This window comes from Falco cherrug, chromosome 5 (assembly GCF_023634085.1).
Source record: "Falco cherrug isolate bFalChe1 chromosome 5, bFalChe1.pri, whole genome shotgun sequence".
In the NCBI taxonomy this organism is placed as follows: Eukaryota; Metazoa; Chordata; class Aves; order Falconiformes; family Falconidae; genus Falco; species Falco cherrug.
This window is the reverse complement of record NC_073701.1, coordinates 71,477,642-71,538,589: the sequence shown is the minus strand read 5'-3', so window position 1 is coordinate 71,538,589 and position 60,948 is coordinate 71,477,642. Positions and strand designations below refer to the sequence as shown.

The 60,948-nt window shown below is 63.1% G+C and overlaps 8 protein-coding genes across 13 annotated transcripts; 2 read left to right on the top strand and 6 right to left on the bottom strand.

The window, feature by feature from the left end:
• The first annotated feature begins 383 nt into the window (after positions 1 to 383).
• On the top strand, positions 384 to 5,148 carry LEP (leptin). 3 transcript variants are annotated; one of them, XM_055712771.1, is made up of 4 exons: positions 384 to 1,343; positions 2,154 to 2,179; positions 2,909 to 3,097; positions 3,596 to 5,148. In XM_055712771.1, the coding sequence occupies exons 1-4, from the start codon at positions 467 to 469 to the stop codon at positions 3,950 to 3,952; spliced, it is 1,449 nt and encodes a 482-aa protein (XP_055568746.1). In that variant the 5' UTR covers positions 384 to 466; the 3' UTR covers positions 3,953 to 5,148. The 3 variants fall into 3 exon arrangements, with proteins under 3 accessions (XP_055568746.1, XP_055568747.1, XP_027667313.2); XM_055712772.1 differs by having other exon boundaries at positions 1,294 to 1,343; positions 2,943 to 3,097; positions 3,596 to 5,145; XM_027811512.2 differs by lacking the exon at positions 384 to 1,343 and having other exon boundaries at positions 1,350 to 2,179; positions 3,596 to 5,145.
• Positions 5,149 to 5,736: 588 nt separating this feature from the next.
• Positions 5,737 to 12,397, bottom strand: RBM28 (RNA binding motif protein 28). The gene is made up of 19 exons (XM_055712526.1): positions 12,215 to 12,397; positions 11,277 to 11,450; positions 11,073 to 11,170; positions 10,827 to 10,902; positions 10,616 to 10,708; positions 10,376 to 10,447; positions 10,027 to 10,225; positions 9,679 to 9,815; positions 9,449 to 9,530; positions 9,195 to 9,304; positions 9,028 to 9,101; positions 8,707 to 8,842; positions 8,550 to 8,614; positions 8,291 to 8,449; positions 7,727 to 7,861; positions 7,116 to 7,190; positions 6,762 to 7,027; positions 6,478 to 6,571; positions 5,737 to 6,233 (listed from the first exon to the last, which is right to left on the bottom strand). Exons 1-19 carry the CDS (start codon positions 12,363 to 12,365, stop codon positions 6,105 to 6,107), a joined length of 2,325 nt encoding a protein of 774 aa, XP_055568501.1. The 5' UTR covers positions 12,366 to 12,397; the 3' UTR covers positions 5,737 to 6,104.
• Positions 12,398 to 12,668: 271 nt separating this feature from the next.
• LOC129736215 (mucin-19-like) lies at positions 12,669 to 14,735 on the bottom strand. Its single transcript, XM_055712259.1, has one exon. The coding sequence runs from the start codon at positions 14,637 to 14,639 to the stop codon at positions 13,476 to 13,478; it is 1,164 nt and encodes a 387-aa protein (XP_055568234.1). The 5' UTR covers positions 14,640 to 14,735; the 3' UTR covers positions 12,669 to 13,475.
• A 20-nt stretch (positions 14,736 to 14,755) lies between these two features.
• Positions 14,756 to 18,951, bottom strand: PRRT4 (proline rich transmembrane protein 4). Its single transcript, XM_055711973.1, has 5 exons — positions 18,876 to 18,951; positions 15,917 to 16,569; positions 15,730 to 15,828; positions 14,875 to 15,500; positions 14,756 to 14,773 (listed from the first exon to the last, which is right to left on the bottom strand). The coding sequence occupies exons 2-5, from the start codon at positions 16,539 to 16,541 to the stop codon at positions 14,756 to 14,758; spliced, it is 1,368 nt and encodes a 455-aa protein (XP_055567948.1). The 5' UTR covers positions 16,542 to 16,569; positions 18,876 to 18,951.
• Positions 18,952 to 20,973: 2,022 nt separating this feature from the next.
• On the top strand, positions 20,974 to 23,605 carry LOC114017027 (uncharacterized). Its single transcript, XM_055712268.1, has 3 exons — positions 20,974 to 21,361; positions 21,957 to 22,537; positions 22,621 to 23,605. The coding sequence occupies exons 1-3, from the start codon at positions 21,324 to 21,326 to the stop codon at positions 22,986 to 22,988; spliced, it is 987 nt and encodes a 328-aa protein (XP_055568243.1). The 5' UTR covers positions 20,974 to 21,323; the 3' UTR covers positions 22,989 to 23,605.
• A 126-nt stretch (positions 23,606 to 23,731) lies between these two features.
• Positions 23,732 to 35,647, bottom strand: IMPDH1 (inosine monophosphate dehydrogenase 1). Of its 4 annotated transcripts, none has more exons than XM_055712263.1 (16): positions 35,347 to 35,647; positions 32,242 to 32,340; positions 31,822 to 31,870; positions 31,205 to 31,306; positions 30,814 to 30,888; positions 30,528 to 30,734; positions 29,611 to 29,698; positions 29,107 to 29,306; positions 28,277 to 28,367; positions 27,683 to 27,778; positions 27,450 to 27,593; positions 27,085 to 27,229; positions 26,859 to 27,002; positions 26,680 to 26,763; positions 24,559 to 24,575; positions 23,732 to 24,292 (listed from the first exon to the last, which is right to left on the bottom strand). In XM_055712263.1, exons 1-16 carry the CDS (start codon positions 35,472 to 35,474, stop codon positions 24,195 to 24,197), a joined length of 1,767 nt encoding a protein of 588 aa, XP_055568238.1. In that variant the 5' UTR covers positions 35,475 to 35,647; the 3' UTR covers positions 23,732 to 24,194. The 4 variants fall into 4 exon arrangements, with proteins under 4 accessions (XP_055568238.1, XP_055568242.1, XP_055568241.1 ...); XM_055712267.1 differs by lacking the exon at positions 35,347 to 35,647 and adding an exon at positions 33,509 to 33,748; XM_055712266.1 differs by lacking the exon at positions 24,559 to 24,575 and having other exon boundaries at positions 35,347 to 35,646.
• A 2,043-nt stretch (positions 35,648 to 37,690) lies between these two features.
• Positions 37,691 to 46,680, bottom strand: LOC129736216 (cadherin-related family member 5-like). Its single transcript, XM_055712262.1, has 16 exons — positions 46,578 to 46,680; positions 46,136 to 46,234; positions 45,084 to 45,301; positions 44,423 to 44,482; positions 44,225 to 44,317; positions 43,623 to 43,709; positions 43,411 to 43,521; positions 41,637 to 41,807; positions 41,463 to 41,553; positions 40,567 to 40,673; positions 40,182 to 40,382; positions 39,663 to 39,794; positions 39,383 to 39,461; positions 38,749 to 38,942; positions 38,461 to 38,481; positions 37,691 to 38,218 (listed from the first exon to the last, which is right to left on the bottom strand). Exons 2-16 carry the CDS (start codon positions 46,194 to 46,196, stop codon positions 37,769 to 37,771), a joined length of 2,076 nt encoding a protein of 691 aa, XP_055568237.1. The 5' UTR covers positions 46,197 to 46,234; positions 46,578 to 46,680; the 3' UTR covers positions 37,691 to 37,768.
• Positions 46,681 to 49,360: 2,680 nt separating this feature from the next.
• ATP6V1F (ATPase H+ transporting V1 subunit F) lies at positions 49,361 to 50,649 on the bottom strand. The gene is made up of 2 exons (XM_055712269.1): positions 50,410 to 50,649; positions 49,361 to 50,021 (listed from the first exon to the last, which is right to left on the bottom strand). The coding sequence occupies exons 1-2, from the start codon at positions 50,565 to 50,567 to the stop codon at positions 49,820 to 49,822; spliced, it is 360 nt and encodes a 119-aa protein (XP_055568244.1). The 5' UTR covers positions 50,568 to 50,649; the 3' UTR covers positions 49,361 to 49,819.
• Between the last annotated feature and the right edge of the window lie 10,299 nt (positions 50,650 to 60,948).

The following is a 60,948-nucleotide window of genomic DNA, read 5'->3' as shown; positions in this document are numbered from 1 at the left end:
GGTGGGTGCGCTGCCCTGGGTGCACGGTGCTCACCTGCTCTGCCAGTGCCATCTCCTCGAGGGACACTCTGAGCTCCCACTTCCCCAGTGGGACCACCAGGATGCGTGTGCCTAGTGTGGGTTCAACACCCTCCTCAGCCAGGTCACACATGTAGCCATGTGTGTGCATGTGTGTGCAGGGCTGCACGCACACCTGCCCAGCACACTGCCCAGGTGTGCATGCAGCTGTGCGTGTCTTTGCCTGCAGCCCGTGCCCGGGCACCCCTACAGTGGGGCAGGGAGGGGGGGTGCACCCCACAAAGCCCTGCACACCCAGCTGCGCCCAGCCCAGCTAGCAAGATGCTGGATCTGGGTGCTTAGTGCACCCCAGCCTGGATGGAAGGGGGTCCCCAGCCTCTTTTGCCCCAGCATGCATGCCCCAATCTAGGGCAGATTGGGTTGAAAAGGGGGTAAGTCCAGGTGGGATATGGAGTTGGGGGGGCACCCCCTGCTCCCTGGGGAGCGCCCAGCCTGGCAGGCACGTGTGCATGTGTGGGCGGCATGTGTGCATGTGTGCACGGCACTGGTGCATGTGGATGTGTCATGCTGCACACGGACGGGGCTGCTGCTCACCTGGGCACGTAGGCACGCAGGGGACTCCTGCCCGGCCATGGGGCAGGCTGTGGGGCACACTGTGCAGTGGGGCTGGACGGTAGACCGTGGGTCACACTGTGGGGCAGGGTCCCTTGGCACTGGGGTGTTGGTGTGTGGGTCCCCCAGGCTCTTGGGGTTCCCCTGGCTCTTGGGTGCTGGCCCCGGGGCCGTGCTCCCTGCAGCTGCAGCTTGTCCCCTCGGGACCCGCCGTGCCCCGGGTCACCCCCGTGCTCGGTGCCTCTGCGGACCCCCCTCCCCATGTGTGCGCTGGGATCCCCACTGCACGGTGCATCCCTGGGACCCCATCTGTGCTCCCCATGCCCCGGGACGCCCGTGCTCAGCGCATCTCCTGGCCCCCGGTGCTCCGTGTGTCCTTGGGATCCCCCCGTGCTCGGTGCATCCCCGGACCCCCGTTCTCCTTCTGCCCCCTCGCCCCCCGCCCCTGGCCGGTGCACCCCCGAGTCGCCGCGGGGGGCTGTGGCCGGGCAGCGGGCCGGACAGCGGGATGGACAGCGGGACAGCGGGACGGACAGCGGGATGGGCAGCGGGATGCACAGCGGGACAGCGGGACGGGCAGCGGGGCCACCGTCGGGCGGGGGCGGGGGCGGGCAGCGCCGTTGTGCAACGGCCCCGCTCCGCTCGCTATATAGGGGGGGCCGCGGGGCATGGAGCCATCGTCGCGACCAGACCGGACCCACCGGACGGCCCAGGTAAGCGGGACACCCCCCCGCCATGGGGCTCCCCCCGCCATGCGACCCACCTTCTCTTGGGACACCCTGTCCTGGGACCCCTCCTTCCTCAGTAACACTCCCACGATGGGACCCGCCTTTCTCGTGGGACCCCCCTGCCATGGAACCTCCCTTCTCCTGGGACCCCTCCTCCCCAAGGGAAATCCTGTCCTGGGGACCCCCCTGCCCCCATGACACCCTTACCATGGGACTCCCCCTTCTCCTGGGATATCCCCCCCAGGACACCCCTGCCCCGGGACACCCCGGCTCCGGGACACCCCCTCAGCTCCCCAGGCTGCTGCCACAGGGAACCAGGGCTGCCCCACCCCGAGGGACCTCCCAGCCCTGGGGCTGCAGGGTGGGGGGAACCCCAAGTGTCCCCCCGTCACCCCAGGGGATGTGCAGCGACACTGTTCTAGGCCTGGCCGACGGCTACAGACCCCCCCGAGGGGCTCTGGGTGCCCCCTTAGCCCGGGACAGGTGGGCAGGGTGCTGAGCCGGCTTCACCTGCTCGATGCCCGGCACAGCACCTCGGGGACAGGCTGTCCCTGTCCCCAGGGACCATTGCCAACTCCGCCCCCGCCCTGGCCAGCAGGGAAACTGCCAGCCGTGTCCCCCAGCACGGGGGGATGCCCGAGCTTCCCGCATTCCCCAGGGGGCTGCCGTCCGTCCCCCCATCCCCATCCCCCCCCCCAGCCCTGCGGGCCCCTCCTGCCCAAACCGGCAGGGTGGTGACACGGGGGTCCTGGCAGAGGTCCCTATATCCCCCTGTTACTGGCTCTCTCATTCCAGGCTCAGCAAGTGAGTGCGAGTCTCCGGTGAGTACTGGGGTGGGAGCCCACTCCCCCCTGCCCCCGTGTCCATCCCCCATCCCTGTGTCCCTGTCCTGTCTCCATCCCCAAGCACCGGGTGACAGGGACACGTGCCACCCCAGAGTCCATCCACTGCCTGTGCTCCTCACTTGGCCTCATCCTCCCCACTAAGAACAGGGGTCCCTGGGGAGTGGACACAGCACTGGGGGGCCAGCACCCACTCCTGGCCCTCCAAGCCCCACCCCGCCTCAGAGCAGCGTCCTTTGTCACCAAGACTCCGGTGACAGACCTGCACGGTCACAGTCATGGGTGGCTGAGGTGGCGCTTGCAAAAGGGCAGCTCTGGAAAGGTGGCGGGGCACAGCTGTGCTGGCACATGCTGAGGGGGACACGGTGGCACGGTGACGGGCACCTTGCTCCAATTGTCCCAGGGCCTGGCACACAGCGGGGATGTGGCTGTCCACGTGCCATAGGCACCACTTCCCCCGTGTCCCTGGGCATGTCATCACACACCTCCACCTGCTCCCACCTCCTGGGGGGTGCTGGCTGCAGGAGCACACATGGCTTGGGGACCCCCATCTTACCAGGGTGTCCCCTCCCTATGACAACCCACCACAGGAGGACGTTCTCTTTGTCCCCTGGGATGAGGGATGCGGATGGCATGTGTCCCCAGTGAGGGGTCAGAGCACCCCACATGTCCCCTGTTGAACAGGGGGGACACATTTTTGTGGTGCAGGAGCACCTGACCCCCTTCATGCCACCCGGTGCAGAGCCTGGCAGGATGCGGTGGCCTGGCATGTCCCTCTGGGGTGTCCTGTGGCTGTGGCTGCCGCTGGCCAGTGGCCATCCCGTCCGGCTGGAGAAGGTCCGGGCGGACACCAGGAACCTCACCCGCACCCTCAGCGCCCGCATCCAGCAGCTGCAGGCGAGGCCTGGCCCGAAGGGGGGGCGGGGGGCTCGGGGGAGGGGCACCCCCTCATGAGACCCTCCCATGTCTGGAGTCACCCAGGGAAGGGGGCTGGGGTGTGAGGTGGGGGGTCCTGTGCTCCAGGGTGGTCCCCGGGCGAGGGGGGAACACCATGGGGAGGGTCCCTAGGGAGGGATGCCCACAGCTGGGAGGGTGTCTGTGCCCCAAGGGATGCCCAGGGATGGGGGTGCTCTGGGGCCCAAGGGTCAGGGACCCACAAGGACCCATGGCTGGGTGGGGGGCTCTGTGCCCCAGATTGATGGGGGGTCCCCAGGGAGGTTCACTCATGGCTAGGTAGGATGGTGGGGTTCTGTGCCCCCGCTGGGGGGTCCCCAGTGACCCCATGGCTGGGTGGGATGGGGGGGGCTCTGTGCCCCAGCTGGGGCTCCCCAGGAAGGGTTGCCCACAGCAGGCAGACCCCCGCCCGAGCTCTAACTCCCCCTGCTGCCCCCCCAGCTCTTTCCCCTGAGCCTGAAGATCAGCGGGCTGGAGGCCATCCCCGGGGAGGGGGCTCCCGAGGGGCTGGGGGCCATGGACCACCGCCTCCAGCTCTTCCAGCGCCTGCTGGGTGGCCTGGCAGCAGGCGGCCTGCCGCTGGCCCAGATCGCCAACGACATGGAGAACCTCCGCAGCCTCCTGGCCGCCCTGGCTGCCCACCTGGGCTGCCCCCTGCCCCGCGCCCCCCCGGCACCCCCAGGTCTGCCCGACCTGTTGGCCGAGGCACCCCACACCGCTGCCGGGCTGGCCCTGGCACGGCTCCGCATCTGCCTGGACAGCATCGCCGCCCGCCTCGACAGCCTCCCCGCCTGCTAGGGACACCATGGGGACCTCCCGCCCGGGCAGAGGCACGCTGGGCTGAGCCCTCAGCCCAGGGCCACAGCTGTCCCCATGCACGGGCACGGCCAGTCTGGCACAACCAGCACCAGAGAGAACTCCAGTCGCATGACTTCCTCCTTTTCTATGATATTAATACTATTAATAATTTTATTATTGTTATTAATTTTGTTGCTATTATTGCCATTATTATTATTGCTATTATTATTAATTATTCAGTATTTGTATTTATTTCTCCCACATTTATTTAAAATAAAGCAAGTTTTCCAGCAGTGCCGTCCCATGTCTCTATTGACTCCACTTGGCACCGGGCCCGGGCTGTGTGCCAGGCTGGGTGCTGGTGTCACCACCACTGGGGTCCCCAGGGAGCCAGGGTTCAGGGTGTTGGGGGGGGGGGGGTCAAAACATGTCCCCCGGGATGTGGCAGGGCAGGGAGGGATGAATCGAAGCCCCAAGACAACCCACCAGGCGAGCACAGCCACCCCGACCCCCCAGGACCTGGTGGCTTCACCACAGCTTCAGCCACAGAGCACAGGGGATGGGGTGTCTCCCCCAGATGCCACAGGCTGGACCAGGGACCCCCAAAGGAGGGCAGGGGGTGTCCCCTAGCCCAGTAGCTGGGGACAAAGGACCCCGGGGACATGGGAGCGTGTGAGGACACGGTGCCAGCTGACTCAGGCCCTGGCGGCTCGGCAGTGGTTTATGAGCTGGTCGGTGGCTTCCCGGCTTGGCCTCCCCGGCCTGGTGTGACCTTGACGCCTCCGGGGACCCGGGGGGGACACCCGGGGACACATGGCGGGGAGGTAGACTCAGAGCCCCCGGCTCCCTGGGCCTGGCAGAGCAGCCATGGGGTGTGGGGTGCCAATGGTTGGATGCTCCCGGCCCCCAGCCCTGGGAAAGTGGGGCCGGGGCCAGGGAGGGGACAAGGATGGCACAAGGAGGGGGACAGCACAGAGCTGTCTCACTGTCCCCCGTGCAGGGCTACACCTGGCCCTGCCCCAAATCCCTGGTCTGCTACCCGTCATCCCTTGTCCCTGTCCTTCGTGCCTGGTCCCCATCCTTGGTCTCTGGATTTTCCCCCTCATCCCTATCCCTGGTCCCAGTCCCTTGTCTCCTTGTCCCCATACCTTGTTCCTGGTGCTGTGCCCCCCAGCCCAGACCCCTCTCACCCTCCCCAACAGGACCAGAGGAAGATTTTTCTGGTCCAGAGACCCCAGCACTGTCCCCTCCCAGCCCCATGGCAGGGACCCCCCAGCTCTGCGGGCTGCCCAGCGTGGGGGTGGCTGTGGGGCAGCGGCAGGCCCCGGTGGCCCAGACGCACGTCGCTCACGCTGCGGGAGAGGCTGGAGGCCACTGGCCAGGTGAGGCCGGCTTGGCCTCGAGCCCCAGCACAGCTGCGGCGGCCGCTGACTCAGCCAGGACCCCACCTGCCCCCCCCCCCAGCCGAGCCATGTGCTGAGCCGCACGGGCACCCGCTGGGGGGCTGACCCACGGACCCCCCCAACCCCACTGGGCCAGTCTTAAATAATGGGGCTCCACTTCCCCTCACCCCACAGGCACCCCAATTACTGCTCCCCCCCCACCAAGGACCAGAGCACCCTGTCTGGGAGCACCCCCAGACCCTCCCTCCTGCCCCCGCAGGCCATGGGGCTGCAGCCCCACCATACTCTGGGCGATCAGGTCGAGGGGGCTGTGACCACCCCAGCCTGGCCCAGGGCTGGGGGGCTTGGGGGGACCCCCAGGAGCTGTAGGTGAGAAGAGGATTCTTCCTCCAAAAAGCTCTTTATTAAAATATATTTATAGATTTTTACAACACCCTGTCGCTGACAAGGTAGGGGGTGCTGGGAGGGGAACAACGGCCCCTCCCTCCAGCCCTGCCCCAGAGGGTCCCAAACCACATGAACCCCCCTGGGAGAGGAGGGGGAGGGATGGGGGCACCCCCAAAAACCCAGGGGGATGACAATGGGGGCACCTCCAAAACCCAGGGAGGGGACAAGGGCTTGGTCCTTTCACCCCAGCAGGTCTCCCAATGGGACAGCACCCTGACCCCACGATGGGATGTGACACCAATGACACACACACCCACCCAACCACAGAGCAGCACCCATGTCAGGTCAGGGTGCCAGGGGTCTCAGCTCTCAAACCACTTGCTCCTCTTGGGTGTGGGGGCATCACTGCCCAGGATCTTCCTCTTGTATCGCTCCACCAGCTCGCTGAACCGGGCCTCGGAGCCCCCACCCTCCCGCCGCCGCTGCTTTGCCTGCAGGCAGAGGCCAGAGGGGAGGATGGGGGTCCCTGGACACCCCCACCCCACAGTGCCGAGCTGGGCAAAGCCAAAGTCCCTGAGCACTGCTGGGTGGTATGCAAGAGAAACAGGGGGGCCTAGGGGGTGCAGTAATGTGGGAGAAGCGACCCCACCACTCCCTGTTGCACCCCCTGATTAGAAGGATCTGACCCCAGACTAGCTGGGGGGGGGGCGGGGCACGCAAACCCCCCATCCCTACCTGGGTAGGGGCCTCCTTGCGCTTCTTCTGCCGCTGGACTTTGGCCTTGGGCTGCTTTGTGGGGAGGGGTTTCACCTTCCCCTTGTCACGCTTCCTGCGTGGGGCAGAGCAGAAGGGTGCCCGTGGGCACTAGGTACACCCATGGGTGCCACGCAGTACCCAAGGAGCTGCCCACCAGCACCCAAAGCCATGGCCCCCCAGGGAGGGAAGGGAGAAGCCAAGAGACACCAAGAGGAGCACCAAGGCTGGGGGACAAGGGGGTGTCCCCCCTGCTCTGCCCGTACCTGATTTTGGGCCCGCGGTGTGAGGGCAGCGCCAGCACCTTCTTCCTTGTGGTGCCGTCTGGCAGCTCCACCCGCTCCACCTGCGCCTCTGTGCGGAAGCCGGACCAGGGTACAGCCTCCTGTCCCCCCACCAGGGATCCGCAGGAACCCTTGGCTCCTTTGGAGAGGGATTTTTTCCTTCCCTGTTGCTTTTTAGGGGGTCCCGCTGGCTCAGCTACCCCGGCAGCAGCCTGTTCCTTCTCCACTGGCTTTGCTTTCAGCTTGAGCTGTGGGGGAACAGCAGGTCAGTGCCAGGAGCAGCCCCGGGGAGCAGAGACCCTCCAAGTGGGTGGCAAGGTGGGGGGACACACCTACCAGGCTGCGCTGGGCTCGCTGCTCCTTCAGCTTCAGCTTCCGACGATCCTCCAGCGAGAACTCCACAATGGGCCGCTGTGGGTGGAGCAAGGGGTGGGGGCAGGCTACGGTGATGGCAGGAGGCAGCCCCCCCAATAAGACCAGGAGCACCCACAAGACCCCGGAATTGCCCTGCTTGTGGCCCCAGGGGGCAAGTGCGGTGATGGGAAGAGCCCCACAGGGTGGGAGGGAAGTGGGGGAGACCCCATGGGGCTATAGGGTGATGGATGGGGGGGGGGGAGAAACCTGCGAGGGGATGGGGGCAGACCCCATGGGGCCCTGTAGGGCAGAGGGAGGGGATGGGGACACCCCGGTGCTGGGGAGGGGGGCATTACGAGGGGTAAGGGTGCAGGGGGTGGTGAAAGGAAATAGGCTTTGCGGGGGGGCCATAAGGTGTAGGGTTTTGAGGGGGGCTGTGGGGATCCCACACAACAGGGTCATGAGTGAATCCCACACGAGGTCATGGGAGACAAGGGGGACTTGGAAAGAGGAGGACATGGTAGACCTCCTCCACCATCCCAGGGGTGGCCAGCCCCCACAAACCTCCCCCCTGCCCCAAGGGATGCACCCACCTTTTGGGGCCCGAAGAGGCGGGGGTTGTTGTTGATGCTCCGCAGGGCGGCCAGTGCCTGCTCGTGCTCCCCAAATTCCACGAAGGCGTAGCCCAGGGACTGCCCCTTGCCCCGCAGTTCCCGCATCACCCGGCACTGAGGGGGGGCACAGCATCGCCTTGCCAACCCACACCAAGGACCTCCAGCCACCACCAGGACCTGCAGGTCCACTGCACCCTGGGACACCTACCTCCTCTGCACCCCCAAACCCTCCCTGGAGGGAACATGACCAGGGGCACCCACTTGCTCTGCACCCTCAGCCACCCCCAAACAGGACACAGAATACAGGGGGACACAGCGGGGGGGGGGAAACAACACTGCCTCTGCACCTTTAGTCACCCCCAAACCCTCCCCGAAGAGGACATGGGGGGACATCCACTTGCTCTGCACCCCCAGCTACCCCAAAACCCACCCCAGAGGGAACAAGGGGTGCACCCCCACCTTCTCTGCACCCCCAAACCCATGCCAGAGGGGACACAGAGCACAAGGGGACACCGGAGCAGGGCAGGGCCGGGGGACACGCACCTCCTTGATGTGCACAGCCTTGCCCCTGCCAACCACCTGCAGCAGCAGGCGCCGGAGTCGGGTGCTGTCCACAGCCTTGGGCAGGTTGTGGACACAGAGCCGCGTGCGGGACACGAAGATGTTCTGGTCCCGCAGTTTCTGGTACTTGAGCTCCTCGAACTGGGAGAAACAAGGCTGTGAGTGAGGCCTGTACCCCCCTGGAACACCTGAGACGCTGTCCCCAAGCTGTCACAACCCCTGGGGTCTGCTCAAGGCTCACCCGTGCTCGCTTGGCCATGTCAGCATCACTCACACCCTCTGCAGCCTTTGTCCCAGCCCGGATCACTGCAGGGGGTGCAAGATGGGGGGTGTTGGCAAGGGGGTGGGCAGTGAGAAAGGCAGGCAGTGCCCAGGACACCCCCAGGGCCAGTACTCACAGCCTTCGCGGGCCAGGTAGAGGTTTCGGGTGCCCGTTGGCTTCTTCACCTTTTGCCCACGGAGTTTCTGGGCTTCCTCACGGCTCACAGCCAGGTCAATGCGGAGCAGCCGCCCATCCAGCCGCAGTCCCCCGCCCTGCAAAGGGGCACAGCTGGGGGTGTGGGGGGCAGCTAGGACCTCACACCACCCAGGCAGGGATCCCAGGGGCTGGAATCACCCCAGAGAGAGAGGGATAATGCCATAGGCATCCCCCAAACCTGCAGTGGAAGGGCTGCTACCATCCCCAAGCCCCCAGGGAGGTCCCTTGCTGCCCCGCTCACCTCACTCTCCTCCTGAGCAGCCTGCAGACATTTCTGGGCAGCTTCTTGTGTCAGGAACTGGGCAAAGGCACAGCCTGGGGATGGAGAAGGGCTCAACAAGGGGACAAGGACAGGAGGGGTGCCTGTGTCCCCCCGTGCAGAATGCCCCCCCTCCTGCTGCCTGTTACCTTTGGAGTGCTCTGTGTCAGGGTGCAGTACGATACGGACGTATTTGAGGTCCCCAAACTGCTGCAGCATCTCCCCCAGCGCCTCCTCCTCCGTATCGAAGGAGAGATTCCTGCCATTGCAGAGGACTGTCAGGGGCTGCCATGGCATGCAGCCCCCTTCCCCAGCATGCCCCCAGCCCAGATCCGTCAGCACAGTGCGGGGCGCCCCACTCTGCACCCCAAGAGCCCATGCCAGCCCTCATCCCAGTGCTCACCTGATGAAGACAGTCTTGCCCTCGCTCACGTCCGATGAGAGTTGCCGTGCCCTACCCTGCTGCTTCTTGGGCACAGCTCTCCCTGGAACTACAGAAGATCCAGTGGTTGGTGCCCTGTGGCTGCACTGCAGCAGCTCCCTGACCCCAGGAAAGCCCCCCAGCTGCTAACCCAATCGCCCCGCCTGCAGCAGCCCACCCTGCCAGATTCATCCACCCAGAGTGGCACAGACCTTCCTCCTCTTCTTCATCCTCCTCCTCATCTGAGTCTTCCTCCTGCTTGCTATCATCCTCGCTGCCTGCTTCATCATCATCATCATCATCCTCCTCCTCATCGCTGCTGTCCTTGGCTGCTGTCCCCTTCCCAGGCCTGTTACAGCCAGGGCAGAGCTGGCCTAGCCCCGCAATAGCCCTGAGCAGGGCTGGGGGGACAGGTCTCTGTCCAGGGGTCCCTCAGGGGGACAAGCCCAGGGCTCCATCCCAGAGCCCTGCAGCAGGGGGTCTGCACCCCACAGCAAGGTTGAGACCCCCAGGATCACCCCCATCCCCTCCCCGCTAGGAGAATCTTTTCCCTCACTCACCACCCTCGTGCCTGGGACAAGGAAGGCTTGATCTTAATCTTTCCAGCCATTTTTTTATCTTTCTTCTCTTCTTCTTCCTCCTCCTCCTCCTCTTCTTCCCCTTCCTCCTGTTCTTCCTCCTCTTCTTGTTCTTCCTCCTTCTTCCCAGCATCACCCACACTCTGCTCTTTGCCCTCCCTAGGTTCCTCCTCCTTGCTCTCTGTGGTGTGTGATAAAAAGGGATGAGAAGGGACAGTCACCCCCAGTGACCCACTCTAAGACCAGCAGTGGGGGCAACAGTTCCCCAGGCCGCCAGGTGGGGGGCACCCAGCCAGGCCCAGAGCCACACTAGGGGAGCCAGGACCCTCACCATCGGGCTGACTGCCCTGCATCGCCTGGTACTTGTCCTTGGCCACGGCCCAGTCTACCGCCACCGGCCGCCCTAGGGAAGCAAAGGGATGCGGGGGCACGCTGTCAGTGTTGCCCCTGGCAAACCAAGGCTGCCCAGGGAGTCTCCTGAAGCCCCCCAGGGAGGGGGAAAGAAGGAAGCAGGTCTCACCCCAGAGAGCCCCACTGCAGCAGGGGAAAAGGGGTAGAAACACAGCCAGACCTTTGATCTCCTTCATGTTCATCCCCCGGAGTGCCTTGGCTGCTTCCAGCATGTTCCCAAACTGCACAAAGGCGAATCCCCGCATCTTTCCATCTGCAAGAGCCAGGAGAGCTGCTCTGTGCCTGCCGACAGCTGCCCCTCCATGGCCAGGGCCAGCCTGTAAACACAGGGGGGGGCACCACCCCAAAAATGGTCCCCGGCAGGGGTTCACCTGGCTTCCTGGGGATGTTCACCTCCAGTACTGTGCCAAAGGGTGAGAAGAGAGACTTCAGGTTGTCCTCAGAGCACTGCAGAGGGACCAGCCAGGTGAGGGAAGGGGCTGGGGGGGGGCCAGGAGCTAGCAGCACCTGCCAGGATGCTCCGTGGGGGCAGTCAGGGATGTGGCAATCCCTCCCTGCATCCCCTGGGGTCATGCCAGCCCCAGCTGGGGGCAGGATGTGGGGCTGGACCCCTGTACCTTGAAGCTGAGGTTGCGGATGATCAGCCGGGCTTTCCTGGAGGCAGCCCTGGGCTTCTTCAGTCTTTGGGGGACTGTGGCAGCGGCTTTGGGGGCCTCTGCAGCGTAAAGAGTGGGGACTCACGGACAGCACAGCCCAGGGATGGACCCAGGGCAGCTGCCAGTCCTTGAGAGTGCTGGCAGGGAAAAGGACCCCCAGCTCACCCACTGCTGCTTCCTCCTTCTGCTGTAGCTTCTTCCTCCCCTCCCTGAGCCTCTGCCGGGCCAGCGTCACGCTGAGCCGACGTGCACCAAGGACAGTGGCCTCCTGCAGAGCTCGCTGGGCATCCTCAGCCAAGGAGTAGGTGACGTAGCCAAAGCCACGACAGGTCTTGGTGCCTGGGGGCAGCAGGGAAAGCAGTGAGGCCCTGCAGCCCCCCCCCCTCCCCCGTGCCTCCTCCCCAGCTGTCACGGTCAGGCCATTCCCATCCCTGGGGCCACACTCAGTCTCCAGCTGACCCCTGCAGGGCTCCTCCTGACTCCCCTGACAACCTGCGCCCTCCAACTCAGCCCCTCAAAATGCCCACCAGTCCCCCCTGCATCTTCTCCCAAACCTCACAGGCTCCCCCAACCTGCCTCTGCCCCCCGATCTCCTGTCCCAATCCCCAATACTCCAAATAATTAGTTCTCCTGACTACTCCCCTCATCCTGCACTCCAGCCCTGACCTCCACCTCCCAACATCCCCCCTTCCAGCCCTCTGCTCCATCCTGATCCCCCCAAATTCCTGCTCCCAAATGGGTCTGCTTCCAGTACACACATCTCTGCCCCCCCATAATTCCCATCCACCATGTGCCAGTCCGTCCCTCCCCAAAATCCTCCCAGCCCATGGCTTCGGGTGCCCCCATCCCCATCCCTGCCCCAGGCCTCCTCCATGATTCACAGACACACAGCCCCACACCCCCACACCCACCTCCCGAGCCCCAGGCTACACCAGACATCCCAGACCACAGACCCAGGCCCCTCTAGACCCCGGGCCCCGCCCAGGCTCCCCCAGGCCCCGGCCCCAGGTCTCAGCCCCACCAGACGCCGGTGCCTAGGCCCTCCCCCCGCCCCAGGCCTCGTCTTCCGGCTACCCCAAGCCCCGTCTAGCGACCCCCCCGACCCTTCTCGGTGACCACGAAGCAGCGGCGGAGAGGCCCGAGGCGGCCGAAGAGACCCTCGAGGTCGGCAGCGGTGGCGGTGGCGGGCAGCCCCCGCACCAGCACGGTGCGGCCCGGCGCGGTGCCCGGCGCGGAGCCCCCGGCCGCCGCCATCGTGGGCACGCGCCGCGCGGTGGCTGCCGGGAGGCCGGCGGGGGCGGGGCCTGGCGGGGCGAGTGCCCCCTGGCGGCGCGGCGGGGAACCGCGGGGTCGGGTGGAACGGTTGGGGGGTGCCAGCTCAGGAGACGTGGCGCCGGGGGGTCCCAGCCCAGAGAGCCGCGGTGGGGTACAGGGGGCCATCCCCGTGGCCGTGGGACAGGGAGCGGGGGTGTGTGTGTGTCTCCTCGCTGTGGGTTGCCCCAGGTGGGGAGGGATCGCGGGGGTCCCGCGGGGTCACACTCACATCCTTCACACGTGGCACTTTATTGGGTACACGGGCGGGCCGGGGGGGGGCCGGCCCCACATGTCCCCCCAGCGCTGGGGAGCCTTGGCAGACAGGGGTCCCCTGGGCACAAGGGGGGGCTGGGGGGGGTCTCTGGCAAGTGGCATGTTGGGGGGCCAGTGATGTGGTGTGGGGCTGGGGGGGGTCCCCAGGCCATGGAGGGGGGATGGGGGATCTGTGGGGCACTTTGGGGGTCTGGCATGGGACTGGGGGGGCTTCAGGGCATGGCAGGGGGGAGACCGGGGACTGGGGGGGCTCAGCGACCTGGGAGGGGAGGGGGTCCCCAGATTTTCACCTGTATTTGAGGGTCTCGGGGACTTGCAGGGCAGATGGGGGGGGCGCCAGGTTGCCACCTGTATTTGAGGGTTTCAAGGACATGGGAGGTCCCCAAGTTGTTAGCTGTATGTAGGGGGTCCCAGGGACCAGGGGGGTCTGAGGGACTCTGGGGTGTCCCCAGGTTGTCACCCGTACTTGGGAGTTTCAGGGAGCTGGGGGTCTCAGGGAGCTGGGGGGGTGTCCCCCCAAGTTCTCACCCGTACTTGGGGGTCACAGGGACTCGGGGGGCAGCTGGGGGTCTCTGGGGACTGCAGGCATCTGAGGGTCCTCGGTGTCTCCTGGGCATCACTGACTCGGGGGGGTCCCCTGGTCAGGTGGGGGCGGAGGGTCCCGGAGGCAGCGTGCTGGGTGGGCCAAGCTGGGCTCTGCGCTGCTCTCCCCGGGGCACTGCTGGCCTCGCTGGGGCTCCATGGCAGCCGTAGGGACGCTGGGGGACACCCCGTGTCCTACAAGTCTATGGTGTCACTGCCCAGGCTGTGGCGGTTGGAGCTGGAGTCACCGGGGCGCTCAGGGACGCCCCCGGCTGCAGGGACCCCCCCGCCAGGGTGTCCCCCCTGGGGCCGGGGGGCTGGGGGGGGGCAGGGGCTGCCCCCTGCCCAGCTCTGGGAGGGCCGCAGCACAGGGGCTGCCCGGGGGGGACCCCGCCGAGTAGGGCTGGGGTCTGGCACCGCCGCCAGCCCCCCCTGGGACAGTCCCTGGGCCGAGGGGCTGCCACCACCTCGCCGCCCCCGTGCCCCCGGGGACATCACAGACCACCCCCCCAAGGAGGCTGCACGCTGCAGGGGCCGGGGGCGGCCTGCGGGGGTGAGCCCCGGTGTGCTGGTGGTGCTGGGCTCCCGTGTGCCGGCGGTGCCGAGACCCGATGTGCTGGTTGTACTGAGATCTGGTGTAGCCGTTGTGCCAAGACCCGCTGTGCCGGCTGCACTGGGCCCCAGCACGGTGGTAGTGCTAAGCGCGGGTGTGCTGTCTGTGCCGAGGCTTGGTGTGCTGGTGGTGCTGAGCTCCAGGGTGCTGGTGGTGCTGAGCCCAGGTGTGCCAGTTGTGGTACACCCTGCTGTGCTGGTTGTATTAGGACTCAGTGTCGTGGTTGTGCCGAACCCTGATGCATTGGTTGCACTAATCCCTGCCATGCTAGCGGTGCCCATCCCTGGCGTGCCAGCTGTGCAGAGCCCCGTTATGCTGGTTGTGGTGAGCCCTTCTGTGCTGGTTGTGCCAAGACTTGGTGTCGCAGTTGTGCTGGTGGTGCCGATCCCTGGCAAGCCTGTTGTGCCGATCCCAGCCGTGCTGGTGGCACTGCTCCCTGCCGTGCCATCGGTGCCGATTCCCACTGTGCCAATGACGCTGATCCCTGCCACGGTGCCGTGACGGAAGATTCCGGGCCGGGCTCCCAGCGCCTCATCAATGCTGCGGCGCAGGTCAATGGGCGAGGGGGGCCGGTAGCCGGCTGTGGGGTCCCCGTCGGCCTCAGGGGGCTCAGGGTGGTCCCCACAGAGCGGCAGCGCCTCGGTGTCCCCCCGCGGCCTCAGGGCACAGCCGTTGGGGGGCTCAGCAGGGGACTGCCGGGGAGGAGGGGCCACCACCAGTGCCAGCACAGCCAGGGGCAGCCCCATGGTGGCCTCGGCCAGGCGACAGCCCAGCTGCAGCCCCCACCATGCCCAGGGCCCGGGAGGGGGTGGCCCCCCCCAGCCCAGCACCTGCAGCGCCCCAAAAACCTGCAGCCCCGCACTCAGCACGGCCCCCAGTGCTGCCACCCCCACTGCCAACCCCGCCCCCAGCCCCCCAGCCCCCCGCACCTTGCCCTGGGCTCCCCCCCCCCCGCCCCCCACCCCCACAGCAGGGCAGCACCCATAGGGTCAGGGCAGCCACCAGGCCAGCAAAGAGCCCCCGCGGCAGCAGCAGCAGCCCCGGCAGCCGGCCCAGCATCGCCACTGCCAGCACGGTGCCCAGCACCCCCGCCACGTGCAGCACTCCCAGCGCCACCACGGCGGGGGTCCGGCAGCGAGAGGGGGAGCGCAGGGCCAGCACCAGCCCCCAGCCCAGGCATGGGAAAGGCAGCTCGAAGAGGAGGCGCGCAGCGGTGGGGGGCAGGCGGCCATGCTGCTCGTAGGCGTCGAAGAAGAGGGGGAAGGCGCGGGCAGCCCCCGCTGCTGCCAACAGCCCCCCCAGCAGCCGGGCAGCAGGTGGCCGACTGCAGGGACCCCCCAGTAGCACCACGATTCCCAGTAGTCCCAGTAGAGCGAAAAGGCATCCGATCCCGTAGATGTGGGCCTCCCAGGCCAGGCCCCAGGTGGCGGTGGCCACGGACCAGCTGGTCTGCAGGGCCACGAAGTGGGGGGGCCAGGAGAGGGGAGTGGCGGGGGCACCCTGGGGATCTGGTCCCCCTGAGCCGCAGGTGGAGCCCTGGGTGCAGGCAGAGGCGGCGGCCGAGGGGGGCACGGTGCCCCGGGGGGGCTGGCGGCCAGGGGGGTGGGCTGTAGGGGAGGAGAGGGGTCAGGGTGGGAGGGCAGCATGTGCACCACTCCCCTCCATGTGCACCCCACATCACTCATGCCCCACGCATGCTTAGCACCCCCGTTTTCCCTCCTGTGCCCCACCATGTCATGCACACCCACAGGCTCCCCAAGCTCCCCCCCCCCCCCATCACACCAGACACTGTGGGAGTGTCAGGATCCCCCCACCTCCCCCAGGACCCCCCCTCACCTGGCTCAGCACCGCTGCCAGCCTGATCCTGCTCCTGGGACCCGTTGCCCCCCGGCACCTCGTGGCCGACCCTGGGGGGCGCCGTGGGCACCAGAAACCCTGAGGGGAGGACATACACGTTTGGGGCTCCCTCAGTATGGGGGGGCCATGCCGGGGGACTCCAGCCCACCTCAGCTGTGGCACTCACCAGCAGCACTGAGTTTGCTGGCCAGCTCCGAGATGCCGGCCTTGATGCCAGGGATGAGCGGGATGGGGCGGCGGTGGCTGGGGTGGGCCCACAGGAGGCTGGTGGGGGGCACGGCACCCCCTGGCCCCACTTCAGGCTCCAGCCCTGCCGTCAGGTCAATGGCGATGTCCAGCTCCAGCTCCTTGTCCTGCTCCCCAGCCAGGGATGCCGGGGGGGTTGTGCTGGCACGGAGAGGAGGGCCCCCCCACCCCCCCACTTCCTCCGGGGAGACCCCAGAGCCCGGCTCATCCCTGGAGTCAGGCCAGCCCAAGCCTGATGGCAGCAGGGTCGGGGGCACAGGGGTCCCAGTAGTGCCAGGGGGCAGTGGATAGGGGGGTGCTGGGGGGGCAGAGGGGGCGGCGGGGCGGGGGTTGCCCTGGCTTCGCACCTTGATCTTGAAGTTGAGGCCGAGGTTGAGGGAGAGGACAGGGGCTTCACTGCGGGGTGCGGGGGGTCCCAGTGCTGTCCCCAGGGGTCCTGGGAGGCTGGTGGGTGCTGTGGGGGGCGGCGGGGCAGCAGTGAGGGGGGCCAGGCACAGCAGGGCCAGCAGCAGGTGAGGGGCTGCCCCCAGCCCCATGGGGGACATCTGGGACAGTGGCACAGTGGGAGCAGCGCTGTGAAGAAGGGCAGAGGGCACAGTTACACCAGCACCAACATCATACCCAGCACATGGTGCACAGCCAGCCCCACAGCACATGGCACACGCCATGGCACATGGCACACCCCACAGCACAGCCAGCCCCGCAGCACAGCCAGCTCCACGGCACACCCCACAGCTCAGCCAGCCAGCCGCAGGACAACCCAGCCAGCCCCATGGCACACAGCCAGCCCCACAGCACAGGCAACCCCATAGCACACCCAGCCCCAAGGCACCATGGAGCTCAGCCAGCCTCAAAGCACCGATACAGCCCCACGGCACCATCCCAGCCCCGGTGTCCCCTGCAGGATGGTGGCATGCCCATGTCAACGGCAGCTGGCGTGGCTCTGCTGGGGGGCCATGTCTGGGGACACCGGCAAGGCAGGATGGGGACAGGAGCATCCCTGGGGACAGGCAGCCTGCCCGCGCCATGCCCTGCCTGCGCCAGCAGCCCCTGCCCAAACCGGATCGGGCAGAACAGGGCGCACCGGGTCCCACCGACACCCCGTGGCTCAGGTCCCCCCCCAGGCAGAGCACTGCCCGGCGTGGGTGGCCCCAGCACCCGCCACCCCCCGGGGCTGAGGGTAGGGCAGGCAGTGTGGGCGCTGGGGAGGGGGGCGTCATGGCTTGTCCCGCCACTCTTGTCCCGCCATGCTCCTGCCACCCCCAGGGCATGTGGTGGCACAGGGGGACAGGGGGCACATGGAGCAGGCCCCCACCCTCAGGCTGCTGAAGGGGGGGGCTTGTCCCCTAAGCCGGGGCCACCCGAGGGAGTGGAGTGCCCCCCCAACCTGGTGCCAGGGCCCTAATCTTTGTGACAAAGCCTGTCTCCACAGTGTCACATCGGGGCACATCAGAGCAGTGGCAGCGCAGCAGGGACGGATGCGATGTGACAGGGGCTCACGGGGCACACGGGGACCTGTCATTTCTGCCACCCACTGTTGCCAACGCACCCCAGCACTGCCAGCACAGGGGCTGCCCCCCAGCCCCCAGCACCCCGCTGCCCTCCTTGGTGCTGGTCCCCCGGGTGTTGCATGCTGGGTCAAACTCAACACGCACCCCAGCATGGCACCCATGGGTGACCCCCTCCCCCACACCACTTCCCCCAGGTGTGCACATGCATGTGGTGGGGGAAGCGCAGCACCTCCCATGCACGCGGCATCGCATGACCCTGAGCCAGCCTGGCCATGCACACGCACACAGAGCCCAGACCATGCATATCCCTGTGCACATGCCTATGCACACCCCCGTGCACACCCCAGCTGTGCACACACCCCTTGCACACCTGTATGCACACTCCAGCTGCACACACCCCCTTGCACACCCCGACTGTGCACACCCCCACCCATGCACACCCCCTTTGCACGCCCCAGCTGTGCACACCCCCTGCACCCCTCCCACCTGTTCCCCCACCTGCCCAGCTCAGTGAGCGTGTGCGGGTGTGCAGGCGTGGGTGTGCATGACATCGTGTGTGAGCACGTGTGCATGAGCCAGCCTGCGTGGGGGTGTGATGGGGGCTCTGTGTGTGCGCACTGCTTGCCTCAGCCTGAAGTGCTGCCGCTTCAGCATGGGATGCACACACACGCTCACACACTTGCCCCCAGCTCTGCTACACCCACTTGCACACCTGGCACACTTGGGTCCCACACAGCCCCGCTGCCCCAGCACCTCCTAAGCGCACCCGAGCCCCCTGCTCACCAGCACCCCACCACTCCAGGCAGCCAGGACCCCGGCACCCCAGCATCCCTGTGCCCCTGCACCCTGGTAGCCCAACAACCCTCCACCCTTGCACACCCCTGCAACGTGCAACGTGAGCACTCCACCACCCAGCACCCCAACACCCTGCACCCACACACCAGGCACCTCGGGTACCCAAGCAACCTGCACCCCAGCACCCCAGGCATCACAGCATCTTGCACCCCAGCACCAGGAACCCCGGGCACCCCAGCACCCAGCATCCCAGGCACCTCAGCACCCTGCACCCCAGCACCTCCGCACAGGGCACCTCCGCACACCGCAACCCAGCACCCCCGCACTGAGCACCCCGCGTACCCCTGCACCCTGCACCCCAGCACCTCCGCACAGGGCACCTCCGCACACCGCAACCCAGCACCCCCGCACTGAGCACCCCGGGCACCCCAGCCCCCTGCACCCCAGCACCCCGAGCACTCTCTCACCGGGCACCCTGGACACCCCAGCACCATGCACGCCAGCACCCCGGGCACCCCGGCACCCCCAGTCCCCTGGGCTCGGCCCCCCCCGCCCGGCCCCGCCCGCACCCACCGGCCTCCGCCGCGGCTCTGGCCCCGGCCCGGCCCCGCTCCGCGGCACCGGCACCTCCGGCAGCACCGGCAGCACCGGCAGCGGCAGAGCAGCGGCGGGCGGGGCGGGCGCGGGCTGCACCCCCCCTCCTCCTCCTCTCCACACCCCCCTCCTCTCCAAACCTCCCCCCTCCTCCTCCTCCTCCGCCCCCGGCCCTGCCGCCACGGCCGCGGGCACCGGGAGCCGCCCGGCTCGGCTCGGCGCGGCCCGGCTCGCTCCCACTGGCACACGGACACTGCACGTGGCATGGAAGCACTGCTCCCACTGCTTCCACTGCTCACGCTGCTCCCACTGCACACAGCGCTCAGTTTGCACACGCTGCTCACAATGCACACACTGCTCACACTGCGCACACTGCCTGCACACACTGCACACTGCATGCAGACATTGCACACTGCTCGCATCGCACAGAGATTGCACACACCACACAGACACAGAGCACACGCTGCTCACGCGGCTTCCACACATTGCACGGACGTGCACTGCACATGGGCACACTGCGCACACACTGCACAGGCACAGTGCTCACACTTGCACTGTGTGGACATTGCTTGCACTGCTCACACACTGCTTGCACACTGCTCACACACGCACTGCTCACACCCTGCCCACACAACACTCACTCACCGCACGTCCACACTGTGCACAGCCCACACTCCCTGCACACACATCCCCTGCACATCCCACACACTGCGTGACGCACTGCACGCTGCCTATGTACGGTGCATGCACCATTTTATGCACATGCTGTGCACACTCACTGCAGGCGCTGCATGCACACACTGTGCACACTCACTGCACACACACTGCAGGCCTATGCTGCACACATTCACTGCACAACACACCACACTGCAGATATGCATCATGCACACTCAGTGCATGCACACACTGCTCACAGTCACTGCAGGCATGCCCTGTGCACGCTCACTGAATGCACACCCTCACTGCAGGCATGCACTGCACTCCCTGCACACACTGCATGCACATGCTGCGGGCACACACACTCACTGCACACGCACACTGCGCACATGAGCTGCACACACTCGCTGCGCACACTCACTGTACCCCTCATGCTCAGGGTGACCGCAGCCTGTGCCCCATTGGCAGCCCCAAGACCTGGCTGTATGACAAGGCCATGCCAGCAGCCCCCCAGGGGTGGGTAACATGGGGCAGAGCCAGGAGGGGGAACAGAGGCGCGAGGGGGGGGGGGGATGCAGAGGTGCTGGGATGGGCACAGCCGCTCGATGGCCCTGCGGGCAGGAAGCAGGGAAGTGGGTCAGCAGCTCTGCACGGTGCACACTGCACGCTCGGGTGAGCCGCCACTGCCATCCAGGCCACGGCATGGCACGCCGGGAGCTGCCAGTGCTGGAGGGGCTGGCAGAGGGATGGGGACACCCACTTGGGTCACCTCTGCCCTGTCTGATTGTAGGCAGCCCTGCCACGGGGGCAGCATGTACACCACCAAGTGTGCCACCATGTGTGCTGGTACCCATGCCACCACCTGTGCCACTGTGTGTGCCATCTAGTGTGGCACCATGCATGCCAGTGCCCATTGCCACCACCTGTTCCACTGTGTGTGCCCCCATCTGTGCCACTGCATGTGCCATGGCATGTGCCACCCTGTGTGCCACCATGTGAGCTCCTTTGCTCTCGCACCTGGCAGTTGGGACCCCAAAGCTCCGGCTCCGGGGTGGGGGTGGGGTTTCCCCGAGGTGCTTGGGCTGAGACCCTCTGGCAGTGTGGAACCCGGTCCATTGTACACCCCTTACACACCCCTGTTACACCCTCATTGCCCCCCCCAGCCCCTCATCAGCATGCCAGAGGGAGGCACTGGGGACCACGGTGGCTCCTGGGGGAGGGCAGGGGGGGAGGGGTGTTTGTCTGTCTCCGGCGGGTGGGGCGGGGGGGGGGGTACGGGGGATATGCTGGGGAGGGGGCATGGCAGTTGTCACCAGGTCGCCACCATCCCCCAGGACCAGATAGCGGGGTTGACATAGCAGAGGGGCACGGGGAGCCGTGGGGGACCACGGGGGCCTGTCCCCATGCCACCGGGGGTGGCGCAGTGCCCGCTGGCGTTGTGTAAGGCGTTTTGTAACCGCGGCCGGGCCTAATCCCGGCGTCTGCCAGCACTGCCTGCTGTGTCCCCGCACCCGCACCCGCACCGGCACCGGACCGGCACCCGGACCAGCACCCGCACCCGCACCGGACCGGCACAGCCGGACGCTGGCACAACTGGACTCCTCCAGCTCAGCCAGATGCCTCCGCACTGCCGGACCCCCAGGCACAGGCAGAGCCCCACAGCACTGCTGGACCCCCCCCGGCACACCGGACCCCCTCGGCACACCGGACCCCCCTGGCACACTGGACCCCCCACCACAGCTAGACCCCCTCACAGAGCCGGACCCTCTGATGCTGCCGGACCCCCCTGGCACAGCCAGTGACACCGGGTGAGCATGGGGAGGGGACACGGGGGTGGCGTGTGTGTGTGTGTGTGTGTGTGTGTGTGTCTGTGTCTGTGTCTGTGTCTGTGTCTGTGTCTGGGGGGAGCTGCAGGGACCTGAGTGCCCCGATGTCTCCGCAGGGGCTCAGCCCGTGCCCAGTGCCCCCAGGGTGGGGGGAGATGCCAGGGTGGGGGTGCGCGGTCCCCAGGCCAGAGGGAGGGGGGAGGGGGTCTGGGGCACACGGAGGGGGGGCACAAGGTGGGCAGGGTGTCCCCAAGTGTCTGTGGGACATGGGACATGCAAACGTCCTCACGGTGCAGGGGTCCCCTGGGGGGGGGAGGTCCCAGCCCATCTTGGGGCAGCACGTGGAGAGGAGACGACCCTACAGAGGGGGGCAGCAGGACAGGACCCCCCTGCCCCATCCCCCCAGGGTGTGGGTGCTGCCTGGCAGGACTGCAGGGTCTTCTGTCGGGGGGGGGGGGGGGGGGGTCCCCCGTTTGGGGGGTGTTGCCCCACTTTGGGGGGCTGTCCCACGTTTGGGGGGGTGACCCACATTTGGAAGTGTCCCCCTGATGCCCACCTCCTGCCCTGTCTCCCCCAGGGAGGACGTGGGGCTGCATTGTGCCTCCCCACCACTGCCCCCTGTCACGGTGACATCCTTCTCGGGCACCATCCGCCTCTACCACAGTGCCATTGAGGGGTCCCCTCCAGCCCCCCCCGGCAGACCCCTGCTGCTGCTGCTGCCTTGGCTGGGGGCACGGGCACGGGGGCTGGCACGGTATCTGGCGCTCTACCTGCGCCACGGCATGGACGTGCTGGTGGTGGGGACAACGGTGTGCCACATCCTGTGGCCATGGCAAGGGCAGCGCCTGGCAGGGCAGCTTCTGCGGCTGCTGGACCACTGCGGAGATGGTGGCATTGGTGGTGGTGGTGGTGGCAGCAATGGTGACGGCAGTAGTGGGTGTGGTGCTGGTGGCAACGGTGGTGCTGGTGGCAGTGGTGGCTGTGGCCTGGCCACCCGCCCGCTGCTGGTGCATGCCATCTCTGCCGGTGCCTACACCTTTGCCCAGGTGCTGCTGCTCCTCCACCACCAGCCCCAGCAGTGCCAACGCCTGGCACCACGCTTCCGCGGCATCATCTACGACAGCCTGGTGACTGGTGGCTTCGGGGACATGGCGCAGGGTGAGTGTGGCTTGGGGGGGAAATACCCACTGCAGGTGCCACCAAGGACCCCCACCGGCACTGACACAGCTCTCTCCCCACAGGCATCGCTGGCACAGTGGGCACGCCGTCCCTGCGGGCCCTAGTGCGTGCCGGTGCCTGGCTGTACCTAAGGGTGCTGGGGTGCTGGGGGGGGCAGGAGTTTGAGCGGGCACGAGGCGCTTTCGCCAGCCCCCCCCTGCGCTGCCCCCTCCTCCTCTTCTACTGCCTGGATGATGGGCTAAGCCAGCCAGCAGTGCTGCGGGCGCTGCTGCAGGGCTGGCGGGCACAGGGCATCCGTGCCCATGCCTGGGGCTGGCCACACTCCCGCCATGCCGGCCACCTGCGCCAGCACCCCGCCGAGTACTGCCGCACCCTGCTCGCCTTCCTGCGCTCACTGGAGGGCCCCCCTCCCACCAAGGCCAGGCTCTAGCAGGGGCCATCCCACCCCAGGACGAACAGACGGAGTGGCACTACCAGCCCACGTGAGACCACGAGGCCACAGGGCACCACGGCTGGCTGCTGCGGTGCCAGGGTCAGAGCTGTGCCAAGGGTGCGAAGGTGTGCCATGGTGCACAAGGTCATGTCCATGGTGTGCAAACCTGTGCCATGGTGTGTAAGGCTATGCCCATGGTGTACAAAGCCATGACATGGCATGCAAGACCATGCCATTGTGTGCAAGGCCATGCCAACAGTGTGTAAACCCGTGCCATGGTGTGCAAGGCCATGCCACGGTGTGCAAACCTGTGCTACGGTGTGCTAAGCCTTACCCACAGTGCACAAGGCCATGGCATGGTGTGCAAGGCTGTGACATGGTGGGCAAGGCTGCGCCAGCGTGCAAGGACATGCCCACAGTGTGCACACCTGTGCCACAGGGTGCAATGCCATGCCACAGTGTGCAAAGGCTGTGCCTGTGGTATGCAAACCTGTCCCACGGTATTCAAGGCCGTGCCAGGGCGTGCTACCTCGTGCCCCTGGTGTGCAAACCTGTGCCACAGCGTGCAAGACCAGGCCAGTGCACAATGCTGTGCCCAAGGTGACCACGCTATCCCCAGCGTGTGTAAGGCTGTGCCACGGCATGCAAACATGTGCCATGGTGTGCTACCCCATGCTGTGCTATGCCAACATGTGCCACGGTGCTGCCTGCACAGGCAGGGAGACAGGCAGTGGCAGCACTGGATGCTCCATTACTTTATTAATACCTGGATACAGCACGGTGTCGGCCCTGGTGCCCCCCCCTCCAGCCTGCCAGGGGGGCTGGGAGGCTCCCCCAGGTGCAGGGGGCTGCTGCTGCCCCTGCATTGACCCCAAGCTGAAGGGGAAAAGGGGCAGCCCCCTCTGCACTGGCAGGGAGTCCTGATGGGAGGCGGGGGGGGCAGGGGGCAGTCCCTTCCCCTGCCCCCCCTGTAGGGGCAAAGTAGGGTCATGGCGGAGGGCAAGCAGCAGGTGCCATGCCCTACCCACCTGAGGGGTGCAGCACCCCCGGGCCCACACAAAAGTCCTGTGGTCCCAGGTAGGTGCCGGGGGGGCAGGCAGGGGGGCCCTGACAGCCCTATGGCTGGGGGGTGCCAGCGGCAGGGGCTGGCCAGGGGTCCAGCCCGTAGTGCAAAGCCAGCCCCGGCGACATCCCAGCGTGGCACTAGCGGCGGTGGTGACAAGGGGCCGCGGGGAGACCGGCCAGCTCTGGGCGGGGGGGGCCAGCGCGTGCCCCCTCCTCAGTACAGCCGCTTCTCATAACTGTGGGGTAGAAGTGGGGGATGAGCAGTGGGGCGGGGGTCTGGGCCCCCAGACCTCATGGTTGCCCCACCCCTCCCCCCCACTGCACTGGCACCACGTCAGATCCTGGCTGGTAGATGGAGAGGTGCCCCCCCAGCACCCTGAGCCACCCCATTATCTCCACTGGGGGGCTGCAGGTCCCCCATCAATGGCAGCCCCCCCTGCCTGCCCCCCCTCCCCCATCACCTCGCAGCCCCGGTGGGAGTGGGGTGCTAGCTGGTACTTACGTGGCAGAACTGTAAAGCTATGGCAGCGGCATGGGCAGGAAAGAGAGAGAAGGTTACAAGGTCACCCTAGCCCGGCACATGGCACGGCGATCCCCCTGGCCCCCCACCCGGATGCACCAGCACCACAATCCAGCCAAGCCACCTAGCACTGGCACCATGATCCAGATGGACATCAGCACCCTGGTCTGACCCTGTGACCAGCTGCTGCACCATGCTCGGCTGAGTGTCCCAGAACCAGCACTACCTGGCACCGGCACCATGTGCTGCGCCAAGCCATCTGGCACCGGCACCGTGATCCAGCTGGACATCAGCACCATGCTCCAACCTGGTGACCTGGCACCAGCACTGCACTTGCCCAAGGCTCCTGGTACCGGCACCATCTGGCCCTGGCACCATCTGGCATCACATGCTGACCAAGTCACCAGGCTCCAGTACCACACTCTGGCAGAGCCTCCTGGCACCGGCACCACCCAGCACCAGCACTGTGCTCCGACCAAGCCAGGCTGGCGCCGGCACCATGCCATGACCAAGCCACCTGGCACCAGTAATGCACTCCAATGAGGCTGGCTGGCCACCAGCACTGGACTCCTGGCACCGGCACTGTGCTCCAACCGAGCCATCCAGCACCGGCACCACACTCTCATCAAGCTGCCCAGCACCAGCACCCCAGCTCAGTCCATGCTGAGGTGGACACTGGGCAGGTGCTGCAGCCCCACGGCTGCCGGCGAGGACATGCTGCCCTGAGCCACTGCCCGGCTTCACCCTGAAGACATCAGCAATGCCACGGTTGCTTGGGCCTACCCAACCTTGTCTGGTCATGGCTCATGGAGAACATGGCCAAGGTGGTCAACTGGCCAGCCAGCATCCTGGCCAGCCGACCAGCCAGCCAGCCAGCCAGCATCCCGACCACCACCAAGCCAGCCAGCCTCTGGGCAAACTGGCCAATATCCCGGCCAAAGAAGCAGCCACCCAACCAACCAGCACCTCAACCAGCTGATCAACCACAGCCAACCAGCACCTCAACCAGCACCCAGCCAACCAGCTGGCCAATCACCAACAAACAGCAGCCTGGCCAGCCAACCAGCACCTCAACCAGCATCTTGGCCAATGAGAACCAACCACAGCCAACCAGCATCCTGGCCAGCCAACCAGTATCCCAGCCAAGCAACCAGCAGCCCCACAGGCTGACCAACCAGCAACTGGCCATGAGCCGCCACCCAACTGGCCACCCAGTGGCCAGCCAGCCAGCTCTGGTGGCTACCAGAAGCCTTGCTCCCATGCACAAACCACACCCCCTTGTGCAAGCCTTGCCTCCCCTTGGACCCCAAAGGTGCTGCAGCATCCCGGGGGGGCCCGGAGAAGAAGCCCCCAGTGCAAGGGGGTGGCACCAAGGTGGGAGGGGGGGACGTGCCAGGCAGGGCTGGGGTGGCTGTGGATGCTCATCCTCACTCTGGGGCACCCCACGGGGTGAATTAAAACAACTGCTGCAGCCACTCTGCACCCTGACTGTCACTGGGGCGGGGGGCCACAGCACTGACTCCCAGCTGCGGGTTACCCCTGGGTGAAACACCCCCACACACAGCCCCCACGCTCTGCCTGGAACCCCTGTGTCCTGGACCCTGTCATGTGCCTCAGGCTCCCCATCCCCCCAGGCTGCTCCCCTAGTCCCAGTCTGGACCAGCACCCCCAGTACCAGTGTGTTCCCACGGTGGCACAGCATAGGGGGTGACCCACAGCCGAAGGGGGCTCGGCTGAGGGTCCATCCAATGGGTTCCTACAGCCCCCAGTGTGGCCACACCAGCCCACACCCAGTGCTGGGGTAAGGGGGGGCCGGGGACCCCCAACACCCAGTGCTGGGGCAAGGAGGGACCTGCCCCCCCCAGTACCTGGGCAAAGGCAGGCCTGGGAACCTCCCATACCCCAAACTGGCTGGGTGCCCCCCCATCATACCCAGCACTGTGGTGACTGGGTGCCCCTCCATCCCTGGCACTGGTGTAACTGGGTGCCTGTCCCCAGCCCCAGGCCCTGGGGAAGGGCACATGAGCCAGATCTGACGTGGTGCCTGCCGCAGCATCCCCATGCCCCCCTGTACCGCTGTGCTCCCCCCAATCCCCCACTTACGAGTGGAGCCCATGGACCCCCCCCTCGATCTGAGCTGCCATGGTCCTCTTCTCGAACTTCAGCTCCCCCGAATACATCATGGACCTGGTGGAGGGCGGTGGCAGGGTCAGCAGGGCAGGGTGACACCCCCACCCCCCCACCCCCCCATTTCCTTGTCCCCTATGCCACCCCCAGCTCACCGGAGCACAGAGAGGCTCCTGGCCCCTATGTCCTGGCAGCCGTGCTGGATTCCCGCAATCAAATACGGGACAAATTTATGGATGGAGCCCTTGTCCTGGACGGAGCCCGACACCCCCTGCGCCACCTTCACCTTGTCACCCTCGCTGTTGGGGGGGACACAGAGCAAGGGGGTCAGGGCTGAGTGTCTGGGACCCCCCGTGCCCCCCCCCCAGCTCCATGACATACCTGAAGTAGCGTTTCTGGCTGCTGCTGCTCTTCTCCATGGCGTCCAACGAACCCATGCCCCGGTACTGCTTCAGCCGCACACCCTCTGAGAAGAAAAACTCCCCCGGTGCCTCCGTGGTGGCCGCCAGCAAGGACCCCATCATCACTGCAGGGGGACGGCCGTCACAGTCCCTGGCTGGCACCAACATGGGTGCTGGGGTGACAGCAGGGACCTCCCCAGGGTGGCAGCAGGATGGGTGCCGGGGTGACAGCAGGGACCTCCCCAGGGTGGCAGCAGGATGGGTGCTGGGGTGACAGCAGGGACCCCCATGGGTGACAGCAGGATGGGTGCTGGGTGCCCGTGCCCCCTGTGCCCCCCTGCTCACCGGTGGAGGCCCCCAGCGCCAGCGCCTTCACCACATGCCCCACGGTGCGGATGCCGCCGTCAGCGATGACGGGCACGCCGAAGCGCCGGGCATATTCAGCCACCTTGTAGACTGCAGTGCCCTGTGGCCGCCCGCACGCCATCACTGCCGGAGAGGGGTCAGCACCCGCCGGGGCGCCGTGGCGTGCCGGGGGGTCACCACACCGGGGGGGTCACCGGTACATCGCCACGCACCTTCCTGGGTGATGCAGATGGAGCCACAGCCCATGCCCACCCGCAGGGCATCCACGCCAGCGTCAATCAGGTTCTTGGCCTGGGCAGCTGTCACCACTGCGCCCCGGCGAGAGGGCACCCTCCACATCAGGCACCTGCCAGCGAGGGGTGCTCCCCCACGGGACAACCCCCCCGAGGCACCCCACTCCTGCACCCCAATACCCAGCCCCACGACACCCCAATCCTCTCCCTGTCCAGCCCCCTACCCTACGGCACTCCTATTCCTTGCCCCACAGCACCCCAGCACTCAGCCCCACAGCACCCCAGTCCTCTCCCTGCCCAGGCCCCCACCCTATGGTACCCCTATTCCCTGCCTCACAGCACCTCGATCCTCCCCCTGCCCTGCACCCCAAAGCCCTGCCCAGCTCCCCACCCCACAGCACCCCAATACCCTGCCCCACAGCACACCAATCCTCCTCCTGCCCAGCCTTCTGCCCCACAGCACACCAAATCCTCGCCCCACCCCCCAACCCTCCCCTGCTGACCCCCCAGCACTCCAGCCCCCCGTGCCCCCCGTCCACCCTCCACAGTGGGGTGCCCACAGCCCTGGCTCACCATTGCCCCCGATCACCTGCAGGTCGGGGTATTTCTGCTTGATGTAGTGGATCATGCTGATCTGGTAGATCGAATTCCCCTGGGACGAGTCCTAGGGGATACGGCATGGGGGGCACCGTATGGGGACACACTGTATGTGGGGTCACGGCATGGGGGGGGGCGGCGTTAGGGGGTTCACACATGGCATGGGGGGCAGGGGTGTGGGGTGCCCTGGGGGGAGGATTTGGGGTGCCACAGGGTGGGGAGTAGGGCAGAGGTTTAGGGTGCAGAGCAGGGGGAGGACTGGGGTGCCACAGGGCAAGGATTTGGGGTGCTGTGGGGCAGGGAGCTGGGCAGATGGAGGATTGGGGTGCTGTGGGGCTGGGTATTGGGGTGCCATGGGGTGGCAAGCAGGGCAGGGATTTGGGGTGCCATGTGGTGGGGTACAAAGCAAGGAGAGCACTGAGGTGCTGTGGGGTAAAGAAGGATTTGGAGTGTCATGGAGTGGGGAGCCAGGCAGAGGGAGGACTGGGGTGCTATTGGGCAGGGAATAGGGGCACCTATAGAGTGGGGAGCCAGGCAAGGAGAGAACTCGGGTGTCATGGGGCACGGATTTGGGGTGCCATGAGGTGGGGAGCTGGGCAGGGAATTGGGGTGCAGGGCAGGGCAAGGATTTGGGGTGCCCGAGGTTAGAGAGCTGGGAAGGGAATTGGGGTGCTCTGGGGAGGGCACTTGGGGTGCCCTGGGGCAGGGATTTGGGATGCCATGGGGCTGGGTGCAGGAGTGGGGTGCAGCAGGGTGGGTGCCCATCCCTGGGCCCCCCACAGTCCCCTTTGCAGCCCCCCACCCACCAGCACCACCAGGTCGACGCTGGCCTGCACGAGCAGGTCCAGGCGGTACTTGTCATCCTCGCGGGTGCCAATGGCTGCCCCGCACAGCAGCTGCTTGCGGGCATCCTTGGAGGCCAGCGGGTGCTCCCGGTTCTTCTTCAGGTCCGTGCGGGCGATGATGGCCACCAGCTCGTCACTGTCATTGACGATGGGCAGCTTCCCTGGTGGGCACAGGGGGGACCCCCCAATGGGGTGACACAGAGGTGACCCCAGGGACGGGGGCACGCAGAGGTGACCCCAAGAGATGGGGATGGGGTGACACAGAAGTGACCCCAGGGATGGAAATGGGGTGACGTGGAGGTGACCCAAAGGATGGGGTAACACAAAGGTGACCCAAGGGACTGATGACGTGGAGGTAACCCCAGGGATGAGTGATGTGGATGTGACCCCAAGGGTTGGGGAAACACAGAGGTGACCCCAGGGATGGTGCCAGGGTGCTGGGCCCCACTGTGGTGGGGTTGGTACCCTTCTTGCTGCGCTGCAGGATCTCATTGGCCTCTTTGAGGGTGATGCCAGCAGGAGCCACCACCAAGTCATTGCGTTTCGTCATTACCTGTGAGGCCAGCATCACCCACGTGGGAGCTGGCAGGACCCTGGGGCCACTGCAGGCTGCTCCCACCCCAGCCATCTGGCCTTGGCCAGGCTATCCACCCCTGCATCCCACCCCACCTCATCCCATCCCACCTCTGCATTCCATCCTTGCATCCTATCACACTTAATCCCACCCCTGTGTTACACTGCTGCATCCCATCCCGCCTCATCCCATCCCATCCTGTCCCATTCCATCCCATCCCCTCCCCGCATCTCATCTCATCCCCGTGTCCCACCTCACCCTACCCCAGCTCTGTCCCATCCCATCCCCGTGTCTCACCCCATCGTACCCTTGGCCTGCATCCCACTCCCTCCCATCCCTGCATCCTGTCCAAGTCCATCCTTGATCCCACCCCACTCCGTCCCTGCACCTTCTTCCAATCCATTCCTATCCCACCCCATCCCTGTTCCCATCCCATCACCCCCGTCACCCCACCTCTTTCTGCATCCCACCCCTGCTCAATGTCTCACCAATGTCCTCCAATGCTCCCCACCCCTCCACCCCTGTCCTCCATCCCACCCTCTTCTCCCACCCGTCCTGTTCCCCATCCCAGTCCTGCATCACATCCCTGCCCCACATCCCACCCTCTTCTCCCACCCACCTCCTACCCCTGCCCCATGTCCCACCAACATCCTCCAACCTTCTCCATCCCACCTTCTCCCACTCCAGTCCTGTTACCCATCCCAGTCCTGCATCCCACCCTTGCTCCACATCCTTGTCCCACATCCTTGCCCTGCATCCCACCCATCCCACACTCCTGCCCCACATCCCCCCAACATCCCCCACACACCTCGCCCAGCCGGGTGCCGTGGTCCCTCTCAGCCAGGAAGTCGATGTCACGGGAGGTGACAATGCCCTCCAGCTTGCTGCCCATCCTGCCCGTCTGGGTGACGGGGATCCCCGAGAAGCCGTGCCGCAGCTTGGCCTCCCACACGTCCCCCACCGTCTGTGTGGGGCTCATCACCACCGGGTCCGTGATGAAGCCCTGCTCGAATTTCTGGGGAGGGGGCATGGGCAGTGCTGTGGGCAGTGGGCAGCAGGCAGGGGGGCACCATGGTGGCGGGGACCCCCCTTACCTTCACCTTGCGCACCTCGTTGGCCTGGAACTCTGGGGTGCAGTTGTGGTGGATGATGCCAATGCCGCCCATCAGCTGGGGTGGGGTCACAGGGAGGGGGTCAGTAGGTACCTGACCCTCAGTAGGGTGGGCACCCTGAGCCTGCACCCACCTGGGTACGGGCACCCACACACACTCCCATCGTGGGAATGGGCACCTCCCCCCTGCACCCACGTTCCCTCCAACCCTCCTGGGGTGCCCTCCTCCCGCACTGTGCGGGGCCTGCAGCCCCCAAGTTCCCCTGCCCCTATGTCCCCCCTGCCCCACCCCCAGGGCTCCAACTCCCCCTGCACCCACATGGAACTGGGCACCCTCCACCCCGGGGTGCGCCCCCTGGGTGTCCCCCACTCACAGCCATGGCGATGGCCATGTCGGCCTCTGTGACTGTGTCCATGGGGGAGGAGATGAGGGGGGTCTTCAGGGTGATCTTGCGGGTCAGCGCCGAGGTCAGGTCCTGGGGGGAGCACAGACCCTTCTCCCTTCTGGCCCCCCTCAGCAGGGTGGGGGGAGCCCCTTGCCTCCCAGTCTCACCCTACCCCACCAGCTGGGACCACTCCCTGTGCCCCCCAGCCCTGCCCAGGCCCTGTCCCTCCCCCCCCGGGGGCCCATGGATGTTCCAGAAGTTCCCCCCCCCTGCCATTGCTCAGCTGTGGGGTGCAGCCCCCCTGCCACACCCCCAAAACCCCATGGTGATCCCAGACCACATCCTGCCATCACCCCAGGGGGAGGCATGGGGACATCATGCTAAGAGGGGACACCTGGACATCACCCTGGTGAAGAGGGACAGGGACATCACCCCAACACACACACACACACAGGGCTGTTACCCTGGGAGGCACAGGGATGTCACCCTGGGGTGGGACATGGGGGCATCACCCTGTGGGGGGACAACAGGGACATCACCCCATGGGGATGGGACACTGAGATATCACCCTGGGGGGGTCCCAGACCAAGGCGGCCAGGACTCACCACCTCATCTGCTGTGAAGTCGATGAAGCCAGGGAGGATGAGGAAGTCACTGCAGAGGAGATGAAGGGAAGGGGGAGGCACCATGGCTGGGACCCCTCCCCAGCAGACCACAACCCCCCAGACACGTGTCCCCCAGCCCCCACAAAGTGACACTGTCCCCGCAGGGGGTGGGTGCCACATCCCAGGGGAGGTCCCCTGGGGACAACGGTGCCCAGGGACCCTGATCCCACGAAGGCCACAGGGCCGAGGTGGGGGCACCCCAAGTGGACCCCCGGGACCACAGTGCCCAGGGTGCCCCAGCCCCATCCAGCCACGCTGGGTGCTGGGCTGAGAGCACCCCACTGGGATGGGGTGGGGGATGCCCCCCCAGGTTTGGAGTATCTGGGGGTGCTGGAAGGGTCGGGGGGGGTCCACACATACTTGTAGGTGAGGCCATCGGAGGTGGCGAAGAGCTGCTGGGCAGTAAGCCCGTCCTCGGGCACGTAGCCGGTGCCCCCGCTGATCAGGTAGTCGGCCATGCTGCAGGACAGGGGGTGGCACCGGGACCCCCCTGCCGCCAGCGGGAGCCCCCCACCGGGACCCCCCATCCGTACCACGCCGCCCCCCGCCGCGGCACCGGGACCCCTCCCGCGAACCCCCACCTGGGCTGCCAGGCCGGTGCCGGGGGGGGGCGGGGGGGGGTCCCGGGGCAGGGGGGGGTCCCAGGGCGGGAGGCGCGTTGCGGTGCCGGTGCCCGCAGCGGCCACGGCGCAGGGCGGGGCAGGGGCGGGGCCGGGGCGAGGCTGCCCGGGAGGAGGAGCCAGAGCCGGGACCGGCCGCCGCAGCCCCCCCCCCCCGCTCCCAGCCTGCCCCAGCGCCTCCCAGTACCCCCCCCGCCACCGCCCAGCGGCCCCACTACCAGCCCCCAGCGCCTCCCAGTAACCCTGCCCGCATCCCCAGTGCCCTCCCGCTACCCCTCGCCCCCTCCCCCCGCCGCACAGCGAGACCACCCCTCTCACTCCTCTCCCTGCCGCCCGCTCCCCCACGTCCCCCAGTAACTTCCAGGAACGCCCCATTACAGCCCCCCCATCCCTAGGAGCCTCCATCACCCCCCCCCCCCGCTCCCCCTCCACCTCCCAGTACCCCCCCACTGCTGCCTCGTCATCCTTCAGTATTCCCCCAGTACCCCCCCACTGCTGCCCCTCCACCTCCCAGTAACCCCCCCAGGACTCCCCAACGCTGCCTTACCATTACCCCGTGGCCCCCCCATGCCCCAGTACCCCCCACTGCTGTCTCCCCGTGCCCCAGTAACACCCCAGTACCCCTCACCCACTACTCAGTAGCCCCCCATGCCTCAAGAACCTCCCAGTAACTCCCCAGTGCTGCCTCATCATCCCCCAATAACCTCCCAGTACCCCCCCCCCCCGCTTCGCCCCTAGGCCCCAGTAACCTCCCAGTCCCCCCTCCACTGCCGCCTCCTCACTACCCTACCTCCTCCATCTCCCAGTAACTCCACACTCCGGTCCCCCCCTCTCCCAGTAACCCCCCCCCACTCCTGCTCCTCCATTTCACGGTAACCCCCCAGTATCCCCCCAATGCTGTCCTCCACGTCCCAGGAACCCCTCAGTATCCCCCCAATGCTGCCTCCTCACGTCCCAGTAACCTCCCATTACCTCCCCAGTAACTCCCCCCGCGCCCCACCCGGTACCTGGGCTCCCCCTCGCCCATGGCGCTGAGCGCCGGGGCGGGGCGGGGCAGGGGGCGGGGCAGACTCCATGGCCCCGCCCACGGCCCCGCCCTGCGCCAGCCCCGCGTGTGTGCAAGCACCGTGCGCGCGCGCCCCGTGTCTGGGTGCCTTCCCCTTGCCTGGGTGAGCCCCCGGCTTCACATGTGGGGGGCCCCTTTCTCTGGGTGCCCTCCTCTGGTTTGGATGCCGCCCCCGTTTTCTGGGTGCCCCTTTTGTTCTAGTGTGCCCCCCCGATTTGTGGGTACACCCCGGTATTTTGAGTGCACCATCGGTTTTGGGATACCTCTCCTTTTTTTGGGTGCCGCCCCTTGCTTTTGGGTGCACCCCTTTGCCTTGGGTGCCCTTCCTTTTTTTGGGTGCCCATCCTTTTCTTGGGTGCACCCCCTTTTCTTGACTGCCCATCCTTCCTTTTGGGTGCACCCCTTTGCCTTGGGTGCCCCCCCCCCCCAGCTTTACCTTTGGGTTGCTGTGCCTTTTTCGGGGTTCTGCCCCTTTTTTCAGACACACCCCGTTTTCTTGGGTACCCATCCTTGCTTTTGGCTGCCCCCCCCCCCCCCAGCTTTACCTTTGGGTGCCCGTGTTTGTTTTGGGTCCCCCCCCTTTCTCTGGGTGCTCCCCCTTTTGTTGGGGTGCCCCCTTTTCTTCAGGGGAAGGGCTGCATCGCTCCCTTCAGGGGCTGCCCCCTCCCTCGGGTGCGCCGCGCCCTTCCAGCTGCATCCAGCACCCCACACCACGCATACGCTGCCGCGGGACCCACCACCCACTGGGTGCCCGCAGGTGTCGGTGCCCACAGTGCTTCGTTACCCTCCGGCTAACAAGGCCCTGCGGGACGCAGGCAGCAAAACAGCTCCTGCCTGCAGCCCCCCGGGGATGGCACCCTGCCTGCAGGCCCTGGGGATGCTTCCCCACCCCAAGAGGGTGCTGGTACCCACTGTGACCCCCCGGACCAGCTGCAGGCAGGGCACAGGCAGGGTGCAGGCAGGGTGCAGGCAGCAGGATTAGCGCTGCCTGCTCCCTGCCTGCTCTAATCCGCCCCCGCGGTGCAGCAGGCAAGGTCAGGGCTGCGGCCAGGCACGCCAGTGTACACACGTGTGCAAGGCTGGGCATGCCAAGGCACACACGTGTGCAAGGTTGGGCATGCCAAGGCACACACGTGTGCAAGGAAGACACACTAGGGCACACACGTGTGTGATGCTGGGCACGCCAGGGCACACACACGTCCAATGCTGGGCACACCAGGGCACACACATGTGCGAGGCCCTCCCCTCTCAGCACTTGCTCCCACGGCACAGACCCCACGGCCCCCCACCGGTGGCACAGCCCCACCCCCCAATCGCTCCTCCCCAGTACCTGCCCCCCACGGCCCCTTACCCACGGCCCAGGCCCCGTAAACCGCACCCCCTCGGCACAGGACCCCCACGGCACCACCCCACGAATGGCACAGCCCCCCTCAAGTCCCCCTCCGGCACTACCCTCCTGCCCCCCACACACACCCCCCCCAGCACTCTCCCCCCACGGCCCCCTACCCACGGCACAGCTCCCCCAAGTCACAACCCCTCGGCACAGCTTCTCCCCCCGGCACCACCCCGACGCGTGGCACGCCCGCCCCCCCCGGTCCCCCTCCAGCATTACCCCCCCCCACTACAACCCCTCCAGCACTTGCCCCCCACGGCCCCGTAGCCACGGCACATCCCCCCCACGGCACTACCCCTACGCGTGGCACAGCTCTCCCCTCCCCCTAGCCCCCCCCCAGCACTCGACCCCCCCGCCCACCCCACTTTCCCCCCCCCCGGCCCCACCTGCCCTCCTGGCCGGCCCGCAGGAGCCGCGCGCTGCAGCGCTGCGCCACTGTCTCGTAACCGTGTCCCGCGTGGGGGACCCCGGCGGCCGGGGGGGACCTCGCCGGAGGCTCGGGGGGCGCCTCCATGGGGCGGGGGTCAGGTCGCGGGTGGGCGAGGGGGGCACACGGGGGGTGCTCGGGGATGTGGTCTCGGGGGTGCACGTGGGGTGCCCGTGGGTGCGGGGGCCGGCGAGGCCCGGCCGCTCCGGTTGCTCCTTCCCCGGGTGCCCGGGGCGGGAGGGGGGGGGGGGTGGCCACGCCCCCTCTGCCCCGCCCACCCCCGGGTGGGGGCTGGACACGGCCCGGGGGAAACTGAGGCACCGGGTGGGTGGGGGCGGGGAGGCCTGGGGATGGTCGGTCCCTGGCGGGGTGCGGGGCGGGGGGGGCTGTGTCCCCCCCCCCCCCCCTCCCCCGGGCCTTTCCCAGCCGTGGCAGCTGTCGGGGATTAGAGCGGCCGGGGGATTAGCGGGGCTGCCCGGCTATTTACTGCCCGGGGGAGAGGTGGGTGTGCGAGTGTGCAAGGTGGGAAGGGGGTGCAGGGCGGGAGGGAATTGCCCTGGCGTGGAAGAGGGTGTGCAAGGTGAGTGTGCAAGGTGGGAGGGGGTGTGCAAGGGAAAAGGGGAGGGTGCAAGGTGGGAGGAGATTGCACAGAGTAGGTGGCAGGTGTGCAAGGTAGGAGGTAGGTGTGCTAGGCAGGGAGTGAGTGTGCAAGGTGGGAGGTGGGTGCAAGGCGGGAGGGAATTGCTCAGGGCAGAACAGGGGGTGCAAGGCAGGCACTGGGCGTGCAAGTGCAAAGGGGAGTGTGCAGGACAGGCAGTGGTGGGGGGTGCAAGGGAGGAGGGGATTGAATGGAGTGGAGGTAGGTGTGCAAGGGGGGTGGTGCAACATGGGCAGGAATTTCCTGGGGCAGAAGGGGGTGTGCAAGGTGGGAGGGGGGTTGCAAGTAAAAAGGGGAGCATGTGGGGTGGGGAGGAGTATGCAAGGCGGGAAGTGAGTGTGCAAGGTGGGAAGCAAGTGTGCAAGGGAAAAGGGGAGTATGCCAGGTAGGAGGTGGGGGGTGCAAGGCGGGTGGGGATTGCACAGGGTGGGAGGTGGGTGTGCAAAGTGGAATAGAACTGAATGGGGTGGAAGGGGTGTAGGAGGTGAGTGTCCAAGGTGGAGGGGGTGTGCAAGGGAAAAGGGGAGTGTGTGTGTGTGGGGTGCAAGGTGGGAAGTGAGTGCGCAAAGGAAACGAGAAGTGTGTGAGGCAGGAGGGGATGCACAGAGTGGGAGGCAGGTGTGCAAGGCAGGAAGGGCTGTGCCAGGCACAGGGCCGTGAGTGGCCCTTGTGCTCCCACTGCACCCTAGTGCTTCCAGGGCTCCCAGTGCTTCCAGCACAGGTGGTCCCCAGTGTCAGGAGGTGTGCCCACCCCTGGGTGAACACAGGCATGTTTCACCCACACGTGCATATTCGCACACCTGGGTGTGTCACCCGTGGGTGCCCCCCAGCACAGGGTGGGTGCCGGGTCCTGGTGGGGTGACAGTGATGGTGACCCCGGAGATTAGTGACAAACAGCCACACAAGCCTCTTAGCAAGGGCCGCCCACGGCCACTCACAGCCCTGGGGTCACGGGTTGGGGGAATGGGGACCCCACCCAGGGGACACCAGCAACCCCTGACCCCTGTGCCTGAGGACCTCAGGGACCTCAGCAAGAGCCCCATGGCAACCCCACCCCATGCACGGGACAGCGACCCCATGGCACTCCAGGGACACCCATGGCACACAGGGACCCTTGTGGCAGCCAGGGACACCCATGGCATGCTGGTACCTTCATAGTACCCAGTGGACTCCTGTGGCACCCAGGGGGACCCCAAGGCTCTCTACACCCCAGGGACCCAGCACTCAAAGCCCATGACACCCCCACCCCATGCACGGGACAAGAACCCCATGGCAACACCAAGGACCCCCATGGTGCTTAGGGACCCTTGTGGCAGCCAGCGGACACCCATGGACCCTCATGGTACCCAGGGACCCCAAGGCCCTCCGCACCCCGGCGTCCCAGCACCCAAACCCCGTGGCACCCCGGGACTCGCGCGGCCGGGCCGTGGGGCAGCGCCCGCTTCACGCGCGCGGGGCCTTTAAGGGGCGGGACGATGGTGGCCCCGCCCCGGGGCGTGGCGGAGGGAACGGGAGCGCGGGAGATGCCACGTGGGGGCGCGCCGGGGGCGAGCGGAGCCGGAGGGGGCCCGAACCCCCAGTGCATCCCAGTGCCTCCGGCTGGGGGCTGTGACCCCCCCTCCAGTGCCTCCCCGCCCCAGGGAGCCCCCGCTGTCGCTCCAGGTGTTTATTGGTGCCATCGCGACAGCAGCTGCGCTCCCCCCGGCCACCCTGCGCCCCCCCCTCAGCACTCGATGGAGTCCTCCAGCAGCTGCAGCAGGGTGGGGGGCACCCTGGGGCCCCCCATCGCCGCCTCCTCCAGGCTCTCCTCGCTCACCTCCTCCAGCGCTGGCAGCACCGCTGGGGGCCCCCCGCGCCGACCCCCCACTGCAGGGCTGCCCCCTGCCTCCCCGCCGCCCCCCACCACCTCGCTCGGGCTGGGGGGGCTGGCTGGAGCAGGGGGAGGAGACTCCTGTGGGGATCCCCCCGGGGACCCCCCCGGCCGCCCCACTGAGTTTGCCTGGGGTTTGGGGACTGGGGGGAGCTGGGGGGCAGGCGGAGGGGGAGGCGGTGGTGGTGGTGGTGGCGGTGGTGGTGGTGGTGGTGGTGGTGGGGCAGCCTCGCCCCCCTCACTGTACCCCTCGTTGGGGTAGTAGAGGTTGGGGGGGCTCGGGGACGACTTGCCGGCAGGGACCTGCAGGGGGGTACAGAGGGGTCAGGGGTCCCCCCCATGGGACCCACCCCCACCATGGGTCACCCCCCCGGCACCCTGCACCGGCACAGGGACCCCCCAGCACCCTTTTGGGGGGGCTCAGAACAGGGTGATGCTGTGCTGCCCCTGCCCCAGCACCCTTTGTGAGGGGGTTGTCAGGGCAGTCTCCCCACCCTTGGGGGGGGGGGGTGGTGTCAGCGGCTGGAACCACCCCCAGCACTCACCGGCTGGAACCACCTCAGGCTCTGTGGGAGCGGAGAGAGGGACAGAGGCGTCAGGTGGGGAAACTGAGGCACGGAGGGGCCCCTGCCCTTCCCAGCTCGACTCTACTTTCGAAGACACCACCCCCACCCCCCGCGCTGTAGAGCTAGGAATATAGCTGGGGGTGGTGGTCAGGGACAGGATGGGGGGGCTTGGGGTGCAGGGAGAACTGGGGGTCCGGGGGTGTTGGGGGGTGCAGGGTGGGTGCTGGGGGATGTTGGGCTGTGGGGGGGCTTTTGGGAGGCCCCTACCACGTTGGGGTGCTTCTCGATGGCCAGTGCTGCCCGGTCAGCTGTCTCCTGCTGCCGCTGGCGCTTCTTCATCAGCCTCATGACGAGGAAGAGGCTGGCGGCGGTGAGGAGCAACAGGGCCCCCAGCCCCCCTGCTAGCACTGCCGTGTTCACCGAGCTCCGGCCTGGCCCCATCTCTGAAGGGTCCCGTGGGGCTGTGGGGACAGGTGAGAGTGGGGGGGGGGGGGGCACACTGCTGGGGGTTGGGGGGGCCTGACAGGGGGGACCCCATTGCTGGGGGGGGCCTTGGTGCTTTGGGGCAGGAGGGGACCCTGGGGGGGTGTGTCACTAAGCTATGGGGTAAGACGGGACCCCATCCCATGGCGGGTCACAGGGCAAAGGGGCAGGGGGGACCCCATTGCTGGGGGGGGCCTTGGTGCTTTGGGGCAGGAGGGGACCCAGGCGGTGTGTGTCACTAAGCTATGGGGCAAGACGGGACCCCATCCCATGGCGGGTCACAGGGCAAAGGGGCGGGGGGGACCCTGGGGGTGGTGTCACAGGGCAAAGGGGCAGGGGGGACCCTGGGGGGGGTCACAGGGCAATGGGGCAGGAGGGGATCCCCATGGGGGCACAGACAGCCCCCCCCACTCCGTACCCGCCTGCCCTGGCCACAGCACCTCCAGCTCCACTGTGGTGTTCGCTGTCTCCCCCGACTCCTCATCCCTTGCCAGCACCTGGGGACAAGGCAGTGACACCAGAGGGGGGACACAGGGTCCCTCCTGCCCTGCCCCCAGACACTTGGGTTCTTCCCCCAGTGTCTCCTAGCCCTCAGTACCCCCAGCCCCCCAGCGCCCCCCAGCCCTGGTGACCCTAATGCCTCCCAGTGTCCCCTGTGTCCCCCAACCCTGGTGCCCCCCTGCCCCGCCATGTCCCACCTGCAGGCGGTAGGTCTGGGCAGGCCGCAGGCGGTCGGCGCGGGCCACCAACAGCCCGTTGGGCATCACCTGGAAGAGCTGGCTGTGGTTGGTGCTGGGGCGCAGGCTGTACTGCACCTGGGGGTTCACACCCTGCGTGGGGGGGGGGGGGGGGGGCACCCTGCTGAGCATCCTGCCTACAGCCCTGCCCAAACCCCTGTCCTCATCCCCTGCCCTCATCTCCTGCCTGCATGCCCTGCCCACATCCCCACCTGCAACCCTGCCTGCACCCTTGCCTACATCCCTGCCTGTGCCCCTACCTGCATCCCCTGCCTGCATCCCTGCCCACATACACTGCTCAGACTCCTGCCCGCATCCCCACCGGCATCCCTGCCTGCATCCCCTGCCCAGACCGCTGCCCACATCCCCATCTGCATTCCTACCTGCATCCCCTGCCCAGACCCCTGCCCGCATCCCCACTGGCATCCCTGCCTGCATCCCCTGCCCAGACCCCCGCCCGCTCGCCCACTGGTCTCCCACCTCAGGGAAGTCAGGGTCATGGGCGCGCAGGGCCAGCACGTGGCCACCGAAGGTGAGGAGGAGGGCAGCCTCACGGGCGCCAGCGGGGACGAAGGCCTGGTACATCGGGTGGGCGAAGCGTGGCGGGTGCCGGTTGGCAGCCAGCACCCGCACCACCGCCTGTGTCACTGCATACTTGTTGGCGTCGTTTACCTGCGAGGCCTGGGGGGGTGGGGGTGTTAAGGGGAGGACCCAGGTCTGAGGGGTGGGGGACACCCAGGTCTGACCCGCTGCCACCCAGTCTCCTGCATCCATGGGTGCTGCCTGGCAGCACCCCAGCCCCCACGCCATGGGTGTCCCTCAGCACCCACCACCCCAGGGACCCCCAGCCCCTCCAGCCCCCCACCATGATGCTGAGGCTGATAGCAGGTGTGCTCCGGCTGCTCTCCACCGCCTGCAGCAGCGTGATGGCTCCTGTCATGTTGTCGATGTGAAAGCGGCCGCTCTCCTGCCCTGAGGACACACACACACGCCCCCACTGAGGCTAAACTGGGGAACCCCCCACACCCCGTCACCCACACCCTGCCAAAAGGCATTGTGGGAAACTCCCCCCCCTGCCCTGGCCATTCCTGAGGGAGGGTCCCTAATGTGTGTGTCATCCCCCTCACCTTCATACCTGGCCCCCCAGGGCTGGGAGGGCACCCCCCCTATTTTGGAGGGGCACATGGTGTGTGTGTGTGTCCCTTATTAACCCACTGAACACCAATACGGGGTGTTTAACCCCTCAGGTGCTGGAGCACCCTTGGGTGTGCCAGAGTGTGCCCTCCCGCCCCAGTCACGCTGCAGCCCCCCCTGTAACGGGGGGGTTGGATTAGGCCCCCCCCTTCTCAATCCCTTTATACAATTTGCACTTGCAAGGTCTCATTGGATCCTGGCAATTGGATTGTGCCTGCACCCACCCTCCGACACAGACCCCCCCGGCACTGCCTGCCCCAGGGACTGGGGGGTGCAGGAGGGCACTGCCCTGTGAACCCCTAACCCCAGGCACTGTGGCCAGCTCTGCCCACCCATGTCCATGCCCACTCATACCCACCCAGCCATGCCTACCCACACCCGCCTGTGTACCTTCCCACCCGTGTCTGGGTGTCCCTGCCCATGCACACCCACCCACCGATGCCCACCTATGTCTTTGTGCCCTGCCCATATGTCCCTGCCCACCTGTGTCCATGTGTCCGTGTATCCCTACCCACCCATGCCCACATGTCCCTGCCCACCCGTGTCCCTGCCCACCTGTGCCCATACCTGCCAGCAGGGAGTAGGTGATGGCCGCCCTCAAGCCCCTGTCCCCGTCCTCAGCGTAGACAGAGCCAGGGCTGAAGCTCAGGGGTCCCCCCTGGGTGGGGGGGACACAGCCAGCTCAGCCCTGCAGGACTCCCCCCACCTGGCCACCCACCCCCAGCATCCCCATGTCCCCACCTGGAGCTGGCCCTCTGTGACATTGGCGGTGTAGATGGGGCTGGTGCAGATGGTGAGGCCATGGTGGGTGCGGGGAGTGCAGGGCAGGAACTGGGGGTACTGGTCATCCCCATCCAGTACATTCACCCGGATGTGGGCAGAGGCATTGAACCGCTCCTTGGTGTTCATCTCCTGGGGACAGACACATGGATGGACGGATGGATGGATGCCCTGGGGGCAGATGGCTCCCCTGCTGGGGGGCAAGCCCTGCCTGTGCTGAGCCACTGAGTCTGCTGGAAAATGGGAGGGGTGCTGCCTGGCCAGGGCACAGGGACCTCCAGGGGACAGGGACACCCATGTGACATGAACCCCCACGCTGCAGCAGGAATGAGGTCACCAGTTCAGGACATGGTGGGGGTTCCCAGAGGTCTCAGCCCTGGGTATGGGGTGCTGGTGGGTGGGACAGGGGTGGTGCCCCCCCCAAGCGGTGCCCACTGGTGCGGGGGGGCAGGTGCCAGTGGCCCATTAAGGAAATGAGGGGGATTGAGGGCAGGTGCCAGGGGCTGACGGGATCATGTCACCCCCAATTAGCAGGGACAGTGGGGATAGGCCAGCGGGCATGGGGGGGCCGTGCTGGGGTGAGGGTCACACCCACACGTGTGCACTGTCCCTGTGGCATGGCAGTGGGAAGTGCTGGGTATGGGGTGGGCACGGGGGCCCCCAAGGATGTGTCATGGGCACAAAGTCCCAAGAGCCCCAGCAGTGGGGCTGCACAGGCATAGCGTGGAGACAGCGTGGGAAGAGGGGATGCAGGGACATGGGATGGGCAGAGGTGACACGGCATGGCCATGAGGTCCCCGGATGCATGGCAGTGGCGCTGCATGGACATGGGGTGGTGATGGAATGGGCATAAGGGGCCACAGGGACATGGGGTGGAAATGGCAGGGACACAAGAGACACAGGGACATGTAAAATGTAAAAATGGCATGGGCAGAGGGGACACAGGGACACAGCATATCCACAAGGTCCCCAGACCCACATCAGCAGGGCTGCATGGACATGGGGTGGAGATAGCATGGGCAGAGGGAACACAGTGATATGGGGTGGGTGCAAGGTCCCCAGACTCACAGCAGTGGGGCTGCGTGGGCACAGGGTGGAGACGCCATGGGCACAAGCAATGTAGGGACCTGGGATGGAGATGGTGCGGACAGGGGAGATGTGGGGTAGAGGTGGCAGGGATATGAGGGGACACAGTGACACAGCATATCCATGAAGTCTGAAGACCCACAGCAGTGGGGCTGCATGGACATAGGGTGGAGATGGAGTGGGCACAAGGGACACAGGAACACACAGTGGAGATGGCATGGACTTGAGGGAAGCAGGGACGTGGGGTGGAGATGGGGTGGGCAAAGAGGACACAGAAACATGGCATGGCTGCAAGGCCCCCAGACCCACAGCAGTGGGGCTGCATGGACATGGGGTGGAGATGGTGTGGGCAGAGGGGACACAGTGACACAGCATGTCCATGAAGTCCCCAGACCCACGGCAGTGGGGCTGCATGGACACAGGGTGGAGATGGTAGGGACATGAGGGATGCAGGGATATGATGGGCTAGGCAGAGGGGACATGGCATGACCATGAGGTCCTCAGACCCATGGCAGTGGGGTTACCTGGAGACAGGGTGGCAATGGCATGGGCATGAGGAGACACAGGGACATGGGGCAGGTGCAGGGTCCCCATCCCCACGTCAGCAGTTTGGCGTGGGCAGGGGCTCCCACGGTCACGGGGGGCTCACCACGGCGGTGACCACCACCTCCAGCTGCTGCCTGCTCTCGAAGTCAAGGGCACGTGCCAGCACCACCTTCCCGCTGTTGGGCAGGTCGATGCGGAAGAACCTGGCGTCGGGCTGGGGGCAGGCAAGGGGCTCAGTGCTGGCAGATGGCCCCATCCCCCCCCGCCGCCCCCGCGTGGCCTTGCATCCCCCCTCATCCCCGCCCCCGGGCTCACCGAGGCCGTGTCGATGACGTACATCAGTGTGTCCCCGTCCGCGTCCTCTGCCTGTGTGCTGAACACCACCGAGTGCACGGCCGCCAGCTGATGGCACCGACCCGTCACCACCCGCACCCCCAAACACACGCCAGAGGCCCCAGACCCATATAGGTGTCCCCATCCCTCTTGGGTGTCCTCTGTCCCTTCTGGCTGTCCCCACCCCTCTTGGGTGTCCCTGTCCTTCCTGAGTATCCCCATCCCTCCTGGGCATCCCACCTTCTCCCAGCACCAGCCCAGTCCCCATCCCCACCATCCCTATTCCCATGCCTGTGCCTGTGCCCATGGCCAGTGCTGTCTGTGTCCCCATTCCTGTCCCAGTGCCCAAGCCTGTCCCCATGGCCATGCTTATGATGCCCCTGTCCTGGTGCCCATCTGCATCCTTGTCCCCATCCCTGTCCTCACCCTCATCCCTGTCCCCATGCCCATGCCTACAACCACCCCTTGTCCCGGTGGCCATCCCCATCCCTGTCCCCATCCCCATCCCCATCTACATCCCCAATCCATGGCCATGGCCATCCCTGTCCTGGTGCCCATCCCTGTCCCCATCCCTGTCCTGGCACCTCGCTGATGTTGTGGGTGAGGACAGTGGCTCCCTGGAAGTGAGGCCGGTTGTCATTCTCATTGAGGACCTGGACGATGATCCGGTACTCAACCTGTCGGGGGACATGGAGGGAGGACACAGGGGTGACCCAGAGTGGGACCATGCCCCATGGAGCAGCCAGTGCCCCTTGGACTTCCCAAGGACATGGTGGCCATACCGGGGAGAAGCCATCCTCGGCACACGTCAGGGCCACCATCAACACCGGGGACTCCAGCTCCTGTAAGGGATGGGGCATCAGGCAGGGGGACACAGGAGGGCTGCCCCATGGGGCCACCCCCAAGGGGTCCCCCACCCAGGTAGGTGCAGGCTAGGTGCTGGCTGGATGAGGGTGTAGCAGGTAGATACAGCACGGACACGAGATGGAGGGCAGCACAGGATGGATGTAGGATGGATAGATGGACAGAGGATGGACGGAGGATGGATAGAAGGTGGATGGAGGATGGACAGAGGATAGATGGAGGGTGGGGAGAGGGTGGACAGAGGATTCAGGCTGGACTGTTGGAGGATGGAGGCAGATGAACACATGATGGAGGTGGGTAGAGACATGGCAGATGGAGAAGGGATGCAGCTGGACACATGATGGGTGCAGGGTGGAGTCAGGATGACCGAAGGATGGATGCTGGCTGGAAGCAGGTGGACACATGATAGAGGCAGGATGGAGGCAAGTGGATGGAGGCAGGATGGATGGAGAATGGACATAGGATGGGTGGGTGCAGGTGGATGGAGGATGGACAGAGGATGGAGGCAGGTGGACACACAAGGGTGCATGATGGGTGCAGGATGGAGGGCAGTGCACTGGAACAGGGTGGTGGCAGCACCTCACGGTCCAGGGCCCGCTCAGCCGAGACGTTGAGCCGCACACTGCGGCCATCCAGGTAGAACCAAATGGCGTCGGCACCAGCCAGGCAGAGTTGGAGCCCAGCGCTGCCCGTGTCCCCTGCCGCCGGCAGCTGGGCCACCAGGCTCCCATGGGCGCTGTTCTCTGCGATCTCCGTGAACAGGTTCCCAAAGCTGCTGCACCCGTCGCCCCAGGCTGCTGCCACCGTGGGGTCAGGGACAGGGACGTGTGTCCAGCCATCCCCTGTCTCCCTGCCCATGGGGTACACATCCCCAGGGGTCTCCAGCTCCTGATTGCCATCCCTGAGGTCCCCGTCCCCTAGATGATCATCTTTGGGTCCCCAGCCCCTGGTTCCCCACATCCCATATTCCCATGCCCAGGTCCCCACGCCTTAAGGTCCCCATGTCCATGATCCCCACTCCCAACTTCCCACTCTTCAGTCCCCATGCCTCTAGGTCACTGTCACCTGTGTCCCACTCCCTGGACCCCCATCTCTGGGTCACAGCATCCCCCTGGGTCCCCACCCTTTGGTCCTCATGCCCTCAAGTCCCTCACTCTCAAGTCCCCATCCCCAGGGTCCCTACACACAGATGCCCATCTTTGGGTCCCCAACTACAGGGCCCCTTTCCTCAAGTCCCCCCTCTCTGGTGACCCCATCCCCTGGGTCCCTGTTCATGGCTGCCACTCCCAGGATCCCTATAACGTAGGGTCCCCAACTCCAGGGTCTCCTTCCCCAGGCCCCCATTCCTTGGTGAACCTGTCCCCTTGGTCCCCATCTCTCATGGTTGCCACCTCCACGGTCTCCACCTCCAGGTTCCCCTTCCCCAGGTCCTTATTCCCTGGTGACCCTGTACCTTGGATGCCCTTCCTTGGGTCCCCACCTCTCATGGCTTCCACCCCCAGGGTCCCCTTCCCCAGGTCCCCATGGCCCAGGTCACTGTCCTCACCAGCCACTGCGTCCCTCCCACCTCCATGCCCCCAACCACCCCCGGTGTCCCCAGCATCCTCAGTGCCACCTCTGCTCATGCTCACCTGTGGCCAGCTGCAGTGCCAGGCAGGCAGCCAGGAGGGCCGGGCAGGACGGTGCCTCCATGGGGACCGGGAACCGGGGACGGGGCCCTCGGTGGCAGCCTGCAGCCGGGAAGGAAGGAGTGGGGCTGGCACGGAGCAGGGCTGGCACCCCGGCTCTGTGTCCCCATCCCTTGCCCCCTGTGCCCCCACCTTTGTGTCCCATCAGCCATGGACTCATGCCTGCCACCCTCAGGTCCCCATCCCTGGTTCTCTTCCCCTAGGGTCCTATTCCCTTGGGGTCTTCATGCTTGTCCCCACCCTTGGGTCCCTGTCCCCAGGGTTCCCTTCTCCTGGGGTCCCCATGCCCATGTCCCGTCCCTGTTCCCATCCCATGGGTCCCCACCACAGGACCCTGTGCTTGGGTGCCCCTGTTACCAGAGTGTCCCCGTCCCGGTGGTCTCACCAGCCTCGGGGACTGGGGGCTGGCTGGGCCCCGGCGATGCAGGGGGTGATGTGCCTATGCCAGGCCGGCCCCGCTCCCTGTGGGACAGCTGCGTACCCCCCGCCCCGTCCCCTCCCGCACCGCGTGCCCTACACCCTGTGCTGTGCACCCCCGCGGGGTCTGCAGGGCTGGGGTCCCCTCCAGCCTCCCCGGCTGTGGGGGTGGGGACCATATGGCGCCCCCACCAGCCAGATGCTGGTGCTGCCACCCCAACCCCCCCGCCCCCCCGCAATTAGCTGCGGCTAATTAGGGCAGGGGGAGGGGGGCTTTCCCCATCTGCCACCCCGACACCCCCGACAGCGGGATAGGGGGGGTCCCCATGCTGCCCCGCTGGGTCCCCCCCCGCGTTGGGGGGCAGAGGGGAGACGCGGGGTCCCCTCCTACCCCGGGATCCCTCGGGGGGTCCCCCCGCGCTGCCGCAGCCAGACCCACCCCCCGGCAGAGGACCCAGGAGTCTGGACTACCCCCCGTTCGCAGGCTGCCCTCCGGCCCGGGACCCCCACCCCAGGGCCCCGGTTCCCCCCCCCGGCCCCCCGGTTCCCCCCCCCCCGGCCCGGCCCCCCCTTACCTGCCCGGCGCCGCCGCCCCCGGCGCTGCTGCCCCTGCCCGGCCCGGGACGGGGGGGCGGATCAGCGGGGGCGGCGGCGGGCTGAGCCGCGGCGGGCGGGGCTGCCCTGCCTGCGCTGCCTGCCCTGCCCGCGCTGCCCGCACTGCCTGCCCTGCCCGGGGTACCGCCTGCCTACCCTGCCTGTGCTGCCTGGGGGTGTCTCCTGCCCGCACTGCCTGAGGTATCTGCTGCCTGCACTGCCTGGGGAGATCAGCTGCCTTCACTGCCTGTGCTGCCTGCACTGTCTGGGAGCTTCACCTGCCTGCACTTCTTCCCCTGCCTGTGCTATCTTTGCTGCCTGTACTTCCTGTGCTGCCTGGAGCATCCCCTGCCTGCACCATCTGCACTGTCTCTGCTACCTGCAAGTATGACCTGCCTGCACTATCTGTACAGCTGGCAGAATTCGTGCCTTCACTGCCTGTGCTGCTGGGACTGCACTGCCTGCAATGCCTGGAGTATCGCTTACCAGGCTGCCTGCACTGCCAGGCTGCCTGCACTGCCTGTGCTGCCCACACTACCTGCCATGCCAGCCTGCTTCTACTGCCTGTTGCATGACCTGCCTGCACTGCCAGGCTGCCTGCACAGGGGTGTGTGCACGTGTGGCCCCAGCCCTGCACGCCCTGTCCTTGTGCACACTTGTGTGTGTGTGCAAGGGTGGGTGTCAGAGCATGAGCTCCCACGTGCACACCTGGGTGCGTGTGCAAGGGCTGGGGTCAAAGCGTGGGCACACGTGTGCACACCTGAAGGGCCAGGGTCAGGGCATGAGCACCCGTGTGCACACCCGGGTCTGTGTGCAAGGGCGGGTGTCGGGGCGTCCTGGTGCTGAGCTGCGCTAAGCTGCTTTGGGGACAAAGAGGATCAACACGTCCGGCCGTGGGGATGGGCGGGGGCACCCACAGCCCCCCCCGGGTGCATGGGTGTGCAGGCAGGTGTGTGTTGGGGGGTGTGCATGCAAACAGGTGTGCATACATGTGTGTCTGTGTGCATGTGTGTGCACGTGTATGTGTCTGTGTAGATTTGTGTATTTGTGTGCATTCATGCATGCACATTTGCATGTGCAATGTGTGTATGCACATTTGCATGCACATGTATGTGTATTCGTGCATGTGGCCATGCATGTGAATGTATGTGCATGTGTGTGCATGCATGCACATCTGTGCATGCAGCTGTGTGTGCATGCATGGTGTGTGCATGCATATTTGCACATGCAAGCACGTGTATGTGTGCAATTGGCTAACTGCTTTCTTTGCACATGCAACTAGCTGCACACGTGTGCCATGCATGTGTGTGCCCACACATGTGTATATATGCCCAGTACTGCAGTGCTGTCCTGCCGACCTTAGGGGGCAGCCAGGCGTTTGGGGGACTTCCACCCCCGCCCCAGTCATAGCCAGACCCACACCCTGGGACAGAGGGGGTCCCCACTGAACACACACACACACACACACACATAGAAGACCTGGCCCCCAAGCTGTTCCCCAGGTACTAATGACACACACCCCAGCCCAGGGGGCTGCTACACCCTGATTCCACTGCCAGCAGGATGGGGAGGATGGGGACATGGGGGAGGGTGGGCATGGGGAACTGGGGGGTACATACCCCTGGGGCTAGGGGGCAGGATGCTGGGGGTGTGTGTGTGAGGAATCACCTGCTGGGGATCCCAGTCCCTCCAGTGCCCACACCATGGCCTGTCCTCTGCCCCCTGTCCCACAGCATGTCCCCCTTACTTGCCTCATAGCGTGTCTCTGCCCTCCACAGCATGTCCCCAAACTACAGCCCTGTCCCATGTCCCCACACCATGGCCTGCCCCCCCCCCCCGTGCCTAGCGTGTCCCTGTCCTCCCCCCATGCCCCACAGCATGTCCTAAAGACACACCACTCTCTCCACCCCTGCTGTGCCCCATAGCATGTGTCCTCCCTCTGTGCCCCGTAGCGTGTCCTTGTCCTACATACAGCCTGTCCACCCCCTGTGCCCCACAGCCTCCCACGTGCCCCGTTCTTGTCCCTCCACACCCCACAGCGTGTCCCCATGCCACATGCCAGTCCCCCCACCCTCACCCTCCCAGGAAGACACCGAGCTTCCAGGCGCTGTTAGCTCCCACAGCCCCACCGTGCGACCCACAGAGCACAGCACGCAGTGAACAGTGACAGCATGTCTTGGGGACACTGAAGGGGGAGACACAAAAGACATTTGGGCACACCGGGGAGTTCAATAAATACCAGCCCCACTTCCCAGGGTGCTGCCAATGGGGCGGGTCATGGTCACGGTGACAGCACAAGTGCCTGGTGCCCTTGGGGTGTCCCCCACCATCAACATCCCTCCAAGGTTGTCCTCCTTGCCCTCACCGGCCACAGCGGGCAAGGATCCGGCAGGATCCGGCAGCGATAGGCAAGGCTGCAGTGCCACTTCCTCTTCCAGCGCTTGTCACGGGACAGCTGAGCAAGTGTCACCAGGCACTGCTGGGACCCCCCCAGCACCCACAGACCCCCTCAGCAGCATGCTGGGGTGGTGTGGGGACCCCAGGCTGGGGTGCCAGCACCCGCAGACCCCCCCCTAAGCAGCACCCCGGAGTGGGTGGGTGGTGTCATAGGGGTCCCTAGCGCAGGTCTTCGGGGCTGAAGACACCGCGGGCACGGCGCAGGACAGAGTCCTTGGCAGGGTCGTAGGGGTGCTCCTTGGAGGGGATCTCCAGGATGGCGGGCAGGGGCCGGGCGTGCGCCTCCACTGCATGCCGGATCAGCTCTGCCAGGCACTGGCTGATCAGGATGATCCCGATGTCCTCCCGGTTCAGGAAGCTCCTGGGGACGGGAAGGGAGGGTCAGGGACTGGGCTCCCCAGGCACCCCCGTGATTCATTCCCCCCCACCCCCAGGGCTCCGGGGTTTCGCCCCCACCTCGCACCAGACTCCTGACAGGGACCCCTGAGACACCGACCCCCCCCTCCAAGGACTGCTGAGACCCCCTGTCCCGCTCCAGACCCCTCCTCCCTACCGGGGACTCCTGGCCGGGACCCACCCCGTGTCGCTGGCCTCCCTCACTCCCGGGACATCCCATCCCCCGGGAACCTTCCCCAACCCCCAGACCTCCTCCACCCCTGGGACCCACCCTAGGCCCCAGGACCCCCCCCATTCCTGGCCCTCCCGCCCGGCCCCGCGGTCCCCCTCCCCCCCCCCGCCGCAGGGCCTACCGGAAAGTCTCCTCGATCTCGGCCAGGCTGGTCTCCTTTTCCACCACCAGGAAGTTGGGCTTCCGGTGCTTGTCCAGCTCGCCCACGCCGCCCAGCAGGAACCCGGTCACCGTGTCCTCATCCCCCAGCACCGCGATCAGCTTCCCGCGGCCCGACATGGCGGCACCGGCACCCGGCTCGCCGATACCGGTGGCCGCTACGCATGCGCCGCCGCGCAGGACACGCCCCCTCCTTTAGCCCCGCCTACCATCGCCCGGGCAGCTGCGCTGTCGCCCCGCCCAAGCCGTGCCTTCGAGCTCCGCCCCTGCCCCGCTGGCCCCGCCCCGCCCCATGGCCCCGCCCCGCCGCTCTGGCCCCACCCCCGCGCTTGGTGCGGCCGCGCGTCGCGCATGCGCAGCACGCCGTGCAGTGAGGGAGCGTGGGGCCCCGGCATAGCGCCCCCGGAGCTCCTGGTGCCGGTGTCCTGCTCTGGACCCACTCCCCGCCCAGGACTCCCCCTCCGGGCCCCAGTATCCTGCCCTAGACCCCCCCGGGGCCCCAGTATCCTGCCCCAGACTCCTTCAGGATTCCCCTGGACCCTGGTGTCCTGGCAAGGACCCCACCGCAGACCCTCGTATCCTGCCCCAGGCCCCCACCCCACCCCCAGTATCCTGCCTCAGACCTCCCTAGGATCCCCATTATCCTGACCTAGACCCCTCCCCAGACTCCCCCATCCTATCTCAGGATCCCTGTTACTCTGCCCGGGACTCCCCCAGGCCCCTGCCGGACCCGATGTCCTTCCTGCCTTGGGCCCTCGCCTGGAGCAGATGCCCTGCCCCAGACTCCCCCTGGACTGCAGCACCCTGTCCTAGGCACCCCATCTTGTTGCAGATTTGCTAATAAGTTAGATTAATTAACCACATTTGATTTTATAGAGCTATTTTAATAGGAATATAGAGTTATAAGAAATATTTTAATGAAACTTGTATTTGTACAGCAATAGCTGCTATGAAATCCTCTGTATAACCCCGTACCAAGGCCGAAGGAATTGGTCAGAATCACCTAGTAGGAATGTTTAGAACTTAGATAACAGACTTACTTAAGATTCAAGATGATTGTTTATATGTAACCTAGGAGAATGTACTAAAATGTCAAAATGAGAATTAATGGGAACTGGGGAGAGTCGAGTGAAGCAACTTGTAGTTACCTGCCAAGAAACAGTTACCTTAAGTGAAAGGTAACTCCGGCAGGGGACAATGCGACCACCGACTCATGTACCACCTACCCGAATAATACACCAGACCCATTTCCAGACCTTTCTAACCTTTACTGTGCAGAATCGGATATGGGAGGAGAGTATGTTAATGATTTTCGGGAAATACTATGTTTATGCATGAATACGTAATGAATGTGTATGAGTAAGTCCTAGATAAGGTGTATGATTTTGAACCATGGTGTGCGTTGATCGTGAGAGGACTCACTCACGCACCCAGCCACCAGTAAAGAAGTGTCTGCTTATCTACATCACATTGGTGTTGATAAGTTCTTCATTCCGAGATTTCGGTAACAGTTTTTGGCACCCCAGGTGGGACCTCACTGAAGGAGACCGGAGGAGTCGGGGACCTGACTGGTTCCAGCTGGCACCAAGGATTTCTCGGGGATACCCATCGATCCCCGATCTGTAAGGCTCTTTGCGATGTTCCTTGGAATTTGGTAAGACACTTCTTTTTTTGTAATTGTAGTAAGTGGGTTAGAGTCCCACTAAAGTAAGTGCACTGGAGGAAGTGGGTTAGAGTCCCACTATAATAAGTGTACTATAGTGAGTGGGTTAGAGTCCCACCAGTGGGTTCGAGTCCCACTGAGTAGGTCTGCCTGTCAGTCGCGGTGAAAGCTGCGCAGGGTTGGACTAAAAGGATCCTTGTGGAAATAGAAGCCTAGGCGTCTGCCCGTAAGACATAAGCAAAAGCTATTGCAGGGTTGGACAATCGTGTAGACAAGAGAACCTATATGCTGTAGTGTTCTCTAAGGTAGCGCCTCTGACAAGAAGTTAGAAGGTGGGGTTTTTTTGGAAGTGTTTACTTTGGTCGTGTATTGAGAAGAAAACTAAGAAGTGTATAATATTGTGTTACATACCTTTGTTCAAAGTAACAATTGTGGAAAAGTGTGATTGTGGTTGTAAGGGTGAGACGTGCAACTGAGCATGAAAGCGAGTGTGGAGTTTGGATCCACAGATCGGAGTGACAGAGTTGAATAATTGTGTATTGTACTGTAAGTAATTATACCATGGCATCTAAGTTAACTCGGTTGTTTAAAAGTAAAAGCATGGGTAATCTTACTGTAAATGACAAAATCCCAAAAAATTCTCCATCGGGATGTTTGTTGGCATGTTGGGGAGATTTATATGATGATTTGCCAAAGAACCAGATGATTGAGTATTGTAATAATTGGTGGCCTCTGTATATATTGGATGATCAGGAAAAATGGCCCACAAATGGGACACTGAATTATAACACTATTCTGCAGTTAATGCTGTACTGTAAAAGAGAAGGGAAATGGAGTGAAATGCCATATGTAGATTTGTTCTTTTACTTAAGACAGAGAAAAGACTGGCAGGATGAATGCAAGTTAACTGTTGGAGATAATTTGATGATGGCTATAACTGCTGATAATAAGAAAGTGAAAAAGTGTTGTTCAACTTGTGAGATCGGGAAAGGTTGTTTAAAAAAGAGAATTGTTTCTGAAATCGATGATGGACCGGAATTAGATATATCCCCTCCTACGAGAGAAAGGAATCAGGATCGAGAATCTAGGGCAGGAGAACAGGCGGATGAACCAGATAGCAGTGGAGTAGAAGATGTGGAGGAGAGATTATCTGAGATTGTAATTCATACTCCTGTTTCACAGAGAACTCGGCAGCAGACACAAACAATAGCTCCCCTGCGACAGTGAGTTGGTAGTGATGGACCGGTATATGTGAAAGTACCTTTTTCAGTTATGGATTTGATGGCTTGGAAACAGGCAGCAGGAACTTATAGAGAAGATCCTGAAAAAGTGGGTAGGGTGGTAGATACTATAATCCAAATGCAGAATCCAGACTGGAGTAATTTACAGGTGATCCTGGATAATTTGTTAGATGATACAGAGAAGCAAATGGTATTAAAAGCTGGCAAAGCACAGGCAGAGTTGGATGTGATGAGCGGAATAACAGGTGGAACAATAGAGCAGAATTTTCCATCTGGGGATCCGCAGTGGGATCCAAATAATGTGGCACATAGGGAAAGACTCAGATGGTATCAGAAGTGGATTTTATATGGAGTTAAACATGCCATGCCTAAATCTTTGGATTGGTCTAAATTATATGAAGTGAGACAAGATAAGAATGAATCTCCCTCAACATTTCTGGAGAGACTGAAGGAAGCTGCCAGAAAATATACTGATCTGAGAATGGAGACAGAGGCAGCTCAGATACAATTTGCTTTGATTTTTATGAGCCAGTCGGCACCAGATATAAGAAAGGAACTCCAGAAACTTGAGGGAGAGGATTCAAGAAGTTTGAATAAAATGCTGGAGGCAGCATGGAAAGTATATAATGACAGAGAAAAAAAGGAAATAAAAACCGGAAAGTAGATTACTGGCAATAATGACAGAGATGGCAGGCAGAGGAAGAGGCAGAGGAAGAGGATGAGGGCTCAGTGGAAGGGGAGGATGTATGAACTGTGGTAATCGGAATTTTAATACCCCCTTAGGAATAAATCAGTGTGCCTTGTGTAGGGAGGAAGGACACTGGAAAAGGGATTGTCCCAAAAATAGAAATGTTCAGCAGGAGATAGCCAAAGTATTGGTTTTAAATGATTGAAGGGGACCGGAGGGGAACCCAGCTGAGCCTCTGGTTATAATTAAGCTGGGAGAAAAAGAAGTTAAATTTTTAGTGGATACAGGAGCGACATTTTTGGTATTAAATACCTGTAAAGGAAAAATTGGAGGAAAACCAGCCAATATAATAGGAACAACAGGGAAAGAAAAAAACAGGCCATTTCTGCAACCCCTGGATTTGAAATTTGGAAATAAAATAATTACACATGAATTCTTTTATGTACCAGAATGTCCGATACCCTTGTTAGGAAGGGATTTGTTATCCAAATTAAATGCACAAATTGTTTTTGAGGAAGGAGAATTTTTCTTGAAAATACCTGAGTCAAAAACGGGAGAAATCTTGATGGTACAAGAAAAGGTAAAGGAGCAGGAAATCCCACCAGAGGTGGATTAGGCAGTGATCCTACAATATGGGAAACAGATATTCCTGGTAAATCAAAACTAGCAGAGCCTGTCAAAATAAACTTAAAGGAAGGAGCAGGGACAGTAAAAAATAAGCAATATCCAATCAAACCAGAAGTTAGACAGGAACTAAAGAAATTGATTAATAAATTTCTGGAGTACAAAATTTTGGAAGAATGTGAATCTGAGTATAATATTCCTATTCTACCAGTCAGAAAACCCTCGAGTGAATATAGGTTAGTGCAAGACCTGAGAGCAGTAAATCAAATAGTTAAGGATATTTATCCTGTAGTAGCAAATCCTTATACATTGTTAACAGCATTAAATGAGACTTATCGGTGGTTTAGAGTGCTTGATTTGAAAGATGCATTCTTTTGTATACCTTTGGAAAAGGAAAGCAGAAAACTGTTTGCTTTTGAATGGGAAAATCCACAAACCGGGCAAAAGATGCAGCTGACATGGACCAGATTACCCCAAGGATTTAAAAACAGTCCAACTATTTTTGGAAATCAGTTAGCAAAGGAACTTGAGATCTGGAAACAGGACAAACCAAGGCCTGGACATTTACTTTTACAATATGTGGATGACATACTGATTGCTACAGAAGAAAGGTTTACTTGTATACAGGTAACTATTGACCTCTTTAATTTTCTTGGACTAAATGGGTACAAGGTAACCAGGAGGAAAGCCCAAATAGCCTGCCAGACTGTGATATATCTGGGCTTTGAAATTTCAAAAGGGCAGCGACAATTAGGAAAAGATCACAAAGAAACCATCTGCAGTATACCTGAGCCGAGAAATACTTGTGAACTCAGAGCGTTTTTGGGAATGACATGGTGGTGTCGCCTTTGAATTATGAACTATGGGCTAATAGCTAAACCGCTATATGAGGCCCAAAAGACTTCTCCCTTGGTCTATTCCCACAATAGCAAAAGGCTTTTGTAGAGTTAAAACATGCTTTAATGTCTGCACCTGCTTTGGGACTTCCGGATTTAACGGAAGATTTTCAGTTGTTTGTTCATGAAAGGCAACATCTTGCACTGGGGGTGTTAACTCAGAAGATAGGAAGCTGGAAACGACCAGCCGGATACTTCTCCAAACACATGGACACAGTGAGTAGAGGGTGGCCAAACTGCCTTCGAGCAGTGGCAGCAACAGTGATGCTCATACAAGAAGCTCGGAAATTGACTTTGGGAAGAACAATAACAGTCTATGTTCCACACATGGTGATAACTGTTTTAGAACAAAAGGGGGGGCATTGGCTGTCTCCCAGCCGAATGATGAAGTACTAGGTGGTATTGACTGAACAAGATGATGTGATTCTAAAGACAACTAACCTGGTAAATCCTGCAGTGTTTTTAAGTTCCATACAGGAAGAAGGACAACTGGAACATGACTGCTTGGCTACCATTGAGTATGTATATTCCAGTCATGAAGGTCTGAAGGATGTACCATTGGAACAATCAGACTGGGAATTGTATACTGATGGAAACAGCTTTATGGAGCAAGGAGTCTGATACGCTGGATATGCGGTAACAAGAAATACCACTGTTATAGAAGCAGGAGCATTGGCAAGTACCACATCAGCCCAGAAAGCGGAACTTATTGCTTTGATTCGAGCCCTAGAATTAAGTAAAGACAAGAAAGTAAATATCTGGACAGATTCAAAATATGCCTTTGGGGTAGTGCATGTCCATGGGGCTTTGTGGAAAGAAAGAGGGCTATTGTCCTCTCAAGGATCAAACATTAAGCATCAAAAGGAAATTTTACAATTATTGCAAGCAGTTCAGAAACCAGATCAAGTAGCAATCATGCGCTGTAAGGCACATCAAATTGGGAACACAAAAATAATTGTTGGAAACAATTTGGCTGATAAAACAGCAAGAAAGGTAGCAAAGAAACAAGCATTACAGATGGCAATCATTCCTTCTAAAACAGTAACCCTTCCCAGGGAGAAACCAAGATATTCAGAAGAAGATGACAAATTAGGTCAGTTATTAAATGCTAAGAAAAAACTAGCTGGGTGATGGATAACTCATAACGGACAGGTAGTAATTCCACCTCTTCTGAAGAGAGAGATAATTCAAACAAGAAATCAGGAATGTCACTGCGGGGCAGAAGCCTTAGTAACTTCTTTACGGAAACAAATAGTATCAGTTAAAATGTTGGGAATCGCTAAAATGGTAACTGCAAAATGTGAAGTATGTTTAAAAAACAATCCAGTGATTAAGAAAAAGGTTCAAATGGGTAGATTGAAATCTGGTACAGAGCTTGGAGATTATTGGCAAGTAGATTTTTCAGAGTTACCTAGACAAAATGGGTACTGGTACATCCTGGTAGGGGTTGATACTTTTACAGGATGGCCAGAAGCCCTTCCCTCTCGCACCACACAATTGAACATACAATTGCAGGCGACCTCCAGAATGACTTTATAAAATAGAATGGCATTAGATATGCTTTTACTTAAAGAACATGGAGTATGCGGATATCTCAAGGGTAGACTAGACCACTGTTGCATTCAAATTCTAAATGTCACTCAAGATGTGGAACATGATCTGGACCTATTAGGTAAAATTGAAAAAGAAACAGAATCAATTCGAGAAGATATGTCAGAAGACTGGCTGGGGAAAATTTTTAGCAAATTGGGATGGAATTTGAGCTCTTGGATACAATCCATAATCAAAACTGTTTCTGTTACTGATTGTCTTTCTGATGATCATGCTAATATATGCTTGTTTGAAGAAACAGTTTACCAATAGAATTGCGGTCAATCACATGATCATGAGAGAAGTACCAACTAGTCCACCAAGGTATAGTCCATCACCAAAATATGCTGAAACAAATGTTATGTAAATAATATGAAAGTATTGAAATAATAATTTTCAACACTTTCAAAGGGGAAATGTTACAGATCTGCTAATAAGTTAGAATTAATTGACTTTATTTGATTTTATAAAATAATTTGGAATAAGAAATATATTTTAATGAAACTTGTAGTTGCACAGCAAAAGCTTATATGAAATCCTTTGTACAGCCCTGTACCAAGGCCAGAAGAACGGACTAGAATTATTGTTTAAAACTTAGGTAACAAGTTTGGGATTTTACAGGTTTCTTTGTATTTGACTAGTCTTCCGTATGTAGGAAGTGTATTGAAATGTCAGAATATAGAACTAATGGGAACTGGGGAGAGTCGACTGGAACAACTTGTAGTTACCTGCCAAGAAACCGTGAACTTTAGTAAAAGGTAATTCTGGCAGGGGGAGACTGCGACCACCGACTCATATACCACCTACCCAAATCGTACCCCAGACCCATTTCTAGACTTTTCTAACCTTTACTGCGCAGAATCGGATATGGGAGGAGAGTATGTTAATGATTTTTGGGAAATATCATGATTATGCATGAATACTTAATGAATATGTATGAGTAAGTCCTAGATGTATGATTTTGAACCATGGTGTGCGTTGATCGTGAGAGGACTCACTCACGCACCTGGCCATCAATAAAGAAGTGTCTGCTTATCTACATCACATTGGTGTTGATAAGTTCTTCATTCCCAGATTTCAGTAACACCCTCAGAGGGGCCCTTCGCAGGATCCCCTCACAGGGACCCCTCACAGGATGCCCTCACACGGACACCTCACAGGGAAACCTCACACAATCCCCTCATAGGGGCCCTTTGTAGGATCCCCTCGCAGGGACACCTCACAGGACCCCCTCACAGAGAAACCTCACAGAATCCCCTCACAGGGGCCCTCTGATGGATCTCCTCACAGGGATACCTCACAAGATCCCCTCACAGGATCCCCTCATAAGAGCCCTTCGCAGGATCCCCTCACAGGGACACCTCACTGGGACCCCTTGCAGAGAGCACTCACAGGGACCTCGCATCGGTCTGTTGCTGTTACACATGTGGGCAAGAAGGCCACCTAAAGAAGGACTGCCCAAAGAGATGGAGACTGGGAAGGGCTGATGGCTCAGGTCTGGTGTGCCATGGATGTAACAGACCAGGGCATTTTGCCAAACAACGTAGATCAAGGTGGCAACAGAGGGCAGGAAATGGGGGCAGGAACGCAGGGAGGAACCTCCAGGAACCTCCACAACAAGCCCAGTTTATGCAGTGAACTCGCAGCCTGAATAACAGGGATCACCGGATTGGATGTCACTGGGATCGCCAGATTGGATGTCACCACAGTAATAAATTGAGCGCACGGTTCCTTGGGCATTCTAATGTGACTGTACAAGGGCCCTGCAGCGGATCATCAACACGGCCTTTTTGGTTAAAAACAAAACGGGGGAATTGTAGAGGAATGAAGGTAGTGGGTTGATTGACGTGGATGATGTGCAGCTGTGGCCTTTCTTCAACGGCAGTGGGTTGATTGACGTGGATGATGTGCAGCTGTGGCTTGTTCCGCTAGCTAGTTAAATAGCCCTGAGGAGTGTGGGAGAGGGGTGGCTGGATGGAGGAGGAGTAGTGTGGTCTGGCCTCTGGGGGAAGGTGAAACAGACTCTGACTGACTGTAAAGCCTTATTGCAGTCTGATAGCTTGCTTGCGCTGCAACAGGACATGGCCGTGGGGAAGAGGGGACATGGCTGGGGGGCAGTGGGGCCATGTATGGGGCCATGTCCAGGAGAGCATAAGGGCGGGGACATGAAGGTCCTGGGGGGCCTGTGAGGTGGTACCAGTGGCACCTGCGGAGCTGTCAGCAGAGGCAGCGGTGTCACTCCTGCAGTGCCTGATGCTCCTTGCCCAGTGCCTCCTTCTCCACCTGCAGCTTGTGTAGCTCCTCTGCATGGCACCCCTACCTCAGCCTCACAGCACCCTGTGCTGCAGTGTCCCGCCACCACCCTGCCACACTGTGGTCACTATCCCACCATGCCATGACCACCATGCCATGCCCACTGTCCCACTGCATTATGGCCACCAATCTATCATGCCATGGCCACCAACCCACTGTACCATGCTCACCAGCCTACTGCAGTTGCCATCCCACTGTGCTGAGTTGAAGAGTCAGACACCAATATTCAGGCGAGCGGAGGTCATCTTTATTCGGCAGTGCTGGGTGCATGGGGGATCGCTCCACCAAAGTCATGCACGCCAAGGGAACCTTTCAGACCCCTCTTTATACAAGTCACTCATGTCTATTCATTAACTTCGCGGGAACACATTAACATATGTCGTGCCTGGACAACTAGCACACTTCCATTCAAGGATTTAGTATATCTTCAAGTTAACAACATTAACATATCTTGTGCCTGGACAATTAGTACACTCCCTATGTCACCCATTTAAGGATTTAGTACATCCTCAAGTCAACAATAAGGGTCTCCTCAGATAAACATGAGCACACTGTTCTTTAAATAAATCATATATGGCCCATTATTCAGTGCCATGCCCACCATCCCACCGTGCCATAGCCTCCTCCCTGCCATGCTGCAGTACCTTGGAGCTGTGCCACCTGGGCAGTGATGTCCTGGTGCTGCTGGTCCCTCCGGCGAGTGTTGATCTGCAGCGTGGTGGCTTCCAGCTGGTACTGGGCGCAGAGCTGCAGCGTGTGCTGCAGATCTGCCTTCAGCCTGGCCACCTCCTCCTGGAGCTGGGCAGCCTCTGCTGCCTGCTGCCTCACCACTGCCACCTCTGCTGCCCGCTCTGCCCGCGCCAGCTCCAGCGCTTGCTCCAGCTTTCCCAGCTCTGCGGCCTGCACTGCCTGCAGCTCAGCCAGCTCTACCTGCAGCGCCTGCAGCTGTTCTACAAAAGGGCACGGGGTGGGCACCACCGCTCGGGGGGCACTTGGCACGGATTGGGGGGACTCATCCATGTAGATGCCCAACCCTGGGAGTACCCGTCACCCCGGGGGTGTCCAGCCCTGGGGGTGCCCATCACCATGGGGGTGCCCATCCTTATGGCTGCCCAACCCCGGGGGTGCACATCACCCTTGGGGAGGCCATCCCAGGGTGCCCATCCCTGGGATGGGTGTTCCTGGGTGCCCCACTCACTGCCCACAGAGGGGGAGTGTAGAGGGATTTTTAAAGGACCGAGGACTGCGAAATCATCACACTCTCATCGGCACACTCTGGTCAGGCGCCTGCAGCATGCCCACCAGTCAGCGACACCCCACGTGGCCCAGAGACTTTTATCCAATCACCTGTGTGTAAAGTTGGGTGAGCGGTCAGTTTAAATTATAAAAATGACCTGTTTGTTTAATGAAGTGAGCACGGCATGTAGCCATATTGGTGTGATTGTCGTGACTTGGCCGACTCTCCATGGGGGACTCTCTTCGTCTG

What these genes read in the sequence shown, in the direction of transcription:
- LEP (XM_055712771.1), top strand. Translation starts at nt 467, where the DNA reads ATGGAGTTGGGGGGGCACCCCCTGCTCCCTGGGGAGCGCCCAGCCTGG. An exon ending in CAAGTGAGTGCGAGTCTCCG is followed by an intron (nt 2,180 to 2,908) that starts GTGAGTACTGGG and finishes TTTGTGGTGCAG; the next exon opens with GAGCACCTGACCCCCTTCAT. An exon ending in CCCGCATCCAGCAGCTGCAG is followed by an intron (nt 3,098 to 3,595) that starts GCGAGGCCTGGC and finishes CTGCCCCCCCAG; the next exon opens with CTCTTTCCCCTGAGCCTGAA.
- RBM28 (XM_055712526.1), bottom strand. Translation starts at nt 12,365, where the DNA reads ATGGCGGCGGCCGGGGGCTCCGCGCCGGGCACCGCGCCGGGCCGCACC. An exon ending in TGACACAGAGCACTCCAAAG is followed by an intron (nt 9,102 to 9,194) that starts GTAACAGGCAGC and finishes CTCCATCCCCAG; the next exon opens with GCTGTGCCTTTGCCCAGTTC. An exon ending in CTACCTGGCCCGCGAAGGCT is followed by an intron (nt 8,615 to 8,706) that starts GTGAGTACTGGC and finishes CACCCCCTGCAG; the next exon opens with TGATCCGGGCTGGGACAAAG.
- LOC129736215 (XM_055712259.1), bottom strand. Translation starts at nt 14,639, where the DNA reads ATGGGGCTGCCCCTGGCTGTGCTGGCACTGGTGGTGGCCCCTCCTCCC.
- PRRT4 (XM_055711973.1), bottom strand. Translation starts at nt 16,541, where the DNA reads ATGTCCCCCATGGGGCTGGGGGCAGCCCCTCACCTGCTGCTGGCCCTG. An exon ending in CAGCAAACTCAGTGCTGCTG is followed by an intron (nt 15,829 to 15,916) that starts GTGAGTGCCACA and finishes TCCTCCCCTCAG; the next exon opens with GGTTTCTGGTGCCCACGGCG. An exon ending in TGGCAGCGGTGCTGAGCCAG is followed by an intron (nt 15,501 to 15,729) that starts GTGAGGGGGGGT and finishes CCTCCCCTACAG; the next exon opens with CCCACCCCCCTGGCCGCCAG.
- LOC114017027 (XM_055712268.1), top strand. Translation starts at nt 21,324, where the DNA reads ATGCTGCCGGACCCCCCTGGCACAGCCAGTGACACCGG. An exon ending in GGCACAGCCAGTGACACCGG is followed by an intron (nt 21,362 to 21,956) that starts GTGAGCATGGGG and finishes TGTCTCCCCCAG; the next exon opens with GGAGGACGTGGGGCTGCATT. An exon ending in CTTCGGGGACATGGCGCAGG is followed by an intron (nt 22,538 to 22,620) that starts GTGAGTGTGGCT and finishes CTCTCCCCACAG; the next exon opens with GCATCGCTGGCACAGTGGGC.
- IMPDH1 (XM_055712263.1), bottom strand. Translation starts at nt 35,474, where the DNA reads ATGGAGGCGCCCCCCGAGCCTCCGGCGAGGTCCCCCCCGGCCGCCGGG. An exon ending in CGGGCCGGCCAGGAGGGCAG is followed by an intron (nt 32,341 to 35,346) that starts GTGGGGCCGGGG and finishes CCTGTCCTGCAG; the next exon opens with CATGGCCGACTACCTGATCA. An exon ending in AGCCAGAAACGCTACTTCAG is followed by an intron (nt 27,003 to 27,084) that starts GTATGTCATGGA and finishes CCCCCCCAACAG; the next exon opens with CGAGGGTGACAAGGTGAAGG.
- LOC129736216 (XM_055712262.1), bottom strand. Translation starts at nt 46,196, where the DNA reads ATGGAGGCACCGTCCTGCCCGGCCCTCCTGGCTGCCTGCCTGGCACTG. An exon ending in ATGACCCTGACTTCCCTGAG is followed by an intron (nt 39,795 to 40,181) that starts GTGGGAGACCAG and finishes CCCCCCACGCAG; the next exon opens with GGTGTGAACCCCCAGGTGCA. An exon ending in CCCAGACCTACCGCCTGCAG is followed by an intron (nt 39,462 to 39,662) that starts GTGGGACATGGC and finishes CCTTGTCCCCAG; the next exon opens with GTGCTGGCAAGGGATGAGGA.
- ATP6V1F (XM_055712269.1), bottom strand. Translation starts at nt 50,567, where the DNA reads ATGTCGGGCCGCGGGAAGCTGATCGCGGTGCTGGGGGATGAGGACACG. An exon ending in GAGATCGAGGAGACTTTCCG is followed by an intron (nt 50,022 to 50,409) that starts GTAGGCCCTGCG and finishes TCCCGTCCCCAG; the next exon opens with GAGCTTCCTGAACCGGGAGG.